This window comes from Pterocles gutturalis, unplaced genomic scaffold (assembly GCF_000699245.1).
Source record: "Pterocles gutturalis isolate BGI_N339 unplaced genomic scaffold, ASM69924v1 scaffold19372, whole genome shotgun sequence".
NCBI lineage: Eukaryota > Metazoa > Chordata > Aves > Pterocliformes > Pteroclidae > Pterocles > Pterocles gutturalis.
Window position 1 is genome coordinate 22,207 of NW_010115969.1, and position 72,089 is coordinate 94,295.

The window sequence follows — 72,089 nt, forward strand, 5'->3', positions numbered from 1 at the left end:
CAAATATATAAAGATGTGAGACTTATAATGCAGTTACACATGCAAGAACAGGAAGTAAATGCTTTGTTACCTGTGCAGAATGACTACTGCTCTTGCAGACTGTGGACTAGTGTTCCTTTGGGGTGAAGAAAAAGCAAAACTTTCTTCTCAGTTACTGATGAAGTATTCACAGAGTTCATGGTTTCCTAGGCTTTTCAGCTCCCAGAAGTTTCAATAAATATCAAGTGAGTCAAGCAGGGAGAAGGCAGAAAAGCTTGCATCTAGACTGCTGGTTTGGATGCCCAGATGGAAGGAATAACGTAAAACCAAGAGTCCCAACAAGCTGTTTAGATGCTTTCCAGTAAGAATAGTTGGAAGGAACTTCTGTGTAAATTGAAGGTTCCCTCTGTGCGAGATCCTGAAAATTGCTTAAAAACCATCCAAGTTTTCAGAAGAGTGTCTGCCAAATCAAATGCATTCAAAGTACAATTATAATGAACCTGCTTAATTAAAAATGGGATCTATTTTTCCTGAATAATTTCCTGCTGTGCTTATATCTGAATTTGTGAGAAAGGATAGATGTCTGAGACCAGTAATACTTTTATTACCATTTCCACAACAAGCAGGCTGATGGCAAAAGATGTATGGTATCCTTATCTTGTTAAAATATACTGGATTTGTATTGGTGCCAAGTAAGAGATACTTTTAACCATTTACCTTTCATTCCTTGAAAAAAGGCAAGCTTCTGTCTTGCTCTTGTTGTTTCCCTCTGTAAAAGCCATTACTTGCATTTGGTCACTGAAGTACAAGCCTGACTTCAGCTCTGGAAGAAATAGTGAACCACAAAGGAGACAAATTTTTAAGATTGATGAAATGAGAAATTTAATCTAGTAGGAGACAAATAAATCCATTCAGTAATGAAGGATGCCAGATTTTTTTTTTTTTAATTCTTGAAGTATGTTTCTGAGAAATTATAGTTGCAAGTGTAATTGCATTAAATTAATATGTCTTGATGACAGGATAGTTTCAGTCTGACAAAGTACAATCAGAATTATTGACAAAGTAACTATTAGCTATTGCGGAAAATGGAAATGAATTATTTAAATGCATAGAAAGTTCTCTGGCACAGATGGGAAACCATGAAGATTAAGATTAAAAGAGAGGAAGAACAAATAAAAAGTTGGTTGAAAAATGTCTACTGTATAGGAACAGGGAATAGTTTCATGAGAAGCAAAGTTGTTGCTGACAATTGAAGAGTACAGGAAATACTGAACAATATATGCATTCAAAAACTCAATGGTAAATGAATCCTGTTGATTTCCAAGTGGCTCAAATAGTTATGAGACTAAAGAGTGGAGGGAATTACTGCGCAAATGATGCAAAATGACTGGAATAACAGTGCACTAAACAGAATAGATAGAAGCAGTAGTGTGCAATGGCTCTAAAAATCAGAAAACAGTGACTTCAAATCAAAATGAAATTAAATTGCAGTAATTGCTAGATTAGGGTGACCATCCTGATTTTTCCTTTTTGAAGCATAGGGTGTTCCTTTCTAAATGCAAATATCAATGTCATTGCTATTAAAAAATTGTTCTAAGCCATGCAGAAGGAAAGGAAAATCTCAATTTTTCAAAGTCTTCCCGAGCAGGTTAGATCAAGCCCTGAGCAGCTTGGTCTGACCTCACAGGTGATCTTGCTTTGAGCAGGAGGTTGGATGAGAGACCTCCTGAGGTGTCTTCCAGCCTGAGTTTTACTATGATCCTATGAAAAAATGAAAATACTAATACGGCATTGTCCCTGCAAATCTTTCCAGTGTTAATCCCCTGTTGATTTCTTGTAGATAAACTATGCAGATTGATTGTGGGAAACTAGGGGTATTTTGTTGTGAGTATTGCAGCTGTTCTTTGCTACCAGATTTTCTGTATCTGTCAAGGAAAATACACCTTTGTAGTAGAGGCACTCAGAATGCAAATTCTTCTCTGTGAGATATTCCAATAGGCTTTGGCTTTACTGAACCATGAACAATTTAAAGTATAATTAATGCAGGTGCAATGGCTATTGAAGATGCAATATTTCTCCACCTGTTTTTTTTTTTTCAGATTTTTTCTCTAGGATATAATAATGTTAATTTCTTCTTCACACAAATACATCACATATTCTTTTGGAAGTGTCTCTACCAAGTGTGTTCTCCTTGCTGAAATGTTGGGCAGTCATGCAAATTGGACTTTCTATCAGTTTCCACAGGCTTGTCATCACTGTGAAAGAAATGATATGTACTTATTTAAAATTGTCCTTTTCCTCCAGTGCTGGCAGCTCTCTGCAGCGCCTGACATTTCCGAGAGAAGCAGCCTGTCACATCTTAGGTTACGGGGAGGAGAGCATTTAAAATACAGGAGAAGGCCAATGTGACACGACACTATTTCTTTTTTTTTCCATCTTCACACTCTTCACTGTTCAAACCCCATTAAATCTGTACATCAGGTCACGGGATTCAAGAGATTATTGGCTGAGGAAGGCAGTTAATCGCGGTGTTTGGTCTGTTCCTGCAAGATTTATATGTAAACAGGGAAGGAACACATTAGTCTGAAGTGCAGCGCGTAGCCTCTGGTGTGTTGGACTGTGATGTATAAATGCTTATAGGAAGGTATCTGTGGGAGATTTGTACTCTCTGGAGTACATTGCTGCTTTCAAGACATCAGTTTGTCACTAACAGATTAATGAACCGTTTTAGAGAACTTCTTGGAATCAGCAGGCCAGAGAGACGAAGTGCTGTGGCGTCTGTGACAGTGTTTAACAGAAACGAACCGCTGCTGGGGCGTCGTATGTGAGCGGAGAGTGGCATCAGAAATAACTAGCAGGTTACGGTTGCCTAGATCTATTTCCATTTGTGTTTCCAATGCATTTGATAAAAGCAAGTGAGGTATTTGGGGTTTCCACCTGACCCTTTTTTTTTTTTTTTTAATTATTATTTAAAAGAAAAACCCCACAAAAATACCAAGAAAAAGAGCATAAGAATGTACCATGATTAATAGTAGTGTGTGAGAAAATGCATACATAGAGACAGAGGGAGGACGCTGAGGTCATGTAGAAGAAAAATAGAGCAAAAATAAGATCAGGGTGTGTCATGCACATACCTGGCTGTTTTTCTCCTGTAAATTCCTGTGAAAGGGAGACCATTATAAGGTAATTAAATCGATTAGTCTAACTTTATTTCAGTTGCACAGTACATTATTAAAGGAAATGTTATGTATCCTGTTGTTTTTATAATTTTGGGATGAACTTTAAATCTTGGAGGAAATGTTTCCAGTTTTTTATAAAACTTTTCTTCAAACTCACTTTCGTGCTCTCCCTGTCTCTCTCTCACATCAAAATTCTGTGTGAGATTGTTGTTTAATGAGTGTAAACATTTCTCTGTGAGCTGATCTTAAAGTTTGCTTTAGAATTTTAATTTATTATTCAATATATCATTAATGATTTAGATTTAGAAGTGTTACAAATGTAAGATAATCGTAACTGCCTTGACAAAACTGAATAATAACTAAATCTGTATCTTGCCAAAGGGTATTCCAAGCCAGAACAGAAAACGTGGCTAGTCAGTGTCAAGAAGCACTGAAGAAAGCAATAATTTAATGAATTAATGAGTTTATGGTATTATATTAGCAGACACTTTGTTTAGGGTAACATTTAGAAAAGTGTTCTGATTTTTGCCCACTTTTCCAATGCTAATATAATAGGGTTTTCTTGACTGTTGACTAACTACAATTTATGTTAAACTTTGAAAAAATTATACGGTTGCCCAAATGGATTAATAATTTCACTCTGATACATCCTAAAATCTGTATGAATATTTTAGTCTGAGCTCCTCAGCTCTCTTCACATTTTTGTCTTTAAGTGGAGGCAATGTTTTGTAATTGCATAATGCTGAGTCTGATGAAAATACTGCATTAGTATTGATTACCATTCACACTTACTCCATTTTTTAAGAGCTGTTATACTTGCAGTAAGGCTATGTGAGATGTTGTCCTTCATCCTTTCTCAATCAAAATGGCATTTTCACATAGGTTAATAAGATTTTATTTACCTCAGTCTCACACATATTTTATCACAAGCAAAGCAAAAATTAATAATGCACTCACCTGTGAAAGAAATGATAGGAGAAAAAAATCCTGAAGGCCAGAAAATTTATCTGAAAGCCACCTGAAGTGCTTTGGTATTCTGTGATAGAGAGGGAACATGACATAGTTTTGATAAATGGAGAGTAGCAGTATAAAAAAATTATTTCAGCATATTTAGGAAAATGAAGATTATACATATTTATGTGTTCCTTAATGTATCTGTTGTGGAATTTATCTTGCAGAAACTTCTATACTGCTAGCTGAGGAGATGGCTAGCTTTTCACCTGAAAGGAAGTACTAGCAAAACAATCTGCTTGGTGAAACATAGGAAATACAGAAAAGTAAATTCCTTTGCCTATAAATATGATCCAATAAAATAATCATATGGCATTTTTCTTTTTCAAGAAGTGCATTGTCAGGCAGCCTAATTAAATGGGATCACAGAAGGGACATAGTTTTGTTAGAATACTACAATTCTCAACAGCACTAAGCGTACAAATTCCTCCTGAAGCTCAAATAATCAAATTTTTGTCAGTCATTTCTCTTAACTTTTTAATATTAAAATTAAGTTTATACTTTTCCATTGAGAGAATTTTGTGGCTTGTTTTAGTATTTGTGACAGGAGGATTGTGTCCTCACTGATGATGTAATGACAGGAGTGTTACTATTGCTGTTTTCAATAGTTCTGTGAGCACTTGGAGTGTTCCCATTACTTCATCTCCCAAAACATCTCAGAGGTTCACTGTATCATCCTAAAAAGTAAACACACTGCTATTGCTTTGCAAGACTGAAGCAGCAGCAGTGACTGCTTCGATAAATGGGGAATTTCCTTGTGGTTTAGTTTGGAATTACTCTAGGGGATTACTGGTGTAGTAATATCTGGAACTGTAGATCTAATAACTGAGAATACTCTGTTTACAGCGCTTCAGGTTGTAATGCCTGAGGCTGAAATATTTTATATTATAACAATTTGATAATTGTTAGTAGTTCAGAAAAAAAGAGCACTCTGGTGTGTAAGGTGAAGTGCGATGATAGAGGACTCCTTAAAATGTCAGCAGGCTGTATGTTAAAGGGAAGAACTGTAGCTGTTCGTGATGGTTTAACAGGTTTTGTAATGGGCAGCCAGATTCTCTAGCAGCCTCATCATCCAGCAATCTGTGAAGGATGTAAATAAACAACCTGTTCTGGTAGTAAAATGCTGAGTGCATCTCAAACTGTTTTTTTTTTCTCATTAAGTCTCAGTTTCTGTTGGACTAAAGGCTGCAGTGGGATTTTAGGGATTATGATGCATCCTTTTAGATGTGAAAAGGCAGTCAGAGCTAGCTAGCATAATAACAGGCATGTTAATGGCACTTTTGTCATTGGAATCTCCTTGCCTTGATGGCGTGACAGCTCCTTGATCAAAGGGAGCAAAGCTGTCTTTAATAAATAAATAAATTTTGGGAATATTTATTCATTTCAATATTCCCCTTGAAAAATATTGCAAAATACTTACCTTATAAGCATTTTATGCTTTAAATGAACAGCTATTCATTTTATTATTATTTTTGTAAGTTGTTTAGAAGTTAATTGCAATGGTACAGAGGAGCATTAACTTGGCAGTTCTTTCAGTTTCTAAATGTATTCTTCAGGCCTTGTTTATACATTAGCAACTCAGGAAACTATAAAGCATCAGGAAAAAGAGCACTCATCCAAATGTTGCGCCAGTCTAGTTCTGCATTTAAGCACAAGCCGAGTCCTCATATTTCACACATTTAATCTCCCTATCAATTACTATATTCTTATCCTGGGAATTTTTTTTTTTTTTTTCATTAAAAGTATCAGTGAGACACACAGGTTTCTGGTAGCTGTTTCTGGTTTTCTGTTTCTGTTTTTTTTTTGCTTTTGAGTCTCTTCTAAAAAAACAATAGCTTAGGCCACCATCTGCTCTCATCAAACTTTCCAATTGGATCTCCAGTTCTGCTTAATCACCAGTTTACTTCCACTCTATTTAGGAAGGTTTTTTTTTTTCTTTAGTATTTTCAACAATATTTTTTACTCTTTTGCAATACTATTAATAATAGGTTACAATAAGGGAAGTCTAGTAATAAAAACAATATAAATATGATTTCTCTTATAGGTATTTACCTTTCTGAAGATCTGTAGGTTTGTACAATTACATAGGAAATGATCTGTGAATTCAGAATTATTCTACCTTCTCTGGGAAATGGCTTGTAGTACAAGTGTAAAGAAAAATTTGAAATTCAAATGTAAATAAACTTTTCTGATATTTCTCGTGGCTTATAATATTTTATTCTCCTTCAAAGATGTGACTAAATAATAATAGCACATAATTTTGTCCGAGGCAGAAAAATACTGTTTCCACACCTTTTCTTTAAATTGAGTATAGTTTTCATTTATTCATCTTACTTTGCATTTGCATCGTTCATCTGAGAATCCTGTGATACTGTATAAAGAGGACTAGATCCTTTTGAAAGAGAAAAATCTGAAGATAACCAGATACGTGACTCTCTTAAGCAAGTAGCAGTTAGAATACAGTTTTCAGTCCAGGTTCACTTGAATCAATCTTTCTCTTATTATCAAGAGACAGTAAAACAGAGCGAGCTAAAAGACATAAGGAGATGCTTTCTGATTGAAATGACATGCAGATTGCTGGCTCGATAAAAGTGCAGTATCATGGTTCAGTCTGAGTGACTTGTCAGAAGCTCAAATTAGGTATCACAGTGTCTTGCTGAACTAATTGATATTGCAGGAAACAGATCAGCCGTAACTGCTCCATTTCATTTCAGTGCATGAAATATAATGTCGGTGCATCACAGTGCAATATATAAATCACTGTGTAGAAACAATATAAATATTGGCTACTGTCAGTAGTGCTAAGGAGACAGAAATTCATGATCTTGTCTCTGAAATGGTAAGCAGTCTCTTACTGTAGACTTCATATAATCAGTCATAAGGAGTTTTATGTCTTGGAGTCAAGCTCTGCTGACAGTCGTTTGGCTTTCATATACGAGTCTCTTGCTTGATTCAGTAATACTGTGTTTTTCTGAGAACAGTTGTAGGAGATAAACAGCCCATCTTTGCTTATTTGTTTAGCTGAGAAATAAGAATTGAGGATAATTAATTCTGGGATAGTTGCTGCAGAAAAAATGGGAAGCTTACTTGTTGGGAACTTTTCCTTTTTGGAAATATCATAGACTTTAGAGCATACAACTCCTGTCACAAAAAACTACCTGGTAAGTTTTAGGAAACACCATTAAGTAGAGGTGTTTCATGGATTTGGAGCCAGCCTGGGAAGTAGAACTCGATAGACTGAGAGAGTTCAACTTGAACTCTGTGTTTGGTTCTTGATGATATTGTCATCTTTATGAAGTAAAGATTTACAGAATGTGAAAAATACTTTTTTGAAAAGGCATATGACAGAATTTATGTTGACACTTCTTTGGTATCAGCCATTCTTTCAACAGTTCATTCTACTGTTATGTAAGTCACTTTGAGGTGTCTCCCGTGTCAGCAGAGCAGGCGCTTCATGCTAATTTTCTTGACGTGTGAGATGGGTAATTATGAATCAAACATGTTGTTGTGGTTGGTTTTAAAGGAAATGAGAATTGAAAGGGTTGTCAGTCAGCACTCAGGGAAAGACATTGCTTTTGAAATAAATCCACTGAAACTCCTTTAGCTCGAAGTGCCTTGTTTTGGATTGTTTTATAGACCATTTGAGTAGTGAAACGTGTGCTTCCCGCTGTAGAAACTCTACACATCAGTGATAACTTCATTGGAGTCTGAGGAAGGAGTAGAATTAACATTTGCTCCTTTCTTCTTAAGTATATAATAGCTTTTAATATATTCAAATACATTTTGTGGTGTAGATGAATACTTTTAATAATTTACTCAATGGCACTTTAAAATACGGTACCAACAGACAGCTTTTTAAGTGTGCGTGGTAAATAAATACAGCATGCAGGGCAGAATCTTCAGCTCCAAGCGTTTTCAGAAGGAAATGATTTAGCTTTAAAAATGCCATACTGGGAAATGTAGTAAAGTGCTTTTACAAGTTAGGAATTACAAGGAAAATTATGAGAAGTGGACTTAAGGAAACCACAAATGAGTTCTCTGTTCATTTCTGATGAGTAGAGACAAATAGCTTCTTTAACTCCATGCTGCTCCATGTTGTGTTTATAATATACAGAATGTTCCTTCTACTTATTTTTTTCTCCTCCATAGTTTCCTAATTTTATTATTTCCAAAATGTTTCAGTAGCTGGGTTATATCCCTGTTAATACAAGTGTTGGTATAAATCTTTAAGCTGCACTGAGAATCAGTCCTGTTCTGTGTTGTGTAGAAGAGCTGTATTTTAAATGTTGCTTTTCTCACATTGGACCTCATCCTCATGCTTTGAAAAACTTGACATCTGGCACACTTTTGCATTAGACTCCCACCGTCATTGTGAACGTTCATGAAATTTATTTCCTTTTTTGCCTTTATCCTTTTATTTGAGAGTATTAATGAAATAAGAGAATATAAATAAGAATGCCAGTTTTCATATTTGATGCTTTCCTGCTCAGCGTCTTCCCTTACATCTTGGAAGTTGATGGTCACTAACTGACAACTGGGCTGTCTGTAACAATTCTTTTTATCCAAATTTAAGTTTAAATCTCTCAGCATATATAGGTTTTCAGCAGCTAAAAGTGTTTGCGGACAACCACCACACAAAGATAACGTTCAGGATGAAAGTTACTCATACATATGCTAATACTAATAAAACTGTTTGCTACTTTTTTATTCATATCAGAAAATTTGCATTAAGATTTACTTTGTCTCATATTTGCTGCCTTCTGTTCATTGTGTGAAATGAAGGAGAAAACCAAGAAGCTGAACTTTAACTGGTGAGGAAAAGAGGAGAGATCTTTTCTTTGGTCAGGATGAATAGGAGTAATTATCCATTTTCTGTTGCCTAAATTTCTGCATCTGGACAGAATAAAAAAGTTTATTAAATTTAAATGTATGTGGACAATGCGATAATCATGAAAGCTATACAAATGATAATATTTGTGTATTTACAGAAAATACAGTATTTGCCTATTTGTATTCTAGGTTGGGCTTGTAACTGTCTGTACTAATAAAATTTTATACAGCATTTCAAGCTTCGGGTGTTCAGGGTAACTGGTGAAGCTGTTTATTTATCCCTATGTCTCTATTGTAAATAGTCCGTACCTTTGTAGTTTGTGTAATGGTATACACAGACATGGTCACCATGAGGGTTAGTTTCATATTTCTTTCAACTCATTGGAATTACTGCCTTGTGCTAGGCTTTCAAGATGAATTAACTCCTGTTTCTTCTTCACGCTTACACTAAGCTTCTAACAATCCCATCCTGTGAATTTAATAGGATGCTAAGGTTTTCCTTTCCCCCCCCCCAACTAATCACTTTGAAATATGTAGCTTGGAACATATTTTTAATAATTTTTTAAAAACCCACCTAAATCGGAAAGGTAGTGAGGATTTTACAAAGATTATTTAAGGTGTCCTGTTTTGACCATCAGAAACTCTGGTCACATCTGAAAACCAGGGCCCACAGATGACAAATAGTTTTCAGTTGGAACACCAGCTCTGTTTCTGGAACACAGTGTGTTTGATTCTGAGCTCCAGCCTCGTGACTTGGCTTTTCTTTCAGCTATACCAGTGCTCCAAATTTACAGGTTTATGTAATTCATTTTTATGCACTGAACCATGCATGTTTAGTTTTCTTCCTCCTCTTTTTTTCCTCTTTTACTGAGGTGTAAAGAGGGAAGCATGTTCTATATATATGCTATATATTAATATACGTAGATTATTCCTTAAAATAGGAATAAAATGCAACATTCTAAGGATAATAGGGGAGCAGTTGCTCCAGCTCATCTGTTTTATGTTGTGATATATTAGTATAATGAACACTAATCCATTTTCTTACTGGCAGTATATTACTGAACGTTTTCTGGTGCCTGGTTATAAATCAAATACTGCAGAACAGTCATGAAGCATGACAGTAAAATTCTTTGGATGTAGGTGGAATGTTCTTGAAAGCAGACTTCATCCTGTTCCCGGGAGGGTATGGAGGGGAAGAGATTGCAGATTGTTAGAACTAATCAGATTAGAATAGTTACCAGGTAAATATATTTAGTAATAAAATAATGGGAAAAACTTGTTTGGTGTTTACCTACTTGTAACCGTGCAGTTTGGTTTGTGACACCCTCCCAAAGCTGAGCACGGGTCTGTGTACAGGCTGGGTGGCTGCAGCGTAGGGCTTGAAGGCATGGCAGGTGAAGATGATGAACCTTTAACCGTCACAAATAGAAAGAAGGCTGAGGGGACAGCATTAAAGTTCTGGTTTTGTGTTGACAAGGAAGAGATGCCATAACTATTCTCAACAGAAACATGTATTTCTCCCCGCTTCAGTGAAAACTCAAGAGACGTTCTGAAACTCTGGTGTCTGGGCTCTTCTGGGGAAAGATGCTTAAAAAATAGGAGGATTTCCACCATGGAAATACATATCTCTGTAAAAAAAACAGTTGATGCTGATTCATCAGCACGCACTGTTCTGCAGAAGAGGCAGGGTCAATTACTTTCTAGGTGCTGTGTCGTTGCTCAAAGTCGTCTGGAATAGCCGTGGCTGTCGCAGCCCCTCCCTGACGCATGATTTTAAGGGTGCACTGTGTACATTTTAAAGTGAATAATTTCAGCAACCTAATTTATGCATAAAAAGTTTCATTAATAAAGAAAGGAAAAATAGTTTTCTGGATGCGCAGTCATTGTTAATAGAAGTTATGTCTGATTTTCTTTTCTTTTCGATTTGCCATTGGCACTGGCTTGAATTCACTTAACTGGAGGTGCTTCACCAAGGTGCATAGATTAGGACTAATTGCCCTAGATCCTCTAAAATTAGTGGAGAAACATGTGTCTCCAGGGCTTGAAGTTAAGTAGGATGAATGCCACCTCTCTCCATAGCAGTGGAAGAAATGCAGTGTCCCCCATTCACCCAGGAAGGTAACTTTTCCATGTACCTTTTGTGGGATTTAGTGTTTATCAAACCCTTGGCTATCCTGTGAAAAGATAATTTCTAGAAATGCAAAACTTTTTTTTTTTTTTTAAATAACTTTCAGTGACATGGATATTTTTGTAGGTTTGTTTGAAGTTTAGTCTGTGAAACTGCAAAACAAGAAAATTTTATTTTTTTGTATTTTGTGAGAAGTTCTGCATAGTGTTCATCTGTCAAATGTATTTTTTTTAAAACAAAAATGTTTGTAAAATATAGCAGGTGCCTGTAAAGTATTTCAGCAAGAAGAGTAATGACTTTTTGCCAACTTTAATAAAACCATTTTCAATAGGGGTCTCTGCTTTAAAATCTAAAGTACCTGCTGAGAATTAGTATTGTAATATATGCAAAAAAAAAGTTCATATCGTGCATGCTTTTCTCTGTTATGCAGTGCTAGAAATCTGTCACCATAGTTAATTATCTGTCCTAAGTTAGGTGAGGTCTCTTGTTTTCAAGTGCCTGAGACTGATGCGTAGACAGAGTTCATCCTCTGAAAGGGCCAAATCCTGGGGTTGCTGGCAATCGCAGCAGCTTTTGTTGACTTTCTGTTGAAAGCAATCTTTTGTAAGCTAACAGTTCTCACTATTTAGTGAACTCCGTGGTAACTATGGATTCTAAATCAAGAATATTTTGAGGCCTGGTTATGACTTCTGTAGAACAAGCAAATCAAAAGCTTGGTTTTAGAATATTCCTCCTTTTGGTATTCCTTCAGTGTTGTTTTACAGCCCGTGACCCAGTGATCCATGATCAGATATACAGCTCCTTTGTGCATTATTTCTAGAGGTTTTTTTAGTATAGGCTAATATATAATAAATATTCTGCCTCTGTTTAACAGGTGTTACAAAAAATATAATTTTCATAATTATATTGTTCTGTATAACACCACCAGATCAAAGCATCTCCAGAGTACTGTACGTTAGTGACCTGCATCAAGACAAATAGTCCTGATAGTCATAGTACTGCAAGTATTTACCCAGATGCTTAATTGTGCTCTTTGAATTGTTCCATTGAAGTAACCAGAGTTACTTCATCTGTAAAATTAAGTGGAAGACTAAGACTCTGTAGGCTAGAAACCTCAGAGACTTCCCATTGATTTCAGTGCCCAGGGGAAAATTAACAGACTTTGAAAAGATTTCAATTTAGAGAAGTGATTGGGTGGTAACTGCAACTTCAGAGATACAAGCCCTGATTTAGAGCTGTTATTGGTTATGGTGGAGACCATGAAATGAAATTCAGATCTGTGAATGTTCCTGTTTCCCAGAACTCCCAGGCTTGTAAAGTGCTACAGAAATTGCAGACTCTTAAATGTCTGCATTTTTTTTTCACATTTTATTTTTAAATATTGAAATGGGAACTCTCAAGTCATTAATAAAATGTAAATATCCCTTCTTTTCTGTATTCTTATTTCTGTTACTAGGCATACAAAAGATGTTCAATACGGTACAAATAAATAAATCTACTTATGGAAATTCTGAATAAAAATGTTTGCATTTAAGAACAGTCACAATAAATAAATGTGTATTTGTTTTGTTTGGTTTTGGGTGTGGGTTTTTTTTTTTTTTTTGTATATGTGTGCTGTCTGTTTCAATGCAAACTTTTTTCTGTTTTTGTAATCACAGGACTATACCTTGACAATGTACTTTCAGCAAGCGTGGAGGGATAAGAGGCTGTCGTATAATGTAATACCTCTAAACCTTACTCTGGACAACAGAGTAGCTGATCAGCTATGGGTTCCCGATACCTATTTTCTGAATGACAAGAAGTCATTTGTACATGGTGTCACTGTGAAGAACAGAATGATCCGTTTGCATCCAGATGGGACAGTCCTTTATGGACTCAGGTCAGTATGAACCATTTCTAACTCTTCTATCTTTTACTGTTTTAATCATGGCTTCAAGTTAAAACCCATTCTTTGCCTTTTTTGATGCTATTCTTTTGTTTGTTATATTCTACATAACTGATGACATCCCAGAAACATTTTTAACTTAAGTATTCTAAGAATGGGCACAGATTATTTTTTTAACATAAATTTTGGAGATAAACTGCCATTTTTAGCACAGTTCAGACACTTGTATTAAGAACAGATAAGACTGTAGATATTATTTTAAATACTCATTCTGGATTAAAAGTCATTTTTAGAACTGCTTCCTCAAAGGAATTGAAATTAGAAATACAAAATGAGGATTAGAAGAAAAAAGGAAAAATGTGTATGACAGCTGAATTGATACTTTAACTAAATGATATATTTTATAAATACTTTTGAATATTAGATTGGTTTGTATGATACCCAGATCAATCGATTTTCTGATTTTCCCTAAAATGAGGTATGACTTGAAAATTTTTTCAGCCTGGTGTTGTTATTGTGTGTGACTGTATGGAGAGTGGTGCCTGGAGAAATCACCAGAAGAACTTCACTCCTGAGAAGTTCTGAAAACTGGGGGAAAATGTCTGTTTAGCCATGTTTATAGAAAAAATAATTACTGAGAAAGCGATTTAAATGTATTCCTGCAAAAGGTAACTGACAATGTGGCGTGAGTAGGTAACAAAATAGAAAGAAAGCATTGACTGGGTTAAAAAAAGAAAATGCTGCAGAACTTAAATCTGGAATGTCTCATGTTTTCATACTGAGAATAACATGCAGTTATAATTTGAGTAAGTTAATTCTTAGAACTTTTATTAGTGTATTTATTTCATTTTCAGTGAGAGTTTTCTGTTGTGTGCCTATACCTATTACATCAAGAAGCATGCACTTTTCTCTTGGTTATTTTCTACCCAGCTATAAAGGAAAGCAGCACAGTCAAGTTCTGTCACTTGAACAAACATGGACCACGAAGTTCATGTCTAATTAAGATCATCTGTTACAAGTCACCGGTCTGGGTGCCTTTAGTTTTGTTATTGCACTTTAACGTGCAGGTGTTTCTGGAAGTCTTTGCCATGAACTACGTCAAGTAATGAGACAGCTGAGCAAATATAACTGATCTTGATATGTATCAATATGTTTCTCTTTAGAGGCTTTTTCTTAGAACATGGCTACTTAAACTGGAACTCAAATGTCTAAAACTAAGTCTTAAGCTCTCTTAGGACTTCAGGTTTAACACATTTGGCATTTAACTTAAATTTTCACATCCAAAACTGAAAATTTCCAGGGTGATAAAGTTTAGCCAGTCACTTGTGCCAGAAAGTACCTTTCTCAGGACACGTGGCCTCTAGCTCTTGGGTAGTAATCATTCTCCTTGAGACTGAGAGAGACTCCGTCAGTTCTCTCACCACCGTGCTGGAGTCAAGCTTCAAATGCCTCCTGGCTGGATGATCCCTGGACCCTTGCAGTCTCTGCCAGATGGTGATTCACCTCCAGAAAAGGCGAGTGAAAAGTGCAAAACTGTTCACTTAGCAGGTACTTCATAGGATCATAGAATGGTTTAGGTTGGAAAGGACCTTAAAGATCATCAAGTTCCACCCCCCCTGCAATGGGCAGGGACACCTCCCACCAGCCCAGGTTGCCCAAAGCCTCAACCAGCCTGGCCTTGAACCCCTCCAGGGATGGGGCATCCACAGCTTCTCTGGGCAACCTGGGACACTACCTCAAAACCCTCATCGTAAAATATTTCTTCCTAATATCTAATCTAAATCTACCCTCTCTCAGGTTTAAACCATTACCCCTCATCTATCACTAACACTCCCTGATCAAGAGTGCCTCCCTGTCTTTCCTCAAGACCCCCTTTATGTACTTGAAGGGTGTGATAAGGTCTCCCCAGAGCCTTCTCTTTTCTAGGCTGAACAAGTATGTCTATTTCTAGCTTTATCTTTTTTCTTTCCAGTTTGTAAGATTTCTATCTGCTTGTCCTTCTCAGGATGTAGCCTGTTTCCAAGGGCTGCAGAGGGGGTTGCCAAGGACAAGAGACAAACCTGAGTATCAGTATAGGTCTCTCATGGTTGGATAATTATCCTCAAAAACCCCTTCTTAGTTAATAATGTCTTAGTTATTAATGATCCGTTGACAAATTTTTCTGATGAAATGTAGATCCTTCCTCCTCCTCCTTCGACTCAGCTGAGCAGGTCTCAGAAGGGCTTTCTGGCTAAAATGTCAGTCAGGCACTGGGGTGAATGGGGCAAATACACATGCTGGTAACACAATGGAATTATGTGATTGACCTTAGTCTGGTTTTGCCTTCACTGGACCATGGGGCAGTCAATGATATGGTTCTGCTGTTAAGGTTTCAGTTTTATAGCTTTAACTTTCTATTTAATCTAAAATTAATTCTAAGTTAATGTCATCTAAGTGTCCACCGTAGTGATATATTTAATGCCTGCTGATTTCCACATATCTTAAAAATGCCCGCTTAATATTAATTTCCACATATAATAAAAAAAACCCAACCCTGTACATTTTAACTGTTCTGAAAATCACTACTGTTATTGCTGCATTAATTTACTTTAGCTTATAATTTCAGTGGCATATTTTTACTTTGAGATGCATCCTACAAATTGAAATTCCTTTAAATATCAGTCTTAAATTTTAACTTTTGCCTCCTCATACATCTATATACCAACAGGTGTGTACAAATGTATACACATACACACACATATACACATATGTTTCTGTGAACTCTGTTTCATTTACCTTGATTGCTGCAACCAAATTAATTGAACTGCAAGTGATCTTATTACCAAAATGGTAATGGATGAATGTAACCATCCCATTCTTTCATGCCCCTATAGTTTAATTTCTATTTTGGATATAGCAAGTGGTGATCCCTTAACATTCTTCTTTTTTGCTTTTCCCAACAGAATCCATAGTCAGTATACATGTCAGATCTGGTTAGATTTCACATTGTGAAGGTAAATTTGAAGAAGGAGTAGAAGGCACTTTTGTATGCACCTGGATTATGCTGCCACGGAAAGAGGGGAGGGAGAGAGAAATGGCTGATGATGAACATAGACATCTATATGGTAGTTATGGTGTCCTCATAGCCCGTCCTATTCACTGCTACAGGCATTAGTTAGGGGCATAACTGAACTGTGACCGATTTTTTACAGAGAACATGATATACTGGTTACTTTTAGGTTTAGAAGGATATTTATTTCTGAGGAATAGCTGACAGCTATTTATGTTTTGCAAGAATGATTTTTTTCACATTCCAGTTGCAGTATAGTATTTACAAATATGACTGAACTTTCTTTTTTTCAATTTAAAAAAATGTCTTGTTTCATATTATTTTCATATTCCATCTGGCAAGAAAAGTCGTCTTTGCTGCCAAGACCAGCACATTCAGTAGATGATATACTTAAATCACTGAAATGGTAGAAAATTGCAACATATAGTCTTAAATGAAGAGTCATTACAGGGAAAATTACTATCTGTTGGTAGTTAAGATGACTTGCAATAGGATATTAGTGATTTGGCAATGTTTGTAGAAGAGTCAACCAAGAGGACCAAGGTTCAGATCTAGGTGTACCGTAGGTTGAACAAAGCTTGAATAAGATATGCAGCCACAACTCAGGAAAAGAGATGGCTTTAATTAAATTTCTGTATATTAAAATATCTAGTTTATATAACAAAATGGACAAAATTTTGCTACAATAGATAAAATTTGTTGTTTCTTAAATTTATTTTTTATATATAAATAAAAAAATTTCCCCTGACTTTTGACACCAACTCTCTTCTAAAATGCAGGGAGAAAATTCAGCTGTCTTCTGGTCTATTCTGTGTAATTCTGGTGAAGAATCCCTTCTTTGATTTTTGCAGCCTGTGCAAGCACTGGACGTTTTCTGAGGTTTTTTTCCAGGGTTGAAATGCAAGATTTGAGAAGGGAGATGAACGAGACCCTTCTGTTTGTCAATTTGGAATTATCACTTTTTGTGTAACTTTCCTAGTGTGTCTGTCTGGAACTCATCCCTTGGCTGAAAGGGAGTGTTTGGGTGTTTGTCAGAATATGGAGGAAATTAAGTTTAGAATACTAGGATTATGTATGCTTGAAGGAGTGTCTGAAGACGAAGATGTTTCATGAGTTTTTGCACCATTAACAGGCTGTTTTTAGAATTATTTACTCTTACATACACTTCTCCTGACAGTCCTCACAAGTGAACTCTGAGACAGTGGGTTAGTCATTGAGGACCGGTAATTCCCTGACGAGGAGTGTTGTATACTTTTGCATCTCTTCAGTAGGCTGGTGTTATGCTTTCTGTAACTGAAGCTTGTGGGTGTTTTCACTGAAAAATAGAATATACACAGAATTTCTGATAGGGGCAACGGCCTGTGAGGTGATGACATTTCCATCCTTTTTTAGACATGAAAAAAAACAAAAGGAAGTAGAACGGATTAGTTTTGTCAGAAATTAAAGACTTGTCCCATTTGAGAGCTCAACGGTTTTATTTGCCAAGATTTATTTAATACATTGCCAACGATAAGTTTCCAACACAACCAGCAATAATTCCTGTTTGACTGATATAACCTAGTAATCTCCTGTAACTGAGAGAATTATGTGTCTTTGTCCTCTCTTTATTTCTTGCTACCAGCATTGAGTCACATGAATTCAAAACAGTCCTGGATGCTTGGATTTTGTGTTGTCTCAGCTGTGCCTTCTGCTCTCTGCTCACTCAGTAATTCAGCTGCTTGGAAGTTTTCACTGTTACCAAGTAAAATAGATTCTCCCACGCTTCTCTTTATTAAAATAGCCTTGGGCATTTTTGTAGTATTAATAGACTTGTTCAGCAATTTAATTTCTCATATACAGTTTATTATATCCAAAATCTGGTGGACAGTTTAGAAAGCAATTGCCTTTCTAACTGCCTTTAGTTTTCAGAACATACTGTTTGAGAGGTGAATTGTTCACACCAAACATCCTTCAGTAAATCAGCTGATCTTTATTTTGCTACTTGTTGCTACTTTTCTTTCTTTTTTTTTTAATTTTCTCCAAATAGGGCTTATTTTTTTTATTCAAATCCTAAGCACAATTTGGAGGTAAATTTCCATTTTTCAGTTTCAGGACCATAAAATAATTAGTGCTAGCTGGAATTAAAATTGCATCTTTGGACTACACATAAGATTTAAAATATCCTAGTAATTCCCAATCTTCCTCTGCAAGAAAGCGCTGGAGAGATCCATCCTACCTTTTTGCTACAAAAATATATTTCCACATGGCGGACAGAAGTTTTTTAAAGACATTTTAATGCTCTTTCATGCTAAGCAAAAATTTTCTCAGAAATAGAGCATTTTTATCTTTCACGATTTTGGGATTTCAGAAAGAATAAAAAGGACCTGGGCTTCTGTTCTGGGGGGAGGAAGATGTTATTTTGTGTGCTGTGTTCCTGATCATGGTAACTGTCCAGGGGCCAGGTGTTTCTGGTTCCATCACATTGATGCCTCTCTTGGCTGTGCAGCCCTCCACTCAGACTGGGGTCTTGTCTAGCCTCAGAGGAGAAAAGGAAATAAATGTGATAATGAGGTACCCTGTAGTGACAGAAAAAGCCCTACAGTGAGGTGCTGTTCTATCACTCTAGTATATCAGCTTGAGCACCAGCTTCCTCTTTCAATAGCATCTCAAAGGAGTGTTGCCAGGTATAAAAAATGTTTATCAACATAATGCATATACTCATGAGTGTTGAAAGTATCATACTAGGGACATCAAATCACCAGTAAAGGCGTAATGTGAATTTGGGGGACAAAAAATGTACATGTTAAATAACAATTTGAAAAATACATTAACCGTCTTAGACATTAGACCCTTTTACTGTCTCTTTCCTAGTGATTTTGGCCCAGTGGAAAGGCAACGTGTCACACAACCACACAGAACTTCAGACTGAAAATATTTTCTTGAATATAAAGTTTCAGAAGTTTGTCTTAAAATACAGAAAATAAATGGCACGGTAGCTTTCTATTGCCCCAGTTAGACATACAAGCTTTCTTAATTTCGGATATGATTTCTTGTCATTCTTTTTATCTCATGTACACATGTAACACTAGATGTCTTGATGTGACAATAAGGGCATGTACAAGCATTGCAAGGAGCACGTGAAAAGTAGTTTGAGTAAGACTTGTTTGAACACGAGGATCTCAGTACTGTGAACAAGTGTTTCCATTGTGTTAGCTGGGTAATCTTTTTGTGCTAGTGCTCATGCTCATAGGTGCAATTCCTGAACTTACAGTTGTTGCAGTTAATTCACAGTCTGATGTGCAGTTGAGTTTTGGACAAGAAATGAGGTGATTTGGATTTCTGTGTCCAAATTGTCAAGGCTGTTAGAGTATACATACCCGTCTATAAGAACCCTTAAATCTTGCATGCAGGTGTTCAGAGCAGGAGCTTTTTGAAAACAGGCAGAAATAAATGCAAATTTAGTAAAACATGGTCTCAAATTGAAGTCATGTAGTTGTTGTGAAGACCTGAAAAACTTTGAATTACCTATGAAGAATGCTGCACAATTATGTAGCATTTTGAGTACAAAGTATCATCTGCGTTAACAAGGAAGCGTTACCACCCCAATCTCATTATTTGGAAATCCTAGGGCACTACAAGTCAGATACCAGCTCTTGTCTTGCACAGTCAATGTAGATCCAGCATAAGGAAAGGAACTGGAATCCCAGTGTGTTACATAAGTGAATTAATTGTTGTTGTAACCAAACAAGATATGAGCTCTGGCCCAAGGTATGTGCCAAGATCCTGTTTTCCTTACTCATGCAAATAGTTCCAATTAAGGTCCCAAGGAATCCAGCACAGAAATACTACTAGTGTTACTTCTGATGGTATATAAATGAAAGACCTGGACTCTTGTTGTGACATGAAACACATCAGCTCACCTGCCTCAGTTATTCCATTTAGTAAATTGGAATACTAAAACCTACCTTTTCACAGGGGTGTTGTGGAGATTAATTAATTAGTTTGTGAAGTGCTTTGGTCCCATAAAACACTACGTAAGTGCCAAGCATTATTATGAAGAATTATAAAATGCCAGCCTTCATGTGCACCTTGGGATCGCTGTTTTATTGATACAAATCTGTTCCTTTCTCCTTAGAATCTCATTGTTCCACTTTTCCTATGTAGAAGACCATACACAACATGAGGCAATTCTAGGAAAGATGCAATTTTTGGAAAAAAGAAGAGATCACGGACTGTCATAAATATCTTTTCCAATCAAGGACTCATAGATTAGAGATGCATTTTACTGTAGGATTTGGGATGGTGTAATTTCAGACCACTTCCATCCACAGCAGGAGGGAGGGTAGTTGGATTTTAAATACCTCTTCTATCTGAAAGAAAACAAAGATATCTTTCTACTTCAGTTCCTTTATTAGATCTTAAGTATGGGATAAGTATTCAAGAGGGTCTTTTGCTTTTACTTTATTTGAAGTAATTGTTAAATCATTAGTATGTGAATAATTAATTCAATTAAGCTTAATAAGGAAAAAGCTTTAAGTCACAGGAATCTCTTCCATTAAAAGTGCTCTTATCCAAGATTATTACATTGCAATGAAGTGAAAAAAAAATTGAGTTTTATTGCCTAACAGACAGACTGTGGCATTTGTTCTATATTAGCAAGAAAAACTCCATCAGCTGTAGAACCATGTAATAGTTTAATTTGCTGCAAGGGTATTGCTTATTCCAAAAACAAATAGAGGTCATAAAACATTTAATCTTGAACTGAAATTTAAATATTAACATAAATTAGAATTACAGCAATCTATCTTACTTCCATTCTGTAATGTGTTCTATCGTATCATTTTAGTTGGTAGTTGGTCATCCTGACAATTAAAATTTTAATATAGGAAAGACATACATAAAATCTCAGAATGCTCTGGGTCAAGACTCAGCTGATGAGATGGAAGTCAAATGTGTGTATAGAGACATGCTTAAATTCCTGATATATATATTTGATATATAAATACAGTGCATGTATATATTTATAAAGTTCAATTTAATATATTTTTTGTCTAAAATTGTGAAAATTCGAGATGGATGTCATAAGTAGGGTCAGGGAGCTTTATGACTGAAATGTTAGGGCCTCCCATGTGTAAGAAAAATAAATGTTGTGACCCTGTGTTTAGAACTAATAATGCTGCTTTTATTTCCCCTGTTTCTGTGGGTCACAAATAGTCATGTCCTAGTTGTTCTTGTGATTGCACAGATGAAGTTTTTTCTTTTACACTTTTATGAACATTGCCGTAAGACATTGTTGATATACTATTTCTTAAATGAAAGTAGCATTTTTTTTTCTAGCAAGTGTTTTATCTCAAGGTGCAAGTACTTGGGCTTATTTTTCATTCCAGTGAAATATCTAGTTTTAGTGATTTTTTTTTTCCAAAAAGTTTTCCTTTATTTTTGAATGCACTTTGTGTGAACAGAATAGCTGATTTGTTCACCCACTGTTTTATCATATTTTGCTATCGAGCTTTACAAAAAGATAAAGTGGTTTCTGAGAAATAAGAATTGCCTGAACTCCTAAAATTATTTTTAAAATGTTTTTCCCATATCTCTTGGGCCTGTTTTCCGTTTCTTTATTTCTCTGAAAATGTGTATTTCTTATAGCCCTCAATGGGCAAAACAGCTTGAGGAGACCATTTCTTGGAGCAATATCCTGTCCTGCTTGGAAGTAGAGAAACTAGGATAAGTCACAAGAAATTCTGGGGGGTTTGTGCTTCTGGATAAGTTCTCCAAACTCCAGGGAGTGTGTAAGCCTCTGCAGAAAAGCTGTTTTAAGCCATGTTTGTCACTGATCTTTAGGTTATAAAGCAGGCATTTGCATTAGCCATTCAGTGAATGGTTTGGGTTTTATTTTCTGTAAATCACTTTTGGAAGACAGCATTGCTTTTTTTTTTTTTCTACTACTTTTTTCTTTCTGAATAGGCATCCTAGAACAATCCCTGCTTCTGCTAGTCTAGAACCCTGTAATTTGAGGAGAGAGAGCGAGCAGAAGAAGTTTGGAGAAACATTCATTTAAATTCACTTGCATGTGCCATCTGTATGAGCAGATGGGAAAAATGTCTCAGAGCCAGAAGGAGACTGAGATCAGATCACAAGGAAAGAACTACATGCAGACACATTCCTACTGTCAGAACAAAAAGGACCTTAGCAAGTACCTCAGTGACCTGACCTGGAGGCTGGTCTCTCAGAAATTGCTGTGTCTGTAGCAGAAGATGTTTCAAGGGACTGCGATCGATACCATACAGGTCCCCGTGGCAGGTAGCCTGTGGACACTCATTTCTGGGCAACTGCCAGAAAAGAACAAGTGTTCAGGTCCCTAAATTATTCTCACATATGAACTGTAAATCCATACTCAGCTTTTCATGGGAAGGGTTTGCCAGAGTGCATTATCCTCCTCAGCTTCTGAATTGAGAAATCATTATGTTTTCTCCAGCTTCATATGGTACAGCACGTCATTCTTGAGTCTGCAATAAATGGAGACTATCGAATATACATGACATCCTTCAGCAGGTTACAATTCCTGCTGTATAATGGCTATTGCTGACAGTGAATGTCAATTCACGAACGCTGTGAAAATCGTTACAGCTTTTAAGTATGTCTTCATTTACTGACAAGGGTCTCTCTCTCGGGACTGTATTTTAAAACTCTGACATTTAAAAATATTTGCTCCAAAAATTTATCTTGAAAAGTGAAAGGCATATAAAAGCATATGAACTCTTTATGTGAAAAATCTACTTTTCCCAATGCCCTGTGCAGGGTTGTAAAGGCACTGGGGATTATAAAGCTAACATTTATTTCAACTTAGAAAATGTAGAGATAGACCTTAGCAACCACTGCAAGACAAAGTTATTTTTACTGGAGGTGTTGCATGCCAGTGCTTTGCCTATTTAAAGTGCTTATGGAAAATGTGTTCAGTATATATTGAAAAATGTTATGGTGTGTTCTAGTCAGTGTCACATTGGAAAAAAAAAAAAAAAAGAGGCATGAGTACCTGTTGGGGAAACACTTTGCGATCTCTGTTTCATTTGCATTAACTGAGACTGGTGCAGCATGGGTAGGACCAACTGTTCTAGCATTTATTTTGCAGGTTTCCCTCTCAGGGAGCATAACTTTTCAAACCTGCTTTAGAGTGTTACCTCAATTCTGAACTTATCCCTGCTTGGAGATCTCTGGGTAATCTCATGCTAATTTTTACAGCAGTTGTTACTGGTGGAAATGCTAAATTAGCTAACAACAATTGGTCTTTCTGTGTGTTGTGTTTTTGGTGTGTGTGTGTAAAAACCAGGATGTGTGTTCTAGAACAATAGCCGTGCACCTTAACAAGGCGATATAGCTGATACTGCAAAGGAAGAAACACTCCAACAAAATTTTGAATGCTTCTGCTTGTGTGGGAGAGCAACAAAATATTAATTTACCAGGATCATAGGGATTCTCAGAGTCTATTTCATTGATATTTTTACCAAAATAGTACACGTTTCAGGCAATGAAAACCACGCTTAGAATTCCCCTGAACTCAGATGACTAAAGAATGTTTGCATGTGGTCAGCTGAGGAGGTAAATTCTTTTTGGACCTTGCTGATAAGTTCTATTCCTTCAGTAAGATTTAATCATCTGGGTTTTCATCGTATCATTGTCTCTCTAGAAGGTGGCTCATATCTGCTCCCTTTGGTTTTGTATGTAAAAAGCAGAGATGGTAATCGGTGCACAAGATGGGAAACAAGACAAAGGCAAGGAGGTGCATACTGAATATTCATCCCTTTCTCCTTTTATTTTTAGTTATTCACATTAGAAGCTTATTTCATAATTACATCCCAGACTACATTTTATTCTTGGCTAACAACTGAGAATAAAGCACTGTGCATTTTTAAACGTGGGCTGTTTCTAGCAGAGGGTCTCCAAAGCGCATATAATTCTAATGTACAAATGCTGCCTTATGGTTACCCTGAAATGCCTTTGGATATTGTTTCATAGTGTTAGTTTTGCTGGAGAAAGGGCATGTATGACAGAGACGAGATTACTTTTGTTGCTGTTGGATTTTTAAAGAGGTAATAGAGCAGCCATAAGAAAGATATGCTATTAGTCATTTTTGTATAACTTTGGTATGTTTTCAAGAGAATACATTCACAAGATGAAATATTTATCTGCAAAAGAACTGTGTAAAGGCATTGCTGTGTGATAAATAAACAACACCACCCCCCCCCAACCGAACTGAGTGGTTTATTTCCTTTTGGAGGAAGAGATACTGAAGATATAGTCAAGATTAATTACTTTTTTGTAGCCTTCTATGTTCAGCTTCTGACGCAAGATGTTTTTATGTCATAGAGAAGAGGCAGTATAATTTCACAGGAATTATTTCCATGTCATTAAGACTGAAGAATTTTGATAAAATGCTGGATGCTGGTGTTCAGGAAGGTGATCTCAGTTTGCAGTTATATAGGTCTTTAATACTACAAATACATAAAACTTAACCTGATTAAAAACCATCTAAAAACCTAATGTGTAGGGCTATCTCAGAATCTGATACTGTGGTGTTATGTTCTTTTTTTTTTTTTTTTTTTTTTTTCTGTGATAATATTTTTGTTTCCGTGAGTACTGAAGGTATTTTTCATTTATTGAAGGAGACAGACTCCCATTCCAACTGTCTTATCTGGTCACATCTTGTCTACTTCACCTCATTTAATTTTCTTTAGGCTTCATCTTTTCATTTTATTTCAATACAGCTTTAATTTCAATACAATTTATATCTGTGATCTGTGGGATTGCTAGGAAAATAGGCTGTGTCCTGGTCATACAAATAATGGTAAGACTGAATAAAGACACTGAGATTGTTAGCAGTGGGAATGCTACCCCACAGAACCGAACACAAGAAAAAGGGCTTGGGGAGTAGTATCTGTTTAATGTCAAGAATGAAATTAAATATTAAATGTTACCTCTGCTATTCATTATAGCTATTAGAGAATCTTATTAGTAATTTGTTGAGAGGAAAGTATAGATATTAGACCAATATAAGGCGATTAGGAAATACTTGACTAATAGATGCAATGCCTGAACTATATAGCTTCAAAAATGGAAAGATAATTATGATTTAACCTTTTGAAAGAAAAAAAAAAAGCATTGATAAAGCAGTTTTTCTCACTTAGATTTTTTTAATTAATTTGCATTTGTTAGTGCAACAAGTAGCAAAAGCAGCTTTTAGTTTTGCTTTAAGTAATGGATCTAATATCACTACTATAGACCTTAATTTCCCAACCCTGTAAAATGGTGTGTGAACGTGGTGAACAATATTGTGCCCGTGTCAAAACCCAGCATTATTTCTAGAAATAAGGTATCCTGATACTGTCAGACTTTTAAAATTCCATTTCAGCTGGGAGAAACGAGCAGAAAATGAGGGTTAATTTGTGTCCGTTAGTTTTGACAGGGATGAGCAAGTGAAAAGTTTTATTCCTTGCAGGTATTTGTTGTTCAGCCATCCTTACCAGCCCTGGAAAATACCATGTTCAAAGTGCTTTTTAAAAGATATTGGCAGTTCAGGCCTAATGTGACAAAGAATCTTTTATCCTCCATCCTGAAAGTCTGATATCAGTTAAGAGAACAGGGTGTCAGCTCTGTCCTCTGTCAGAGGATTTCTCTACTAAAAAAGTTTTCCTGAAGCCATTTTGTAGCCAGGAACATGGGAGAACTCCATTTAGATTAGCAAGTGCCTCTCAATGCTGGCAAAAAGGGTCAATGTTGGCAAAAACTTTCCCCTTCCCTTTCTCCTTGAGCATTACTTTTGATTTATTTTCAACATTGAATAGTAGTGAAAATAAACTGGATAGGTAAGATCTGTGGCTGGCAGCATGAAGGTTTCCCCCCTTGATTTGTAATTGATCAAATATATTTTCGTCACTGGTGGAGTTCTATTGCTTCCCTGTGGTTGCTTTGAAAATGCATTATCCTCTCCCCTTCTGGCTTTGCTTGACTCTACTCTTCTGCCTCATCACTGTGTGCTCATCCAGGCTTTCTGTTGAGCAATTTCCTAATGTAAAGTCTGCACAATCTCTAAATCTTTTGGAAAGCCAGTTGTGTTTTTGTGGTCAGTTTTTCATTCAATTACATGTTTATCCCATGAGTCATCATTTTCCTCTAAAATTTGTGATGTGCTCTGTTTTCCTCCTTATCTTAAAAATTGCTTGAAGTGGGGGGGAGGGAGAAGGGCTGCCGTAGATTAATAGCATTAGGTTGTCAGTTTATCTTCATGACATGCTTCTGCTTACTAACTACTCCTTCAAAATGCATCGTTTTCATCTACCTCCAGTGGGACCATTTTCAGAGAATTGTTTTTGAGCCACTGTGACAGCTTCAGTAAATAGTGAGTTTTAATTCATTTGTCTAATGAAGATTAGGATCTTGGCTAATGACTACATAGTCATAAGTGATGATGCTTTTCCCTCCTACTCCCTCGTTGCTTAGGACATATATTAATAGTGCAGATGGTAGTGGCTCAGCTATGTGATACTGCGCTTCCCATCTCCTCCTCTCATGACATTTACACCGTGGAAAGAGGGTGTATTGCCATCTCCTTATTTATGAAGATTTGTGATTCATCACCTGCTTTTTAAATCAAATACTAAGATTATTACTTGTTGCTAAGAGGCAGAATTTGGATGTGTGCTTTCTTCTTTTAAGCACACCTGTGCCAAGCTTTGCCTGAAAACTTCAAGCAATTCACAGCCAGAAGCACTGAATTTTCATCCTCATCCCTACCGACAGCATGTGAGACTTGCAGTGCCTGCTTTCTGTGGGTAACTATAAGTCGTTCCTTATGCATTAAAAAGAATAACAGACTTTTCAGTCTGTAACCTAGCCAAAACATAAGCCTAGATTTACAGGTATTTAAGTTTCACTGAAAACATTTTTCGAATTACTAGAATTCAAACATGATTTGTATGTGACAGAGGGAGAGTAAATACTTTTCCTGCTTTTTTATTGTTTTTTTTTCTTACTCATACATTTATTCATTTTTATGGTTTGCAGGAAAGAAGAGGAAAAATAATTCAGGCACAACTAATAATGGCAATTCCTTAATATGTTATTATTTCTTCAATGTCATCTACCTCTTATGACCATCCTAGTCACCAGGTTGCTTCTTTCACAGAATAGTATTGCCATTTCCATGTTCAAACATTTTCTGGGTTTGCTCTTCTAAAAAGCCGCGGGTTTTATATATTTTACACATAATTTGAAGGCTTGTTTACTTTTAAGGGTCACTCCTGGGTTCCAAATCATTATTTGGAAATACTAGGGCAGTTGGGTTTGGTCTTCATGCTTTATATTGCTCTTCACTGGTTTGGGGAAGATCCTGTGTTGCAGGTACAATCAAAGAAAATTCAGGATTATTCTTTAAATGTCATTTTTGCAAACTGAGAGAACAGTTCTTTTCCTGTCAATGAGAATTCTACCTCTGGTGTCTCCTTATCAAGTAAATACATTGTCTATGGCAATACAGGGATTAATGCCTCTGTACTTGAAGCTGCTTGCGAGGGCAGGGGGCGAGGGGGTCACAGGGGAGTGATGCTGAGACTGAGGGAGAAGGAGGAGTGGCTTTGAGGGATATCTTTGGCAGGTGTCAAGGTTCCTGAGATACAGACACTCGGAAATGTGAATGGAGAAGTGACCTAAAAAGGAGCAGAAAGGACCTGAAAGGAACTTGTTTTTCCTACGTACAGAGTTGTAGGCTTGCATCCAGTGCGTGGTTTGTTACCTAACAGAAGGCTTTGCATGATTCGTGGCTTTGCCCTCTGAGCGGGGTGCTGGTATTCTGAATTTAGGAGGCTCTCTGCTGTTCCAAGAAGTTATTAAAACCTTGTTAAGGCACTGTAGTCGTGATTGAACCAGTTGACTAGAATACTGCTTTATTTGAGTAAATGGAAGGCTGAGACAGATGCAGTGCACCGCAAATATGCTTTCAGCGTCATAAATTTGAGACTGTTGACTGTGGAAAATTCTGGAAAGTACAGCAGTTTTGAGGAAACATGTTATCACCTCCGTGTCTGTATCTCTATGAAATGTGGATTACAGTACAAGCAGACTCCATCTAACTTCTGAAGGCCTGCGTTTTTACTGCAGTACTGATGTTCATATTACGAGTCTTCTCATTTGTTGACTTGGAGGAACATCAGTCACCTCGAAGGACCTGTGCATATAATCAGGGAAATGCCTTCCTGATGCTCTGAATTTAATTTACTGAGTTTGAGCATATTTTGTCCTATTATTTATGTATAAAAGACTTTAAGTAAAGCATGGGAGTAATTTTAGAGTTTTTTTTTTTAAAAAAAAAAAAAGAAAAATAGATGCACTTTCTACAGCAAAATGTTCACTGTAAAAAAAAAAAATCCGTGAATACAGGGAATGGCTCCAGGACAGGTCCAGCATGTGTCAGATAAGCATTTATTTTCTCATCAAATCTGTATTTGCTGTATTCAAGGTAGGACTGATATATTTCAATGCAAATAACTTTGACTATGGAAACGGATGGATCTTTCTAGCATTAATATAGAAAAGAAGGGACCTTGGTAAGATTGCTGAAGCTTGTCTTAAATGAATACAAAATGTATTTATTAAAAAAACATAATCTGTAGCAAAATACAATAATTAGGAGGAAAGTCCTTTTTTTTTTTTTTTTTTTTTTTTTTTTTTTTGCAGTGTATGGATTATTGTTCTAGCCCCTGAGATCTAGTTACTGAGAAGTTTCAAAGTATTATTTCAGAAACAGAAAAGGACCAGCTGAATATCAAAAAGCAGCCTCTATACAGCTTTTGTGTTTCAGTTTCTGATGTTCCGATACATAGCTTGTAGTTCTTCTTGCCAGTATGCTGCATCTAGTATTTCGGAAGCTTTGGGGGTGTTTTTCTGGTTTCTGTTTGGAAAAAAGTTATGAATGTTCTGTAGTGAAGATGAGGAAGAGAAAGGTCCTAACCGAACCTCCTAACTTTGGCACAGGAAGAGACGTAGCCCTTTGGAAAAGGTGTGGATTTCACCAGGATAGGTGGAGTTAACTTAGATGTCTGTTAATTGTAGTTATTAGGTTTGACTTATTGTTAAAGAAAAAAAAACCCAAACCCTGTATGCTTCTTTCATGCGTCCAATAAACCGTTAACTAAAGCTGAATTGGTCTGCAATGTAGATACTGATCTGGAAATGTTAAAGGAGAACATGGCTTCCTATTTTCAAAATAATATTGCTGCTACTTTAATAAGATTTGAAGTCATAAGTGTATTTGGTGTCTGAAATGGACCAGATATGGAATGGAGGATTGGTGGTATAAGCCCAACACAATAGATGAGACGAGCACTGAGGCCAGGAAGGACATGTGGAATGTGATAGGAGGCAGTTTTAAGTAATTTATTTTTTCATTGTCAAAGAAAAAAAAAAAATTTCTACTGGCTTAGGTTCCATGTCAGTATACCTGTCTGTCAGGGGAAAGGAAAGAGGGAGTACAGTCAGAAATAGATCAAAAGGGGTTTTCTCTACAGACCATCTACTTCCAGCCAGAGTAGGAAAAACATCAATGTTTGAGAAAAAAATGTGCAGAATAAACTGTTCATATTTTGTTCAAGTCAGACATATCTTAAAGCATTTACATGAATAAGAAGGATCCTCTTCCTTTCCCAACTCCCCATTGTAGCATTTTTATATATAAAACCATCTGTATATGTCTTTTTTTGTTGTTTTTTTTTTTTTTTCTCCCTGTCTGCAGGACCCTTACCTTACATGTATCAAAACTAATTTTTATTATATGTATATTGTTTGGTGGGTTTTTTCCCCTATTTTTGGTATCTCATTTCTTTGAGTGCCTTCAAGCCTTTAAATTTGTCCCTGTTCCAAGGAAAAACTTTTTCACTCATGAACGATAAACTCCATACTGTTCAATAATGACTAGTCTATGGACATGACAGTTGATGGAGAAAGAACTATTAAATCCTTCTCCCAAGGACTCACCTGTAATTTCACAGTGCCCCTTTTAATTCTACGAGACGTTCCAGGTCATTATGTATTATGTGGGTTGTACCACTCTAATATCTTGACCTAGGCCCCCAGTACTGCTGTGCCTACACTCTTAAGCACACGAGTTAACACGGTTTTGAAAACTGACTGTGGGAACTGGCCCATGATATGTTTTTATGCAGTGTGAATGATGTGCTGACATCAGAACTGTTAAAAAACCCAGTCTAATTACATTAATTACTTTTTTTCTAGTCGTATAATGGTAACTTTTTGCTGTAAAAAACTAAAACCTAAAAAAAGTGAGAAAAGATGATAGATTTACTGTTAATATATGACTTAAGAAGAATTAGTAAATCAAGTACTGTAAAGAAATTAGATTAAAATCATGGGAAAAAATAAGATTCTTAGGAAGGAAACTGCATAGATCAGTGCTAGGTATTAATAGGGGTCTCATGTTGTTTATGTTTTTGCCAGCTTTTGTTTTCTGTGTTAAATCTATAAATTGACTTAGGTGATGCAGCAGTGAAGTACAGTTCATGAATTATTGATAATAAAACTTGTGTAAAATCAAGGATAACAAACCAGGTGCTTTGTAGTACTTCTCAGTCATTGAAACTCAATTCTTGTTAGTCTGTTTGGCAGGGATTGAAAATATTATTTGGCTGCAAAAAAATAAAGGAAAGTGCAACTGCAGGGAGAAGCCCTACAAATCAGAAACAAGATGCATCAAGGAAGGATGATTTAAGGAGCATGTATTATTTATGTTGTTATGTGTGTGTATATATATATATATGTCTGTGTGTGAATGTATTCATGTGTTACTTGTCATTCGTGATGCATCTGAAGACAAAATTAAATCAATAGTATCTTTTGATAGGGCTGCAAAGTTGTGAACTTGATTGAATTCCTCAAAATGTTTCAAAGCTGTTTTTATTTTCTTCTTTGTAAATCATGCTTTCATATACTTTGAGACCCACTGTACTTAGCAAGCCAGATATTTCCAAGGAGTACTGAAAAACTAGGATTCCCATTTTCGTTTGTCTTTGGGTTGATTTTGGGTCCTGAAAGATGTGTTTTTAAAAATATCAAATCACGAAGCTTGCAGTCGAAAGTGAGGGACTGGAAAGAGGGGGGAAGCAAGATCCTCGTTACAGGTGTAATTTTGTTTGTTTATTTACTTTTAAAACCTTGTACATAGCCTCTGGAGATGCTGATCAGGTGAGGATACTTACTTGCAATTACTGTTGCATGCGTTGATGTAAACACAAGATTAATGGCAGTATGGACCGTCTCAATCTCACTGACATGTACTAACCCTTTACTTTTTGCTGGAGAATCTTTCATGGACAATCTGTCCCGTGGACTCCAGCTCCCCCTTATTGCCACAGGGGGTGAAGCATTACCACCTACTAACTACAAATAACGGTCATTCAGTAAAATTAAAAGTGAAATGATGAGTCAGCATCAATGTGCTTATCTAGCCAATGGAGGTTATATGTTAGCATAGTAGGTGTAAAGTCTGAGGGCAATACTTCAGATGCTTTGGAGTTTTAAGATCCTGTGTTATTTGTTTGTATTCTCTCTTTATTGACAGCTGATATTACAGTGATATTTGGAAGGATGTCAGTAGGGTGGAATTATCTGTTTAGATATGTTTCTCTTACTGTTCCCTAAATACCAGGGTGAAGCTGAAATGTTTATTTGCGAAGTGAGAGATATTGATCTTACGAAAATAGTCAATTACAAGGACATTTGGTTTATTGTACTGAATGATTACAGTCAGTTTAATCAATTGGTTCACTAGTAGTACAAAAAGGGGCAGTTTCTCATTCTCATTTTTGCTTGTTACATTGTGCTGGGCTTACAAGCAACATGAGGGGAGAGAGAGGGGGGGACAGCAGGGATTGTAGCTACATCAGCACAAAGACCCTTCTGATGTGCTTAGCCTGTCCTTTCAGCTCTCATCAGAAACATAAAAAAATATTTTCTTTATGTTGTGCAGCTGATTGATAGTGGCTGGCCTCTCTCAGGTAGAGAATGAAAGAGGTATCTGTTACCAGAGGCAGGGAGATCCATTTTGCAAGTGTACTTCAGGGCATGCAGGGCACGTTACAGCTGCAGCAGGTGAGGTGACTGTGCTCTAGTGGGTTGAACTGCTCAGCATGAGGCCCCTTGTGACACAGGAGATCCGTGGGGATGGCTCAGCTTGTTCTGTTCTCTGAATCGGAGTACCTGGTGGATGGCAGTTTGGTTTTTAGACCTATTCAGGAAGAGAGGAATGGGAGAACATCTTGTTTGTCATCAGTAAAAGCAGAAAAGAAGAAAAAAAAAGCCAGAATCTACATTTGCTTAAGACTTGGTCACAGAGGTGGCCTAGAGTAGTGCTGTCTTGTAAGTTTACATAAATGGGGTACTGGAAATAGTCTGGACAATAGGGTGTCTGGACAATGAGGGTGGTGAGGCAGTGGCCCAGGTTGCCCAGAGAAGCTGTGGATGCCCCATCCCTGGAGGGGTTCAAGGCCAGGCTGGATGAGGCTTTGAGCAACCTGGGCTAGTGGGAGGTGTCCCTGCCCATGGCAGGGGGGTGGAACTGGATGATCTTTAATGCCCCCTTCCAACCCTAGCCATTCTATGATTCCATAATAGAGGTTACTCAAAAGCACCAATATCAGCACACAGTGCTGTGGTTGCAGATCTGCTCAGAGGAGGATTTTTTCCCTTACCCCTTCTCTTTCATGGTAAGCCAATCACCCATGGTTGCCTGTACCAGCCACTTTGACATGCTACTGGAAACGTTTCTGGTGAATTTTGGGGAATGTCAAGTTGCCTGTAGACAGAAAATAGAAGAAAGGAAGAGAAGGTCATTACTTCATTCCTAGCAGTGTTGAAGTTCTGTTAGAGTGAAGAGGAAGTAGATTATGTTTGTGGGGTTTTTGCTGGAATTAGAAAGCTATGTGGTAGATTGTTTAATGGGGGAAAAACACAAAGTAAATGGTCTAACTGAAATCTTAGAGTCACATAGGGAGGCAGGGCAACTATCCTTGCATTCCTGGCCATGTGCATGAAAATTTCTACTCGTAATTGACTTAATAGTTAATAAACTTTGTCTGTTGTTCTACTATGCTTTACACAGTTTGCCTTTATTCTGACTGCTAACTGTCTCCCTGTTTGATTGCTTTTAATGCGTCACCCCCGCTTTAGGACAGGGAAAGTTCATTTTCCTTTTCTCTCAGAATTTTGTGAGGGTTAGAATTTTATGGGTTACTGCTTTGTTGTAAAGGTTCTTGAAAGAAACTTAATAATTTCACGTCTGAGCTAGACAGTTTTTACTGACTTTTTTCCACCTCTTTGGATCAGAGAGTAATTCTGCTTATGAAGAATCCACTTAAATTTATTATTTCTATTGACATTTCCCTGTGGAAAATGAGCCTTCTTATTCTGACTCACAAAAGCCAGAGGAATAGGAGCTTTGGACTCTTATCTTACTTCTTCTGTAAGAATTACTAAATAAGCTGCAATCATAAAACTGAATATGCCTTTTCTGCTGAAGGTTGTTTTGACTTTCACATTAATTTTTAACTTGAGTAGAACTTCCATTCTCCAGAATGGTGAAAATATCTTCCACTCAGATGTCTCCCTGAATAGGCAAGTAATTGGTAATATTGGTGGCATTTTGTGAAAAGAAAGGATTTTTGCAGGATTGGATCTGTCACAGAAAGTATAGTTTAAGAACATTGTGAAGAAGCAAATGCAGTTTCTGTGTGAGCTCGTCATCCGGAGCACAAGCTCTTTGCTACCAGAGGAAGGCGCAGGAGCTGCAGGTTCTGTAACACACCGACATCTGCCTTGAAGGTGGTTTCCAGGAGGAACCGGATCCAGCAGTTAGACGCTGGAGGTTGACTACAGCAGAGGTGGGAAGGAGAGGGTTACACACTGTGTTGTAAGACCCACATGATTTACCACTCTGACAGGGGCTCCTGCAGGAAACAAGACAGTGTTCTTCCAAAGACAAGTGTTGCACTATAGGGTGGAAGTGCTGCTGGAGCTGTTACTCTCTCAAGACATGAAGCAGTAGCCTGTGGGCAAAATTTCTACTATTTTACCTGTGATAATCTGTACTGCCTTATTTCTACGCTTGTAGCAGCAGTATGATCTGCACAATATGTGCATTGAAGCAGTACGTATTTTGTGGAGAAGATATTTCCTTTTTTCCCTAGCTCCTCAATTATTTAATTAAACATTGTATCTTTATCATCCTGGAATAAAAACTGTTAGTGTAGAGGATGTATATATTCACTAGAACTAAGCACCAGTTATTTCAGGCACTGCCAATTAATTAAAAAGGTATGGAATCCATGTGTCTCCTTAGAAAATTGTAGCTCTCTTCTATAGTTTAAGAGAGCCTGTATTAAATTTAATGTAATATCAGAATTGTAATTTAGCTATTTTTAAAGAGAATGCCAGAGATTTTAATCTTTTTGTACTCTCATGTATATGAAGTTGAATTATTAGCACGCCCACCCCTCTGCCCCGAAAGGTTGTGAAGAAGGTGTTTCATATGTTCTGAAAAGCAGTTATTCCATTTTCTTGAATAAATTTATTCATGATAAACTTTTTTTGCTGTTGACAAGGACACAACTGGCTGAAAGATGTTTTGTATATATGATTTAATTGTAGTATGCAACATGTCTTGGGTGGTAGCAATATGAATTTTTAAGAGAAAAAAGTTGAAATAATGCAGTTTTTATTTCAATGCTGACGTTATCTGAGGAAATAGACATGCAGTTTTCACTACCAGACTGAGGAACATGTTTTGGAAACGGAATATAAAACTGTGTTTTCCAGTGATGGTCATAAAGCAAAAGTACTACAAACTCTGTCTAAGTGGAGGAGAGGTACCAGCTCATTATTCCAGGGTTACTTATGTACTGAGTCACTCAGCCTTCATGCTCCTGTTGTTTCATTGTTCTGTAAGTCCTGTAGTTTTTAGCATTTTCCCTTTTATTTATTTTTATTTCTTTTGAAAGAGAGAAGTAGATGAAAGACAAGGATATGTATCCCAGTGATAAAATATTAAAAATTATGGAGTGCTCCTCTGAGTTCTTCTGCCATAGCTGCTGCATTGTGTTATATGGGTGTTATCTCCTAGAGGAGCATATATTACTTCAGAGAAGGACTTGAATAACTTCAGTCTAAAGCCGAGGTTCTTGTTCCAGCAGATTTTAATGTAGAGTCATGTGTGCCTTTTTGCAGGGATTTAAATTACGAGCGTGATGTTGTGGGTGAGTTTTGGACTCAGTGACAAGATAGTAGGCAATGCCATCTAATTCAGAGAACAATTTAGAGAGCTACATGTGGAAAGATATAGCAGAAAATTGGGCATCATTGCATGGAAATCTGCAACAAAATTCTGATTCTTCTGAGTCAGAATTCCTTTACCATGAAATAACAGCCGAATTCTCCAGTTTTCCATGACTCTTCCCAGCTGGCATGCAGATGGCACAGCAGGCTAATCCTTCAGCAGAGAAATGCAGGGCTTCTTCCCAAAATGAGAGGCATGTATATTTTAGTTTCTTCTTTAAATCTTGTATGCTTCTTTTACCAGCAATATAAACACCAACAAAATTTAATGAGGTTGAAGTTTCTGTATGTGTTCTGACTCCCCATGTTTTATCAGCTGCAAAAGTTTTTTCCTATCTTGTATTACATTTAGAAAATGCTTTAGCATATTATCCTTCTTATCCTTAACTTGTTTTATGGCTGTGCCTTCTAGTGTCCTTTAACAAGTACACTTAGTGCTTTCAGAGAATACCTAACCATTCAAGGATTGCTCACGATAGAAACAAGGGGAAAATATTGACATGTCATTAGATAGCCAGTCCCAAATGAGTAAGAAAAAGAAGCCAAGCTGGAACTTAGGTTGGAATACTCATGAAATGTTGGGAAGTGGTACTAGAAGAGAGCATGAGGCAGACTCTGTGTAGCCTGAGCATATAACTTATTCTCAAACTGAGACATCAACATCAGTAAAACAGTTGTGCTTTTTTTTTTCCTATGAAACTACACTGAGAAACTCTAAATGCAGTTTATGGTTGAAAGATTATAGAAGTCAGTAGCTGAATGTTCAGATTTAATGATGGATTTGTAGAAGCGTCACTGTTGTTTACCCTTTGCTAAAGCCAACTCTTAACCTCTGACTGTACACAGGAAGCTTATCTTGTATGTGAATAGGCATGTTCTCTATAGTTAGCAATAAATCTAATTTTAAAATAGATATGTTAGTATGTCTAACAACCTCGACACATGTCTAAATCCAATATTATTGTTCAGGAGAGAGATTTATCACATTAAAGATTTCCACAGGTTTGAAATTGGTTCTGCTGGCTGCTGGTGCCACCCATGTCTCCAGCTGTCGTGCAGCAAAACCATTTCCGAGAAGCAGAAGTGACCAGTGGGTTTAGCTGCAGTACATGGTTTCAGTAACTGATTCAGAGACTTTGTGACTCCCAGTCAGTGTGTGCAGAGGATTCTTATGAAGTCTGTGATAGAGATGCAGTCTGTTATAGGGCATAGTATCCTTGCAAGCTATTTGGGTTGCTCCTGATAGGGTTAATGGGGAGTCATAGTCTGCCTTCAGGCACGCAAATCTGAAGCAGAATCTCACAATGCTTTCGACAGGATGTATGTCCATACATTTAAAGGAAGAATTCATCTTTGTATTTTCCTGGGCTTCAGCTCTGTCTTTGACTCAATAGGATCATGATGTGCAAGTGCTAGAGTTAAGAGTGTTGTATAGTTCTCATACTACCACTCTACTCAAAGGAGCTATCTGAAATTCTCACCTTGCTCTTTGTTTCTGTTGTGTCTGTAATCCTGTAATTACAGGTCAAGGCTGCTTCCTTCTAGGGCAGAGATAAATTTTTGTTGCTGCTTATTCCCCAAAGTTTTGTAGAGCCACTGCAGCTCCAAGAGGGAACTGGATTCTCTCTATCTCCACATATCAACAGCATTGTTTCCTGACTTTCAGTGTTGTTTTATTTTTTCATTGGTGACGTCAGAACTGTTTAAGTTGCTATTTTGAATTTAAAATCCCACTTGAACTTGTCAGAAGAGCAAAATCTTATGGGATTTTTGAAAAACTGTCCCCTCCATAGCACTGAAAAATAAGAACTATTAGCATTGTTGGGGTAGTATTTGTTATGGGTATTATTTTCCGCACCACTTTAAGTTTGGAAGTGTTATAAGAAAGTTCTTTATGGCATTCAACTTTGGCCTGTGAAAGGAGCAGTACCAATTTCCAGCTCTTATTTGAGTCATAGGACCTCCCCAAAGGTTTGGAGACAAGGATAGATTTTCTCAGAAATTATACTTTATTTGAATTATTTAGAATTATTGTCAGCATGCTTTACTTTCCCTGAAGTTAGTTGTAGTGCAGGGAAACCTGCACTGTAGCTATGCTTGTTTTGACACATGAAGTTTTCTTTAGGTCTACTTCTTCATGCTTTATTTAGTCAGTTTAGTGCTTCAGGGTTTGCTTTTGTGGTGTTTTTTTTTGTTTTGTTTTTTTTTGTTTGTTTTTGGTTTTTTTTTTTTTTGTGGGTTGGGATTTTTTTGGTGCTTCATACATTCAAAATTTAGATCATAAAAGAGGAAGCTGAAGAATGGTTTGCATTGTCAGGACTCATAAAATAAAATATCACAAGGTTTCTCTTTCTTTACCAGCAGATGAATAGATTAGTGTATGAGACAGTTCTGCAGTGTGTTTCATTTCATACAGCATTCTCTGAGAGCTGTTATTCTGTTATCATCTCTAATGACTGTAATGCATTGAGTCACTGTGTTGTTTTTTAAAAGCTTTCACTTTTTCATTGTTTGTTCTCAAGGTTACATTATGCAAAATGCAACGTTAGATTTTATGCACTAGTCCAGACTGTATAAAAATATTGTTAATCCTTTGATAAAAATTGAAATAGCTCTGCTCTGGAGAAGAGGCTTTGTGCCTGTTTCAAGTATTTCTAACTGCTATAATCAACTGCTATTTCTTCTTCTATCTGAACAGGTACAGGTCATGTGTCTTGACTTTATTCTAAGGTCTTAATTCTTGCACACTCTTACATTGGTAATTTGGTTTAGCTATTCACCATGAATTGCAAGCCACTAAGAATTATCAAAAGGTAGTTTTGTTGTTTAAATAATTTTGAAGATGAAAGAGAACTTTTTCTACCTTGCAATAAAGTCAGGGTAAAAATATGAAGGAGGTATGAAGAGAGGAAAGGAGAGACTTATTTCAATGGATTTGCATTATGGATGAGAGTGAACAAGTGAGTTGAATTAAATACATTATTCAAAACTGCTGTTTTGGCTTGATTAAAACTCTGTTCTACCAATAGTTTTTATTACTGTGCCACGTCTTTACTTTCTGATGAGGTAAGGCATTGTGTCTTTTAATGATTTGACCATGTTCCTCACAGAGCTTTTATCCTAGCTAGCTGCAGCCTTTGGCCCCTCTTGTGATATTTGTTGCACCCAAAAATCCTACTGAAGATATTGTGAGTGCTCAGCTCCCCCGTCAGCATGAACAGACACCGCTGAGGATAGCACAGGTGTGGCTTTGTCTGTGTTGAAGCCCTTGGTCTGGTAGACTCTGATAGGAAGAATCTGTTTAGTGCAGAGAAAAGTATGAGAAAACTTAGCAGTCAGCCACATTAGTATTTACCAGGATTCTCTTGTGCACTTAAACCTTGGCTGTAAATCCATGCTCCTGCCTTTTCCTCTGTGAACTGCCGAAATCCTTCTAAAACTCATGACTATAATGTACACACAGATATGGAAATACTGAAGGTATTAAACAAAACAAACCAACAAAACTCCCCACCAGAAAAAGCAACCAAACAAAAAAAATGAGCTGTAATTTTTTTCTGGTCTCACTCTACCTTTGCTGAACTTATTCCCAAAATAATCAATCTTACATAGGTGCTGGAACAGGGGAATTTCTTTGATTTTCCTCCAAATTTTAAAATAAGAAACCAAGTATGAACTGCCCAGAGTTTTTTTTTTTAAACAATATATGCTGCTGCTTGCTCCATTTACTTTTGCTATCAACAGACATATATTCCTTAGCAGTCTGGTTTTGTTAAAAGCTGGAAGACTTCCATGGAGAGGAGCTGAAGGATTCTTTTCCTTTGCTTTTGTCCATTCCATGAAACCTTCTTTTGAAGCATCTGTGGTGACCCACACTGATTGAAAGCAATATCTTTTCAAAAGCAATTTTGAAGGTTCCTTCAAAAAAAGGTGTTCCTTCTCTCTGAGAGCCCAATACATATGAATGGTCAAAATATAAGATTAAGACATCTTGTCTAGATTGACAAGAAAGAGGTAGGATTTACTAAGTGTTTCTAGGAATAACTTGCCCCTACTTCTGCTCTCTTTTCATTGAAGAAATTTGTAGGGATTTTGTTGGAAATGGCAGTGAAGCATTGTTAGATAGTACAGCAAGGATACTAATGAAAAGATTGTATAGCTTTGGTGTTTAAGTGCCTTGTGGAAAGGATTTCTGGAGTCAGTTCAGAGTGAATTTTGAGCCTCTCTCAGGCAATTGTAGTTTTCTGCACCTAACAAACTCATATTGGGTATTTAAGGAGAAAGAATGAGGTCCATCACAAATGAAAGACTTGACAGATCAAAGCATGTAAATGAAGATTTTTAAATGGTTATTTACAGTCTAAATGTCTATTATGAAAGGCCATTAACTCTTATGGGGGACAGGATTTTGAGAAGGAAACTGTTGTTCACCCAGTCTCTCATTAATACCCTGGGAGGATGTAGCTTCTGCTCCTGCCGGGTGGTGCCGTGTCTGTATTGCTGTGAGCACTCCATCTGTCCACGTGGGTCCCGTTTTGGAGGCACACCCACATCATGGCTTTTATGATTTGAGCTAAATCATTTGGTCAACTTTCAGCTCATAGAAAGCTTGTGCAGTTGGCTGCTGTGCAATGTTCTCGTTTTTCTCCTGGTGTGGAAGCAGATTCCCCAGATGCCGTTGGCCAGTCAGCTGTACTGAACACACAGGAGAAGATCCTTGCTTCTCTGAGGAGTCTGTGTAAACCCCCGGGCTTTAGCAGCTGGAGAGAAGGGCTCTGATCAGGTAGAGGGGGAGAAGAAAGGCTAGAAACCTCACAACTTATGCAGTGAATCCACACCTGGCCCTGTGGCGAGTACATGCAGGACACACTATTTTGACTGTTGGCAGATTCCAAACTGTAATGTTTTTTAATTACTATGGAGTTACATAGTGCGCTCTCAGGAAAAAAAAAAAAAAGATTAAAAATTTATTTTTATCTACACATTAAGAAGACTTGGTAGGAACACAGTTAATAAAATGCTGCTAAGAATCGTGCCTTGGTTCAGGGCTCAGGGTCATATTCCTCTGTGAAGTTTATCAGAAAAAAATTTATTGATGGTATAGGTGTTTCTCTCAGTATCTAAAAGGCACACTTGACACATGTTAATGTTAGTAGGTTTGGTGTTATCTGCAGTCACAAATATGGTCTAAATGTTTTGTGAAAAGGGTCCTGAAAATATTTGCTTTCTAACGTGAAGATAAAATAATACTTCATTTACAAAGCACTATTGAGCAAAAGAAAGGAGAATTAAATTTCCTGAAGGGATTAGGGTATTAACCCAGGATATGAAGTGTGTCTTTCTCTGTTCCTTTTTAGATTTCCTCTACTAACTTTCTTTGAGCCTTTCCTTTTTGGCTTGAAGTCCTTCGCTATAAAATGAAATAAATACAGCTATCCTAATTTATGCTTCATTTTGTCAGGATAAATTGGTTGATGATTATTAAAGCTTGCATTACTGTGATAACGCTGTATAAAGGGGAAGCTCTCTGCCCACCCACCAGACTGGCATGACCTTCTTAGAACTGCATTAGTTACAAGTAAGCAGCAGAAATGATATTTCAGTAAAAACAGGCAAGAGCATCAGTTGTGTAGAAATGTATTTCCTTCTTTCAACTATGTGCGATCAAGGAAAGATTAGAACAAGACCCACTAACAAGCTCTTCTGTTTCCTTCCTAGAATTACAACAACAGCTGCTTGTATGATGGACCTACGGAGATATCCGCTGGATGAGCAGAACTGCACGCTGGAGATTGAAAGCTGTAAGTACTTCTGCAAATCCTACTTATTCTCTGGTCAACTGCTTCAGAGGTTTTTGTTTATTTGTTTTGTTGGGTTTTTTTAACATGCTACTAACCTAGTTGTCTTTCTGTCTGATGACATTTAGATCCTTGTAAACACATGCAAAAAAAATAGCTTTCCAGATGGATTAGTAATTTGTAGCACAAGGATTAGCAAAAGTTATTCTGTGTTTTGATGGATAATTTACAGCTTTAAAGGTCTCATTCAAATGCCTTGTTGGAGGTCACGTGAGGAGCACGAGGATTATTATTGGTTCTTTATCCTCCTTTACTGCTGAACTGTGTGGTGGCTTGTTTCCATTTATAAATGATGGCAAGAGGTTAGGATTGTCCTTGAAATAGGTGTTTTGTTGGGTTTTCTTCTAACCCCTGTGCTGCAGTTAAACTTTCAATGCATGCAATGCACTGTTATATATATTGGTGTAATAGCTGGTGTCTCTGTGAAACTTCTTATGTAGATAGAACATGTGAAATAAAATTTCAAATCTCTCTTCACTGAAAAAATCTCTAGGGAATCTAAGTACATCAGAGAAAAAACAATTCATGATCACTTCTATAAAGACAGTATTATAAGCATACATTATTAAGATTGTATCAGCACTCTCAGGATGCATTTCCTGTTTCAGGAGAACCATGGGTAATTCAGGTAGGGCGTATTATTGAGCTGAATGTGACAAGCAACATGGACATTAATGGCATGTTTTAAGAGATGGTTCACAAAAGTATGGGTATTTTTGAAGTAATTTCTGTATTATAAAAAATTATGTGGGATTTCTGTGTGCACTGAAGTAGAAAATAATGGTAGCTTGTGCTACAGTCTGGTGAGAATTTGGTACAGCGGGGCTGCTTTCTCCTATTCCGGAAGGCATTTAAGAATATGCTTTAAATTTGTGTCCAGGTTTCATTCATTTCAGTGTAATTTGAAGATATGCCAAAGTCCTTTCCTGAATTAAACTTGTGACACCACTGTCTGAAATAATTTACATGCATGAAATTAACAAAATGAGTCTTTATCATTAGAGCTCACCCCTTTTCTGTGTTGAAATACACAAGCAGACAATGTTATGATGGACTTAGTTCCTTGTAGAATTTCTGTTGATCGCATTTGGTTCAAAATTTCATATCTGCAGCTGTTTACCAGTACAGTAGGCTGATTTTACTGTGTGAGAAAACTGCTGACATAACTGTATTCAGGTTCACAGAGATTTTTTTACTGAGCATGTGGCTTGCTATGCCAGTGTGTTCTGATTATTGTTGCAGCAAGGACCTGGAATGTTTGTTTTTTTCCAATGTAGTGTATAACGTGGAAACTTGGGGAGTCAGAGGACATCCTCTATTTACAGCATTATTTAAACAGTCAACATAGCTTGCCATCTCTCTGCATTGCTGAGATGACTGAATCTTCTTGGGATTCACAAACTAGATATTCCCTGCCTGTCCTGCTTGCAGGACCCACTCTGGGGAATATGCCCAGGAAATATATCCCAGGTCAGTCCTTATGCAAAGCTGAAAATTAAATTACGTCCTCGCTTTTCAATGAGAGCACTTGTTCAGACTCAGAATGTTGGACTTGTGGGATGAAATTTCCCTTTCATCTGATTTGGAGTGGAAGTTTGAAGCCAGACCAGTTATCGTTCAAGAAACAATCTCAGAAAACAGGTTATTGAGCTCTCAAAATTGTTGTTCTGCTTGGTATGAAGAGCATGGTACTTGTCATATTATAGAAAAGGTAGGAGTTTAATTTACCATAGTTGTAAGGATGCTTGTAGGAGAGCTCCTTTGTGGATCTGTTAGCTCTGTTGCAGCATCACAAAAGTAAAATGGATTTAAATCAGGATCCTGTATGTAGCTAGCATGTCTTTCATTGCAGTAACAAAGGCCATTAAAGAATGTGGATAGAACTGACACTTGAACTGTGTTTTGAAACACTTTCATGCTGCTTTAGAAAATTATTGCTCTTTATATATGTCATTCTGTTCAGGTAAAAACCTGAGTCTGTCTAATCTTTATGAATTCCTTCAGACAAAAATGCTGGTAGGTAGATAGGTGGATTGAATAAGCTTGAAAGTGACTTTCTGAGTTGATGAATGCAGGTACTCAAGTCATAATCACTTCTTTAAACTGGTTAAACTGCATGCTAGAAGTAGCTTGGCTTCTTGCCCTTCTGATCCTCTTGGGTGTCTGTTTTACCACTGCTCTCTTGTGATGGTTAAAAATTCTCTAAATTCTCCAAGTGTTTTCATGGCTGTGAAGGCATGAAATTATACTCACTGCTTGTGTCAATAATTTTTCTTTAGTTCAATCTCTTCCCCAGCCCTGCTGGGACCTTTATAATATATTTTAAAAAAAACAGTCATAGTTTCTCTTAGGCTTCATTTCATGAAACTGAATATGCCAGTCTCTTTTAGCCTTCTCATACAAGAGCATGTGAAGAGAAATGCAGAACTAGCTAGTTCTTCGTTAGGAATAACTAGTACCATTAACAGTATCCTAGATGAAATCTCTGTTGCTCTATCCTTAATTAAGGGCATTAATCCTGCCCTTTCTCCAAGAACTACCTTTGCCTTTCTTCACAACTGCATAACTTCCACAGGTGACAGTCTTTCCTGGAACAGTACAGTACGGTCTTTCCCTTCCTCACTCATTCTCCAGTAGTGGGTTGTAGCTTTTAGTAGAATTTTTTTTGCATAGTACTAAGAGCAGATGACTTGGCATTTCATAATTCTATTCACATAAATCAATGTTCTTAATATTGCTGTAGTCCTCAAGGTTATCCAGTTCTTGCTGTATTTGTTCTGATCATCCATTGTCTTAACAGTGCCTACACTTTTATTTCATTAGAAATTTCATTAACACACAAATGCTAAAGAATATTAATGCCAAGATGGAAGGACTTTGCTTATAATCATTCTCTGTGCTGAGCATGATCTATTCTTTCAGTACAGTACAATTTCCTGCATGTCTTTTATATATCTTTATTGATTGTCTGTTCTTAGATAGTCCTACATCAAATGTTTTCATAAAGTCTAGGTTAACTATACTGTGTTTAAAAAAGGAGTTATTGTCTAACCAGATCCTTTGAGTTAAGTCATGATAGATTTTAATACCATTTCCATACATGTTAATGTCTCTAATATCCTTCCATTTTTTTCTCTGCTTCCTCCATCCTTGCCCCCCTCTCCCCCTCACCCTGTTATTGATGACAGGGTTGATTGGTTTCTTAGCTGCCTGGGTTACTTTTTTCCATGTGTCATTGTGTTTACTGAAATTTGTGGCCAAAATCAAATTTTTGTTAATCTAGATTTGTGTAAATCTAGATTAATTTGCAAATTAAAAATTATGGTGGAAAAGGGTTGTATGTGAAATATAAAAAATGAAATGGGGGAGATGGTATCATCTATTAAGATACAAGAGGCAGCATTTTTCCTATTTCAGTTTCAGGTAGTATTAGTGAGATTAGGTGCTGAAAGTGTGCAAGGGGACTGTTCCTTGTTAGTTCAAAGAGTATCAGTTTTGAGAACTGAAATCCCATTTTTTTTAAGTATAGCTAGTTCCACTCTGTGATCATTTTTTGCTTTGTTCATCCTTAAAAAATTGATTTGAAGGGCAAAAATGTATTGAATGTTTGGTTTTGCTGTGACTCTTGTAAACCCGTAGGCCATCTTTTTTTCAAGGAGGTCTAATCTGAGCTATCCTACTTCCCTCTTTCTTTTGTTATTTCCCAACATGCTGAATAGCAGGGTTATAATACCAGGGGGAAATCAGTTTTCCTGTGTATTAATTTCTTAGTTTCCCAGCTTGCAGGCAACAGAGAGCTTTTTCCGTTTTAGTTGAATGTTGACTCCACTCAGTAAATTACCTCTCCTTGCTGCTCCCTACCTCTGCCACTGCAGTACGCGTTGCTGAGTTTCTGATGATGCTCTAGAATAATTTTGTTTCTCTGCTGTTTCCTGCCTCTCTGGAGTTGTAACTGTTGAAAGGACTGTCTTAGCTAATCAACCGTAAAACTAGTAGGAGCTCAAAGGCAAGAAAAGAAGTACAAGGGAGTTTGAAGAATACTTCATATTCATATAAACAAATAAAATATCACATTGCACATTCTCTAGCATAACAGAGAGAAATAACTGTGATTCTTTTGAATATTTTTAAATGTAATCATTCAAGATTCATCTGGTACATTTGGACCTTTGTCCATTTCAATTATGTGGTCCCACATAAAGACAAAAATTCAGTTCCTTCTCATCTCATTTCATAATGCATTTGGCATAGCTATATTTATGTTATACCTTGTGACAGTAGGTTTATTTTTTTTTCTTTCCATTTCTTTGTTGCTGTGGAACAAAAAAAAAGAATGCATGGAGTTTCTCCTCAGAAAAATTTCTCAGAATCACTTTCCGTAGCGTATTAGAGATATGGCATTTAAAAAGTGCATTAAAGCCCTGCTGTCTGAAGCCTTGGCAAACAGGGAGCTTGCCACTCAGACATACTGACCAGGGAAAAAGGGCAGAGTCAGAACAGCACGCACAGATGGGGAGGAAGGATTGCTTTGCTGACAAATGAGAAACAATTGTTTTCAGGATATTTCATTTATATAACAGCCTGGGGTGTTTGGATCAGATATAATTGGATTTTTTTTTTCTGTTTCACGACAAAAAGGCCACAGAAGCACACAAAGATGAGTTTAAAACTTCCATTCGATAACAGAATCTAGAAAAAGGCAGAAAGAACAGAGGCGAAAGAATATAATTCCTCCCAGTGGCAGCACAGCCCAGTATCAAACGCTTTCTAATCAGATCATCTGAAAGCTCATCAACAAGAGAAGTCATCTTTGTGTGCTCAAGGTGACTTTACAAGCACATAGAAGGCACTGAAAAGAAATCAAAGATGCCTTTTGCTGAAGCCTTGAGTACTTTGCAGATGGCTGCTCTGGCCATCGATCAAAGCTATAATCAGGTCCCAGGGGACAAAAGGTAGAGCTCCAGAAGCCGACCAGGCAAGGCTTTTCTGGGTTAGAGGCGAATGTGCTTGATGCAGGCAAGAGGCTCTGCTGATCCCCAGGGAGTGAGGTGCTCAGCAGAGGACGATACCACGGGAATGTGTCATTTCCAACAGTTACACAGTAAGTGGAAAGCTAAATGCATGACTTTTGGGCCACTGAAGATTAGAATCTTAATACTGGTTTATTTTTTAAATTTTTTTTCTTTCTATTTATCAAGTTTAGCATGTGTCGTGTCCCCTTTGTCCCTTCAGCTGAGTCTGTTTTGCATAGTGAGTGGCTCTTGTACAGGGAGGATATTCCTCTGTCAGTAGAAGCTGACCTTATCAAAGTGTCCCTTTTTCCTCCTTGTTCATCATCTATATGTTCAGACATCTTGATTTGGATTCTATAACAATTCAACCTGTACAGCACTTTGTGGTGGGAAGAGACAGAGATTAACAAACGGTGACGAATTCCACCTCTGTACCCACACTCTGTCCCTTTCAGCAACATCAGCTGATAGTGCGGCTTCCTTGGGACACACAGTTCATTCTTTATTTGTCCTTATTAATTTCATCTCAAGTATGTCAAGAGCAGAAGAGAGGAGGTATAATTTCAGTGGCATAATGCGCACTGGCAACGAACAGGAAACCCTTGACTCCTCTTCCAATTGCAGATAGAATGATTGAGTAAGGGCTAAAAAAAACCCCAACAGTAGATGGTTCTTCTGGCTAGTCTGAAGAAAGGAAGGAAATGTACACCAACCATCAGCATGTATGATCAGGGTTCATTGTATACAAGTGAACCCGTGTTTGTAAGACTTTGATACCCCTCTTCACCCCCTAACCAGGGACATCGGTCAGGCTTTCAGACTGGAACTCAAGTAACGTCCAAGATACAATACTCTACAGGTAGGCAAGAAGGAAGTGTAGTCCTTATTTTCTTCATATCTCAATGCGTCTTTGCAGCAATCTACATCTTGGAAACTCTCGTAACACAAACAAGGTGATGTACTGTTTGCAAATGAGCAAAGAATTACACAGGAACTCTACAACAGCTGCTTAATGTTTTGGAGCAACCTGGAGTTAAATTTAAAAGGGAATCCAAGATATTAATATCCAATCTCTGTTTATCAGCTCTGGACGATATATGCAATGTAGATTTCCACAGAGAAATTAATAGCTTGGAGCTCATTTTTTTTTCATCATTCTTCAGCTGAATACATGGAACCGTAAAGATATAGAGACAAGGTGCAATGGCTTTAAAACTTCTAGAGCATTTTGCCTTTTATATCCAATCTGAGCTAGAGTACATTTGTCCTTATTGTACATAAACCTGCCTTTATCAAGGGATTATTGGAAACAAAAAGGGCCCAGTTCAAGGAGTCCATAGTCAGAAAATACCAGATTAATTTGCTAGAGATTTGGGGGAAAACTGGTGCCCATGAAAGCATCCCTGATGCTGTAGAAAGATGCCCTCCAAGAAAAAAAAAAAAAAAAAAAAAGTATTGCTAACAATTACTCTGATAATCTTTTATGCAATCAATTATGTGGAGGTGTGGAGAGCTGATGGGTTGTCACTCTCCAGTCTTGTTTCCAGAAGGTATGACTTTTACAATGTAAATATTCACTTTTTTTTTTCCACTTAAGTAGTAGGATCTCTTTTATAAATTCTCATACTTTAGACAATTTTTTTTCTGTGGGTCTAGTATGCTTTCCAAACAGCTTGTAACTGGTGATTTCTTCAAGAACAAGAAGTATTTATAAGTGCTATTGGAAAGGACATCTGTGGTAGTGTTATATAGCTTAGGTCTATGTGCTGTGTGATCTGAGATTATAGTTTATTTTTATTATTTTCCTTGGACTACATCTATTTTTTTTTTTTTATTACAAGTTTGTTGGACTTAAAATGGTTTAAAGCCTTGATTCAGTCAGTAGGCAATTCAGGCAGAATCTCTGATGTATGTTGAGTCTATCAGTAATATTCATTGCTCTGCCAAGTTCTCCTATTTCGGTTCAGGCACAAAAGCAATTGCTTTTAGTTGAGCAGTAGCTTGCTCACCTGTGATTTTTCACTTGCTGCCTGCTGCTTCTAAGTGTTGGACCTGATCATTATTAACTGTAGCATCACGGTTGAAACTACACAGATCTCCCAAAGGGACAGAAAAAATATGCTCAGTGCTGGCACGTGTTGTCTTCCTGCCAGCAAGAGGTCACATTACATCAGAGGCTGTTGTTCCTCGTCATAATTAGCCATTGTTTTGAAGTGGGAATACCAACAATTTTCTGATCACTGGGTTAAGGTGGCAGTACTTCTTCAGTTTGGCCTAATGACATGTTAATTTATCATAGTTTTTTCTGTCATTGTGACAGCTGTAGGTTATGTCACAGCTTTTATAGACTCTTGCGAGGTTTATTTGCACTGGGTTCCTATCAGCTAACAGACCTGACTTTCCAGCGGGATGTGAGAATAATAATCCCTTCCCTCCCCCTTTCTCTTTTTTAACCAGCAAACCCATTACTGAAGTACAATGTTTTGCTCCCCGTAACACGTGGCTTACTTGGATTGCAGAGTTTAGCACTAAACAAAGGTTTATTCAGGATTTAGTGAAATGACCTAAATAACAAAGAGCTATTTATAAATAATGCAAGTACTCCAGCCTTTGTCGGAAAAACTTGTATGTGGCAGTTGTGTCTCCCTTGCAGATAGAAATGGTAATGTGTAATTACTACATTATTTTATTTTTTTTTGTGGAAAAGTGAAATGTTTCAGCATCCATACGTAGTGCTAAGTTCACGTCCAGTTTTCAAGGTTCTTTTTTTTTTTTTTTCCTTTGGATGTGTCCAATTCACGATGAAATGAAAATATCCATCAGGATTTCTTTGAGGAACAAACTTCAATTGTATTTTAGTCTATGCTTTTTTTAAAAAAAAAAAAAAACAGACAAGCTACATTTCTGGGCAGGAGTTTTATTCAACTAAATCCACGTCTCATTACAAAACTAAAACACTTTGTGGCAAATTCAGAGGTACTATGATTTATCTAACTTCCTGTTCATACCAGAAGACTTTGAATGTGGAAAGTTTTATGTAAATAAATAAATAAACCTTGTTGATTTCTTTCCACATTTCCATGCAAGTTGTCAGCTTGCTTCATTGACAGATATAGGGCAATGTTCCTTTACTTTGCAATTCCTATACACTATGGATTTCAGAGGAGAAAAAGTTAAAATTGTTTTTCCTTTGAGGAGAGAAGCTCATCCTTTCTTCTCTCAAGAAAAAAAAAATTGTGTGAAATTATTGTGCCCACATGTTAGGTCTCAAATTGTTTTTCGAAGGTAAGTCAAAATGAGAGGAAGGATTTAAAAGAAAATAAAAACTTCTAAAGGTTAGGTGGTTCTGTTAAAAAGAATTGTTTTTTAAATCGTCATTGTAAGTGATGGGCGTGGCGGTGAAAGCTAATAATGGCTTATCCTCCATTTTACTTAAGTAGTCAATTATTTTATTCAAAATTAAATAATTCCTTCAACATGGTACAACTTTTATGCAGTAGTAGTATTTGTCAGATGGTGGAATCACTTGGCGTCAGGTCTTATGCTTTAGAATGCAACGGAGACAGTGATTGTCTTGTAGTAATCACATACCTGTGAAAATAATTGAAATATGTTTCTACAATAATTTTATTTCCTAACATAGTTTTTTCCAGCATCTCTTTTACTGATTTACAGAAAAATAAGTATCAGTTCATTTTCATAGTGAGAAATCAAAGTATACTCCATTGCTTCACCTTTTACCCATTGATCAAATTATATTCAGTTCGTGGTGTCTTCTGGAGACATAAAAGCAAAGAGTAGTCAGTTGAGAAACTCATGAAGATGTAGCTAGTGGGTAAAACCCCTTTGTCTGATAGTTCTCCTCCAAGGAAATAGTTTCTAAATGTTGAGCTTTTTATCTCAAAAAATAGTTTATTAGCTATTTATCCCTATTTTTAAGGGCCAAGACAAATATCTGTCTGGATAACTTAGCTTTTGGAATTTAAATAATAAGCAGTACGGTTTGTGGCTTCAGATATTCTTTTACTCATCAGGATGTTTCAGCAAGCAATGAGGAGTACTTATCTTGGGTAACTGTAATTGTCCTTTGTTCATCAAATTAGATTCCATACATTTAAAGAATGAATTTACTGGGCTTTTTTAGATGAGTGTGCAGAACATCTAGGAATAGGAAGGCAATTGTTTATGTTATCAGTCTGATCTGTGTTTGCTGTTGGCCACTCATAACAGCAATGCAAATAGTTATGCTAACAGTGAATTGCTTCAGTGGGGGAAGGACTAGAAAATGCACGTTGGACTCATCATTAAACTGTGGATTCAGATTAAATTTGACAAGCAGTTTTGGCCTGTTTTGCAAAATAACAACAAAGCAAACAGGATCAACTCATACCCTACACTGGGAAATACTGTCCTTTCTTTCCCCGCTGACAGCAGCCATAGAGACTTGGGTGAGAGGTAGCAATGCTCATTCTGGTTCCTCCTCTGAAGAGAACTGAATCTCCTTCTGGAGGGAGAAGCCAAATGACTAGACTTGCAGTGTGCTCTTTGTTGGGTCACTTTTGATTCATACTGTTCCATTTGGCATACGTTTCTAGAGTAGAAATTGGACCTTCATCTCTCAAATGTGAACTTAACCCTCGTCAGCAGCTCCTATTAAAGAGAAGAAATACCTGTAGTCTCCAGCAGGCTTGGGGGGGTTTGTCTGGGTGGGTGTTTTTTTTGTTTTTCCCACACTCTGAATTTCCTTTGCTTTTCTTACTGATGTTCAAATGCAAAACATTTCATTTTTGGTCACTGAACAGGAAAACAATTTCATTGTTTTTGTTTCAGCAAATAGAAGCCAATGTGAATAAGATCATCTTCTGTTTTGATTATGACTTTGGGTTTGGATGGAAGAAGGGTTGGCTTTTCAGTAGACCTGGGATGTGTTTTTTTATTTGGGTGGAATAACAGAGAAGAAACTGAATTAGCAGAAGCATTGTCAAAGTTAAAGGTCACAATCTTTTCATTCCTTTCATCAGTATATTGCACCTTTGTAATGATGAGAACTTTGTGAAACAAATTTGATTTTGTTCTGTTGCTCATGTTATTTGGTACTAGTAGTTCAGACTGTTCAAATTCTACTTGTGTTTAGAAAATATGAGCTACTTTCTGTTACTCGATGCAGTCCAATTTTCCTATGTTTTAAATTTATGTATTGAGTTCAGAGTTAGTTTTACTTACAATAGCAGTCATACTATTATCCAACTTTTGGCAATGCTGGGGGAATTATTTCTCATCGTCTGTAAGTCTAATGCTACTATAATTGATGTGATAAAATGCGAATGCAAATTTCCTAAGGCATTGCACTGGTGTGCAAGTCACTAAAGGAATACTATGCAAGAAAATTATTCTAGTTTTAGAAATATTCCTGATACATATGCCCCTCACAGTATTCCGTATGTATTTGACACACTGTCCAAAATCATTTGGATGGAAATTCAAGTGTTGCATCTTCTATGTATGAAAAATTCTATCTCTTAGATAAACTTTCTTATGATGTGTATTTGTTTTGAGTCAATATTAAACACAAATAATACTGTTATTACTCTTAAGTATCCTTAAAAATATGTTTTATGAAAGAACATTTATAAAGGAGCGAATATCTAAGTGGTTGAGAGAAATTGTAAAATCATAGTCTCAATCATTTACGTTGTGTTTATGAAAGGGTTGGTTTTTTTGCTTTTTTTTAACCTTACGTAACAAATTAGCTGTATTGTTTTCAGTGTTGCTTTTTTATGTGGGGAAAGAGAAGTCACTAAGTAGATTATTATATGTACTTGTATTTCAAGGCATACTTGCTAGAAGGGACCTCAGGAGGTCTCTAGTCTAACCTGCTCAAAACATTGGTCAGCTCTGGGGTCAGACCAAGCTGCTCAGGGCTTTGTCCAGTCTGGTCTTGAAAACGTCCAAGTATGGAGAGTGTAAAACCTCTCCAGACAACCTGTTCCAGTGCCTGACCCTCCTAACAGTGAAAAGTTTCATTGCAGCTGTGGAAAAGGGCCATGTTGTGTATCTGGTTTATCCTGTCCTGGCATGCTGCTTCTGCCTCAGAAATAGGTATTTGATGTTGTTAATCTGAAATAGAATGTAAGTGCTGTGCAGCCTATATTGTAAAAAAAGTTATGAGTCATAACTGAATGACAGTATCGTGAGAATGCTCTGAATAAATTAATATATTGCACAAATAGCTCTGTAATTTGACAAAGATATCTCTGAGTTAATGAGTTAATCTATATGGTTTTCCTTCCATTTATGATCTTCTGGTGTGGTGTAACCTGGCCCATATGTCTTGATTCAGTTACACAGATGCTATTGCCACCTTATAGACTGAAGTGTCTCTGTATACCTTGTCATTCTCAATCTATTGTTAAGATGTAAAACCTCTCAAACTAAGGATTCTTTTCCACTGGATAATGATCTAAGAGTTTTCATTAACATGTCTGGCTCAGCAATGTGTTTCTTGTTATACACGTCTGAAAGGTGGTTCTTGGTGTTCTGTAACTGCACAATGTGTAAATTGTCTTTATGGCGTACGGGGCACAGATATGAACAGTCGGCTTTACAGGAATATATTGGAAATGTATTTGTTTGGGTTAGAGCTTTGGAACTTGTGGTATGTCATATTTCTACTCTTCAGCTGCAGAGCAATCCACTTCCTACATTTGCTATCATATAAGCTTCTCTCATCTTGTGGTTGATGTGTTACTGCAGCCAGAATTGGAGATGTTACCTCAGCCATGGCAATTATCTTACATAACAACAGGGTTACATAACAGAAAAAACAAGGAATTGGTGGAATTCAGTATTCAGCCATATGTCTAAGAACACACCTTTCTCCTTTGACATTATGTGTCCAGGAACCATGCTCTAGAGAAGATTACGCAGTATTGGAACAACTTGTGGCAGTAGCAGTCTGCAATTATCATGAATAGAATCAAGTACTGTCCTGAATGCAGGTACTTTATTGGTGTGTGGAAGATGATAATCCAAGTATTTGATGGTTTTTTGCATAACGTCATACAACAATTTCCTGGTAAAATCACTGCTTTTATCCCGTTTTCTGAAGCAGCTAATTGGCAATCAGTGCATATTAGAAGTGAGTCTATGTTCAATAGCAGACACAGCCTTGTTCAAGGCAAAGACCTGTTGTAGGCTGCTATGAAAACTAGTTTCATAAAAGCAAAGCAGGCACCTGCATCTTACTGTGTGAAAGTCCGTCTGTGCACATCAGGGGCTCTTCAAGAAAATGGGAATTTCTTTCTCCTGACCACAGCCAGGAACAGTCAATTCTCGTCAACAGCTTACTTCTGGAAGACTGATCTGCACCAAAATGTTACACAGACAACTGGAGTGATACCAAAACGCTGGTAAGTTAAGTTCTTGCTTGTGAATTTTGCTTTAGTTCCTTTGGTTTTTGTGTCCGGAGCTTTGTAACCTGTTACCTGACACATGTTCTATCACTGTGTGGGGAAATTCTGGAAAGGAGCAAAGAGCACAACAGTAGATTCTTCTTTTCTGTTTTACCCATGGTCCCTCTGTCTTCTTTTCTTTGCAGGCCCAAAATGAGTACTATAAACAGTAACATTGGTGACTTCTGTTCTGTCAGAATTACTGTCCCAGGGATGGTATCCATGCTAAGCAAGTTCTTCTTCACATACAGCTCACGTGGATGTGCAGGGGAGCAGATGAGCATCAAAGTGCTGCAGGTGCCATGCATTTATACTGTAAGTTGCTTATGTTGCTGTAGCATACTTGATGTTGGTGGTGCTGTATACACGTACTGACTAGAGTATTATTTTCCTTTCAATAACAACTTTCTGCAAGTCCAGAAATATCTATAGTCTTATTGGGGAAATGCATGGTAATTTTCTGCTGCAAAACCTACCTATGTTCTTATCAAAATGTCTCTCTTGCTGACCAAGAAGAACTAGCATTTGCTTATCTCTGTTTTTATTCATTTATGGGAAAATGGAATTAAAGAAGTGGTTTTTACATTTTGCTATGAGGGCAGAAAAACCTACAACTCACTATGTCGAAAATTTGCATTTTGCTCTATAGTGTGCAGTGTACAGCATAGCCTTCTCTTTTTCTTTTACAATGACTCCTCATGTGCTACCGATAGTACTGTGGAATTTGTTGTATGGGTGTGGGAATCTTACTTTCATTATAAAATTACAAGATCTTTGCTAAATATGTGAGCTTTCTTAAGTAAATAAATCTGGATTTAACTGTTGTATCTGTGTGTTTCATTGAGTATAAAGGAATTCTGAACACACTAGAACATGGGATACTTCTGCTGAGAGAAGAAGACTGCAAGGTTGGAATCCCTGGCAGCTGATTTTTCTGTTTTTATGTAAAAATAATATATATTTATAGCAAAATATTACATATTAAAATAATCAGTATTTTGGATGGGAAATCTTGAAAGTGATGTAAATACAAGTAGAATTTATACTGTATATATTCCTGTCAATTTGTTCTACTAAGTGATGCATGTACAGACTTTTAGTCACCTTCTTTTCTGAAGATACATTTTTCTGCAACTGAACAGTGGGCTCCAATTTGCACATATTTACATATGTGATAGCTCTTGTTTGCCCTTGAAACTGTGCTCAGGGACACTTTGTTTTGTGTCTGGATGCCAGCTTGCTTTTGATTTTAAGGAATTAAAAAGAAGTATTTGATAAATTAATCATGATGGGGTGGCAGTAATTTTACCAAACATCAAATTGTAAATAAGCTGTTGTAATTATCATGATGGATAATTGAATAATAACTGATGAAAGGATTGTTTCATATTTTTAATGGCCACATATGAGCAGGCATCTTAACATGTTCTCATACCTTAAAGCGTATCTTAAAATGACTTGCTTTTACAGAGAGCTCTCTAGCCTGATTAGAATTTGAGCTTTGGCCTTCTGGGAATACTGAACCAGAGTTCAAAGCTGGAGCCACGCTGCTTCAGCTCCACCTGTGTTGCAGCCATTTCTGAGCAAGGGTATCTTGTGACTGTCTTATGACCAGTGAAAGTCAGCCAATCTCTGCTGCCATTCCATTTTTCACTTGTTCTGGTTTTAAAGTGTCCATAAGCAATCTTTCATATTTTTAATCCACCATTTCCATCATAGTTCTGATTATCATATAGCCTTGAAGTAGAGTATTGCACATGCAAATAGCAGTTTCACACAGATCCTGTGCAGCAATCTCTCACAGTAGGGTTGCAAACTCAAATTAAGGGCTTGTTATTTTAAAATATTTTCCATGTGATCTTTTCTACTTTTAGAAGACCACTGGTGAGGCTTATTTGCAGTTTACCGTGGAGATAGAAGGCAAGAAAAGAATTGGACTCTCGGCACTTGAGGATTTTTGAATTGTTTCTACATATCATATTACTCAAACAAGTTTTATGAAACTTGATCCCTTGCTGAGACAAAGCCTCAGCTCAGCCTTTGAAAAATATTCTCCTTGTAGACATAGACAATTCTTACAAATATTAGGAGTACCAATTTTATTCAGGCTATTAGCACATATTCACTCTAGGTTGGTGTACCAGCAGGCCAAGAATGTGGTCAAAGTTGGTTGGACAAGCTTTTAGAGTGGGAGGAAAATAATTTAAACAGATGAGTTCAAAGTTTTATAAACTAAGCATTTTATTTAGTATTCTAGCTTTTCAGGAAACATCAGAGAAGTACTTGGAAAACTTGGTCTATGTTGTTCAAGAGTAAGGCAAAGAAAAAAAAAAATTAATCCAACAAAAGAAGACAGGAGACTTCTACAGATGCAACATTTGAAAGTACTTTGGGATATCCTGACATGCAGTAAGGCAAAGAAAAAAATTCATCCAACAAAAGAGGACAGAAGGAGACTTCTACAGATGCAATGTTTGAAAGTACTTTGGGATATCCTGACATGATAAGCGAATAAATGATAGATCATCAACTGATTTCAGTGAGAGAAAGATTAGAGAGCTACTCAAATTCTCTGAAAGATCCAATCAATGCATTAAAAGTATTCCCTGAAGCATTTTTTTTTAAACACTCCAATACTGGTTCTGCTATAAACTCTGTTCTATGATAGAGGCAGATAGCTTCCTAAATAAAGCCTATAAATAATAATGAAATCAAGATTTTTATCTTCATCTAAATAATACTTTAACAACTTAATAAAAAAGGCCAGTGACCGTACCTGTGCTATTGTAAATAGGGAGTCTTCAAGTTAATCTGTTGAATCATTGTCATAGTACTGTTCTTTAGAGGAAAAAGTAACTAGGTAGAGCCCTGAAATGCATTGTAGTTTCATCAGCACAGATGGACGGTAATAGTTATTTAATATGTACCATTCCCTGCAGAAGCACATATGGAAACAGCAATGTTAATTTGGGGTTTTTTTACAGTTAGCACTCAGCAAAACCAATTTTGAGTCTCAGGTTGATTCTGAAGATGAAATACTGTTGGAGGGGGCATGTGGTTCTGAGAATTACTGGTTTCCAAGGTGGAGTACTAAGAGAAGGTATGTATCGGACACAGTCTTTGAAACATAAAACTCATTTGGTGTTTTGTCTTGGAAAAAAAAAAATCAGCTGTAATACCTTGGTCAGTATGCTTAATGAAAACCTAGTCAGCTCAGGATTAAATGTCTAGAGATATATTCTCTCTTGAGACAAACCAGAGAAGATCTGGGCACATGATGTGGGTATATGTTTTTTCATGGACTCCAGCATGGTAAAAACAATTTAATCTGAATATTCTCAGTTGATTTGAGAGTATGTTTATGAGATTAGGAAAATATGGCTACTCACATTGTACAGCAGCACTCCAAGATCTCATCAGGGGTTAGATTAACTGTATTTCCCTTAAGTAGCTCCTCTACAGTACTTTTCTCAAATCTGGTTGTAAACATAGGGTAGAGTTAGTATCTAGTTTATTACCTGTAGCATGAAGTCATCTTAGTCTTACATTTGGGTAAGATCTGGTGACTACAGTAGTAAATGTTACCCTTGACGAGGTGAGACCTGCTGGAATTTATCATCGTGTTTCTTCTTTTTGAGATACAGTACTAGTTTCAGTAGCCTGCATGTAGCAGTCTGACTTCTTTAAGTGAAAATACCTGCTCTCTAGCTTTCTGTGCTGTGGTCATATAAAACCAACTAAAATCTTACTTGTGCTCACTCTTCAGTGCATAAGCTCACTGGTTTACAGATAGAATGAGTATGGAGATGATGCTGAAAAGTAAACAGATAGAGTAAAAACTTAGCTCATAAAAAAAAAAAAGTGTTCTCTTTTATTGCTGTACATGTGAGATGCTATCCAATAAAACAATGCCATATTCTAAGCAGCTTTTCTGGCTTTTCTGTCTCTGCTTTATGAAGAGTACTGCACTATTTTTTTTTTCTGGGTATGAAATCTGTTGTTGGAAGAACTTTTTTGAAAGGGCTAGTGCACTTGTCTTTCCTGCTTGAGTATAAGCCAGCACTTCCCACTGAGTCAAGCTCCTGTGACCACTTCTGTAAATTTGTTTCTTTTTGGAATAGAAAAGCATTACCTTAAATTAATGCTGTGATACTAACATGGTTGCTCTGGAGATGAGAAGGATCTCAGGTTTTATAGAAGCAATGTAATTTTGTGATATCACTTGCTCTTACTGGGAAAACACCATGGTTTTGAATGCAGCATGTTTTCTGTAAATACAGTGATTTAGGCAACCTAGAGCAGCTGCTTGTTTTGTCTGGTTTTGTTTTTGAGTTTGTTTGGGTTTAGGTTTTTTTTAATCCTTTTTCCCTTCAGGGATTTGGATGATTGTGGAAAGTATTCTAGCCAGAAGGTAGAACAAAGCTCACAAGGGAGACTCCAGCTGGGACGGAAAATACAGCATTGTTGGTTCCACATGTTTGTGAGCTAACACATGAGGCCACTTGACCAGCCAAAAATGAACTCAGTCTGCTAAAAAGGAGATAATGCCTGGTTTTAAGTGCTATTATTAAAGGCCTATCATTCTGTTATGACAAATATATCTCTGAATTTTCTAATTTGCTTATGAATATTGGCTATTCCGTGAGTGTCCGACCTTTGAAGAAGTAAGCTCAGCTATCAGCTCGAGCGCTATCATCCCTAGTGAGTTATTCAGAATAGATTACAAACTGTTTCCAAAGGAAGGATAAATGTAAGCCTTAAATAATTATGAAGATGATGAGTAGGCAAGCCTTTTGGTTAGATCCTTCCTTATCTAAATTGTTTTTCCAATCATGATAAAAATATAAAAGTATGCACTATAAATATCTGAGCAAAATATCAGAATCAGTTGCACAGAGGAAGATAATTAGCAGATAGCATGCATCTGCTCTTACAGACACAAAGAAGGGCAGATGAGCTGGTGTGAAGCTCTGTGTACTTTAACCTGGACTATTTTCAGCCCCTTGGTTATCTTACTATCTATCCACTGCATTGCAGCTCTCTGCAAAAAGGATTATGTCAGGGTAATTCTGTGTTATTTTCTACAGTGCATCCTACAGTGTATGTGGAACTTGAAAATTCTGATTTTCCTTGTGATGGGAACGGCTGATGCCAGTGTGGTTTCCTGGTCAATACGGACAGGGGAGTTCATGGCAGAAAGAGACGCAGAGTCCTTATTTCTCGTTAAAATCTGACCAAATAAATGTTGACTAAAAGCTCTCACCACTTAAATACATTTGTATAAGAGATGTTCTTGTCTGAAGACGTCACTGTGGCAACTGGAACACATGGTCTGCAAGTGCCTCTTTTGAGCTGAATGTTGCTGGTCTTTCATAATACCTGTTACTGCTGATGTGTGGTGATACCTAGAGCCTTTAATAAATGTGTTTGTATTCCAAATTATTGTATGAGAATGGGAAAATTTCATCAGTGTAGTGAGTTTTACCCCCAGAAGCATTCTGCTGTCATCGGTATGACGTAGTGGCTAAATGAAATATTTTCTTGTTCAGGGGGGAGTTTGTGCAGTCTCTTCTTGATGGCTACTGTTAGATGCCAAAGTCGTGAGGTTAGTCTGCTCTGAATTGCCATCTGGACAACGCAGATTTTTGTGCTTTGCATTGTCCTCTTGTAGGACCTGTTTCCATTGACTGAGTAGTCTCTGAACTTTGGCATCAGTGCCTCAATGTACGCAGCATGAAATCCTGACTGACGGATGTTTCTAAATTCATCAACATAGCCATGTTTGACAATACAGCATTACAATTAGGGGGATAAACACAAAAATAAATACTCATTTATAAAACTGTTTTTTCTGTTTTTCAGAATAAATGTAACAATTTAGGCTGGCGAGGCAGTGGCCCAGGTTGCCCAGAGAAGCTGTGGATGCCCCATCCCTGGAGGGGTTCAAGGCCAGGCTGGATGAGGCTTTGAGCAACCTGGGCTGGTGGGAGGTGTCCCTGCCCATGGCAGGGGGGTTGGAACTCGATGATCTTTAAGGTCCCTTCCAACCCAAACCTTTCTTTAATTCTATGATAATTTAAGTTCTCTCTATTTGTAACTTTGTTTTTGATAAGGAAATTGTTGGGTATTGTTTACTGGGTGTCTGCAGCTCAGTTGCATTTTAAGTTGTTCAAGCTAGTGCAAAAAGACCTTGGGCTGTGTGTGATCAGACAGGTATCTCAGGAACTTCTGTTTTACGAGGATGCGCTGACTTATGAAAGTGTGATTGTGCTTCTGTAAATCTTGCTAATGGTTGAATATTTCATCTGTAGGACAGGGTTATTGTTCACTCCTCATCCATTTTTTACCAATCTGTGTGCTCTGTACAACTCCTCCGAAAATGGATGAACGTAAAGAATGGGAAAAAAAATGTTCTGTAACTTTGAGGATATTTGAAGAAAGAAAAGGTGGCTTATTGCAGTGATTGCCTTACACAGTATTCCCTCTTCTGAACATGAAGAAAAACTAGCATCTTCCTGAAGACTAGCTCAGCTAGTTCAAATGTATGTATGCTTGATGTTGATGTTTTGAATTTTCAGGTTACTAGAATCAAATATAAGAAAGTAATTTATACATGAAATATATTTTTTTTTCTAACCTAAATTAAAAATACAAGTTTTCTGTTTCTGCTTTGGAACTTTGGGGGACGAAAAGGGTCTTGAGGCAGGTCGTGTGAACAAGAAGAGAGCCCTGTGTCAGCAGCACTCTGTCATAATTTTTTTGTAAAAGAGAGGAATTTCACTCCATCCCGTTTGGGTTTTTGTCATATGCTTCATATTTAATTTCTGTGCTCTTTACACACAGAAGATGCTTTTTAGGATCTTACTACAGATTATGGAGTTTCCTTGCTTCAGTGGCCTGCATGAGTTTCACCTCCACTGTAGGTGTTGGTTTTTTCCCCTGGTCCCAAGTTTGCTTTTTAAATTTGGTTTTCGTTCACATTCTTTTTACATGGTCAGTCCATCTCTTCTGTTAAAATCTTTCCAAAGTACCAGCCTTGGAACCTTAGGTTTTCCGAGAATATCCATTCTTGCTGATTAATCTTCAGTCTACAAATGAGAGGGAGCAGCTGACTTGACCATTGTTTTTTTTCTTATATAAATGAAGGCTGAGGTTAGCACAGGCCTTTTGAAGAACAAAAAAAGTCTTGGATGTATCTGTAAAATTTCACCCATTCTTAAAGCATCTGGATTTTTTCAAAGCTCCACAAAGTCCACATTCTTGTGAGCTCACAGCCTAACAATTTGGTAATAAACCCTACGATGTCAGGTTGGTTGCAGTTGTTACCCATCTATTGTAAACTAAGTTGACTACTCACATGTTCCCATGTTATTTCTAGACATCCTGATCACTTAAATTCCTTGTGATCCATGTCATAACTCCAGACATGTTAAATGTCCTGTGAAGTATATTCATACATTTGACCAAACCTGAAATGTTTTCTGGGGCACTTTCCTAAAAGAATCTCTGCCTGTAGAAAATTATAAGTGGCCTTTTTGGTCATAAAAGCAATTCTAGGCCGTTTGGATTTTTGGTTGTCCTTGTCTTTTTCTTCCTTATTTTCCATCACCATTTTCCTTTGTAGGAGGAAATACATACCTGTGCTTCCCTCTGTGCATCTGTTAAGTGGGTTAGTAAGGCATGCCTCACTCATAAAAGATTTTTCTAGGTTTTTCCGTGCTGCCTTTAATGGCATGTCCTGCTCAGTGGCACTGATGCAAATGCGAAGAGTTAATGCAGTCTGTGTGTCCACCCTGCCCCGTCATGGGGAGTGTAATCTCCCTCAGTACTGATGGTTTCATGCTGAGCCTGTGATTTTTTGTTTTCTGATTCTGTGTTGGAATCATCAACAAGGGATTGCTCTCCTAGGTCCAAACGTTCTTTAGTAAAACATGCACCAGAGCATTTGCGAAGCTGGCAGCACAGCGAGACCTTGGACCCTGTGCTGCGAGCTGGGGAGCTCTGGAGGCTGCTGCCAGCACAGTGGCACTATTAGAGACACAGTCTCCAGAGAAAAATCACCTCTAGGCAGTCACAGTAAGAGTTGGAAATGTTTATGATTTTAAATGAGCAACAGAATTATTTGCCCAATTATTATTTTTAAGGCTCTAGTCTGCAAATCTGGTCAGCTGGGTATATCTCCCCCACCTCGCCCAGTGCAAATATTTCCTGTTTGTGTGACGGTCTTTTCATTTTGAACCTAACACTCCCTTTTGTGAGTGGATCCCATGTGGTGATGCCCCTTTCTGAACAGCAGAGTAGTTTGCTGGAGGCAGCAGATGTCCTGTATTTTGACATTAATGAGGTTCCTGGTGTTGTTTCAAATGACGTTCTTATAAACCAAGGTAGGGAAATAAAGACTAGAGAAAACCACATTTGGAAAATAACATGAAGAACATGATTATTGAGGTTACTGGAAGGAAACCATTTTGAATCAAGTCCATCTTCACTGTTTTCATTTAATGATCTGAAAATTGTGAAACTTGCTTCAACATTTGAGTAGCCTGAAATGATAGAATTATGCTTTAAAGGATCTCATCTAGCTGGAGACGTGGTCTCAAAAAATGAAATTCCGAATTTTACACCTAAGAATGGCACCTCAGAACTGGAAAATAACTAGGTAGATGGCAGTCTAGGGGAGGGGTGTGGCAATCAAAACAAAATTGAAAAAATCAACCCTGGGGATACATCATGCATTGCAATGTGACATTGATTCCTTATCAGCGTGTTGTGACAATGGTAAGGCTGACATCACGGTCTATAAATGGAACTGCTATTTGTAAAGTTCCTAAAGTAATCTTTCTGCTCTATTCCATAGTGGGAAGCACTTGGTGGTCAGGCTGTGTCTTTCCAAGGGCTGCATCTCAAGAAAGATTTGTGTCAATTAGAGAATACCTAAGGGATAGCAATGAAGTTAATCCAAGATCTGGACAATGTGATTTAGAGGAAAGATTCAGTGGGGGTTGTTCTGGTAGAAGCGGAGTCTCAGGAAGAGATGGGATGAGTCTTCAAATATGCAAAATGTACTGCAAAGAGGAAGAGGATCATTTGTTCTCTGTGGTGGTCGTTAGTACAAGAAGTAATGAGCTTCAATTGCAGCAGTGAAAGTTCAAAGTGAGGATGGTGGGGATGGGAAAGTATAATGATAACCATAGTGAGATGCAGGGATAGGCTTTGGCTCTTTCACCCACTGTAGCCTACCCACAGGAGGGCTTCCAAGACAAGCAAAGAAACCTCTTTGAGAGGAATTGTGGAGATCTCGTTGTCCCTAACCTTGCAGATAAATAGTTGTTCCATGAATGGCAGATGGATACACCAGCATGAAATTATCATTGTATAAACAGTTGATTAAATAAAAAAAACCAAACCATACCAGGATCAGTAAATAGTGTATTGCTGTTCATTTTGGGTAATATTTAAGTATGCATAAAGAGGACATCTTTTGGTGTTTGCAGCTGCAGAACAGGTTGAGGTTTATAGGCTTCGACTTTGTAAATTTGTGTTGGGTCTTCCTCTAGAATAGCCCTGGGAAGTAGATACCATGTCTCGATTACCTTCTGTGTGTAATTTCTATGCTATGAAAATAGCTTAAAAGAGAATGGATACTAGTGGGTTTGGGTTTGTTGTTTGGTTTTTGGTTTTGTTTGGTTTTTGGTTTTTTTTTCTTTCTTTCTTTCTGATGGAGAAATAACTACCTGCAGATATGATCTGGCTTCAGTACTGCATATGTTTTATTCATTGTTTCTGTTGCTTATGACAGTGAATGAAAAAGCCCATAAGAACATGTGGTGTTATAGTCCAGGGAATGTGGACTTGCTGGAAGGCTGTTGTTTCATGTCCTCTGGAACAAACATAGGCATTTCAGTTTGTCAGTGTTCCTGGGTTTGGGTGTTCATGAAATTGGCAATATTCTGGGCTGCTGTTTAGGAATTAATATATTTCTGTTAACCCTGTTTTGCTTCCAGTGTTTTGCTCTGGAAATTAGGTTTTTTTCTTTTATGTTCTTTTAGTTTATTTTGGTATTACTGCTTAATAGGCATCATTCTTGTGGGAATCAGGTATTAGATATAGATGGTTCTATGTCCCAAAGAAGACCAGTGTGAAGAAGAAATGGTGATGTCATGGTTCCACTTCTCTTTACAGAATGGACTTAGCAGGGGAGAAAATACCATGCTGCGTCATTTAAAAATGCCATATTGCAGGATTTGCCATACTTCCAGGATTTTTCAGATGAACCTGTAGGAATGAAACAGAAATCTAATTTTGGATTCCTCATGCCATGTGGTTTCTCATTATCCATTGTTTCAAATCCAGGACTCATCTTTCTTAACCTAATATTTTTTCAAGAAAAAACTTCAACCTTCAGCAAACAGGCAGAATAATACTATTTCTTCAAGTGTGGATATGCCAGGGGTCTCCCCTGCCAGTACACTTGTGTAAGGTGTGATCTATGGTTTATGGGCAAAAAGTGGAAAGAGGCTATCTGTTTTCTGTCTTTAAACATCATCATTTTATTCCTCTCTGGTATGTGTTGTACTCTGTCCTGTCCCTTAGTTTCAAAGAGTTGTCTTTGCTGTGATTAACCTTAGCAGCTTTCTGTTATGGTAAGGAAAGGTAGTGATGGCATATTTAAACAGTCAATGAGTTTTATATTATTAGCATGTTCTATCTAAACAGATTGTGAAAAAAGTAGCAAAACATGTGGAAGGAGTATAAACATGTATAAAATAAAGCATTATTCAGCTTAGTACTTTTAAAACAGTATGCTGTATCAGTGCAAAATATTTTTCTTAGTAAAAGTTGTAAATCAAAGAGCAGCATTTACTGTTTTGTAACATATGCTCCTGCTTGGCAAAAGTAGTGGCAGAAAGATTGTCAAACGATGGTGCTTAGAGTATTAAAGTTTTAACAGAATGTCAGAGAAAACTGGAAACTGTTTAATCCACAGAAATCTGTCATAAAGATTGCATTGTAAGGTGGTTTCAGCATGAATTCTAGTGGCATATGGGAGCTTAAAATATAATCTAATGATATATCTCTATCGGTGAGATGTTTATGTAACATGATTGCAACAGAGATGTCTCTTCTTGTTAATTTATTAGGATAATGAAAGTTGCAGTCTTTTTAGAACAATGCAAAACCAAGTTTTACTCAAAACCAGTCTTAGCACTGGAACCAAAACTTATGCTGAAGACTGACAGCCTGCCCTATGGAAATCTGTGTTGCTGCTGTCTCCTGTTGTCACCATTGCTGCTCTAGGCATTAGTGTGTGTAGCCCAGCAAAGAGACGCTATAGAAATAAGATCTAAACCATAGAATTAATGTGCTGAAGTGGAAGACAAAACTTAATTCAGAGGAAGCTTTGAGGGAAGGAATTTCATACAGGAGTAACCATGAGAAGGGCTTTTCCAGTGGAACTGTAGTTTAAAAAGCTCTGTCTATAATACCAAAGAAAAATCCTAAATTATTTCAATGTGTTGCAATTCATAAACTAGAGTTCTGATTACTGTGCTGCTTGGTTTTATTGAAATGCTATTACATGGAAAAAATGTTTGAGTCACAGTAAGTTTCTAATATTTATATTCAGCATAAATATTTTTCCGTGTTATAGCAGGCTTTTAAATTCAGATATTCTTTTCATGAACGTGATCTGTAATGTGACAACCTGTAATATATCACTAATGCACCATAAAAATGTATCTGATTTTCAAATTCTGTAGGTGATGCAGTTAAAATGCTTTCTAGTATACTCTCTGTCAATGGCTATACTTCAACTGATTAATCAAACACTGGGACAGGAGAGCAGAAATCTGAAAAACCATGGGTTTTTTCCTCTTCTTTTTTTTTTTTTTTTTTTTAAAACCTAATTATAGTGGGAGAGAAATTGATGCCCAGTTTTGTAGATTCTGTAATATGAAAGAACAAGGTTGCAACAAAAGATATCCATATACACAATGACTTTTTGTTGTTGAAATATTTTTCGTATCTGAGAGCACAATGTTTATAAGTCGCTGTTGGCTTGTTTTGTGTGGTGGGGAGAGCTATGTGGGAAAAACACCGTTAAGATTGCCTTGCTACAGACTGTTTCATAATGCAAGGATAAAACACAGCGAATTAAGGTAATGAAGTTCAACTAGAGGGGTCTACTGTTCGATTTAGGATTTATATTCTTCATATACTTTGGAGAAGAGAGATGTTTGAGGATATTAGTTCTTTTAATGTTGTTCAGGTACGTGCCAGCAGCATATTCCATATATCTGTGATGCTTTACATTTCTTGAGACCATTAGTGTCCACAGTTTATAACAGATATAAAAATGGCATGGTTTCACAGGCAAATCAAACATATTGTTCATATTGTCTGCTCCTGCATAATATTTCTTGACAATTTTTTCCCTGTAGTATGAGACCAATATTAAAAGAAATTGCATACTTCAGCTCAGGAGGATGTCATTTTGCTTCTTGATTCTGCAGAGCTCTTCTAGGTGCTGGGAGAGATAACAAAACAGCCTCAGAGTAGCATTTATCTGGTGAGTTAGGTTCAGCTCACCTGAGGATGATGATCTGTATGTCAGCCATCTTGCTAAATAAACTGTTGGGTGTCCCTGTATTGCCAAGGAAAAGTTCTATGTCCCCCAGAAATCAGGTTTTCACACCTACATTTAAAGGAGATTAATGCTCTTCTGGAGGTAGTTCATTCTTTCCAGTTCCTGCAGGTGGAGTCTAGTTATCTAGTCTGAGTCTCAAGATTAGGAATCTAAAGTAAGGGATGCTAACACTCTCTCTCTCTCTCTTTCTCTAGCCCAGATTGCACTGATGATATGCCCAGAATTCTCAGTGTATTAATTTTGTACTTTTGCATATCATCATTTAAGGTATATGCTGTCTTGTTTCTTCTGCTGATTAAACTGGAAATTTCCCCAAATGTTTTATGTCCAAACAGCAACTCTATGATCTGGGCAGTTGACCATGGGTCTTAATGCTTGCCCATGAGTACCCGTCCTTTATATAAATATATTTGAATCTCAAGAGGCTTTAATCTTAAGAGGTAGCTTATTCTCTAGATCTTCTCACAAAATTTTTTTTAATTCCACAATTACTTTTAGAATGGTGGGCTGTCCAGGCTAGAGCAGCTAACACTGCAACATTGGCTTAGTGTCTCTAACATTGCCTGAATTTTCCCCTTCTTCTTCTTCTTCTTCTTCTTTTTTTTTTTTTTTTTTTTTTTTTTTTTTAATTTCCAGACTATCTAAATGCAACCCATCACTCAACACACTTTCCTATGTGTTGAGCAGAGCCTTTGCAGCTCGATCCTGTGGGGTTCATGGGTGAAAAGCCAACTTGGTGACATCATGACACACTAGTATGAGTAGTATTGTTTTCACTAAATTCGTATCTTGTAGACAAAATTGGTGGCTATATGATATGTGAGAACAGTTGTGACAAGGAAAAGGAGTAGGAAATGTCCAGTATCTCAGGTATACTTCAAAGTGCTGCACAGTGGCACCAGCCCCTGGAGGCTGGACCTGGTGAAAGTTTCCATTTACCAAGTGCTGCTGTAAGAGAAGGTGCATTTCTTTTTATGGATCAGGTCACTAACTTTTGCTATTAGGTTGACAAAATCTTTTACCTCTCAAAGAAAATTAATTTGTGAGAGTTGTGTCTCAGTAAGGGTGAGCATCTGGTGTGGGATAGCACCAGACTGGGAAACAGGTTTCTGACTCTACATTTACTACTAATTTGGTCACTCCTGTGACCTGTGGTGACATCTAGCTGTGCTGTTTTTTATTTTTCTACTGTATTAATGTTGCTGTTATCTAACGAACCCACTGTAACAGTTGAAGTTGTTGTGATCTAGAATGATTTGGTAGTTAGTAGTATAGAATATTCGGAAGAAGCTGCTCATAGTAAGAGAAGCATAAGTGAAATAGAATGTAGCTTCTGATAGAGAACAGTGCTACTCTGGAGTGACTGCTGAAGTCCATTGCATTTTCAGGCTATCAGCAATGATTGCTGTCAGCATTATGCCCTTTACATCTAATTACCTCTTTAAATAAAGCTGGTTTTGTAAAGCTTTTTCTCTTCTTTCACATAATGTTTTATGATTCAAGCATCAAATGATTCCCCAAGAGAAAGCACACTGTATACAGATTGACCTCGTTAGTGCAAAGCACACAATAAGATAATGCTATAGTCTGTTACACATTCTTTTTCCAGTGATTGTTTCCTGCTTTTCTTACAGAATCCAGGCAGAAATGGATAGCATCAGGCGGTATATAAGAGTACACTAATCTGATTTGTCTCTCCCTGAAGATTACTGGCTATATGCCGTCTGTCCTGCTTGTACAAAATTAACAGATTATATTATTTTTGATACATTACTTAAAAATGATTTTTATATCCTATCAGTACATTTTAAAAAATAGGAATTCAGTATTATTTATCTATGTCTTTTCAAGGAAAGTAAATTTTGGGTATTCAGGTATTTCAGGTAATCAAGAGATTTTCAATATCAACAAGATTTGAAAAATAGAGATGGTATCTTGAAATCCAGGGGATTAAATGCACTTCACCTGATTGCATTTATGTAACATATGTATGAATTCCTGGTTTGGTCTCCTTTCTCTGTTTCTTTGACTTGTATACTTCTCCTTTTTTTTTCCCCTTCTTACATAACAGAAATTGTTTGAATTTTGCTAGGAACGAGAGTGTTATTTTCAGACTCACTATCTAAAATGGTTCTCCTCCTTCTATCTGAAATGGTTCAGCTGAGGCTTTTTTTTTTTTTTTTTTACTGTAGAGAAAATTGACATTGACTAAGCATTTTGAGTATTGAAGGCATTTGCACGTAAGAATGTGAATGCAGTGGGGAGAAAAAAAATGTTGCTTTTGTGTTACAACCAGTCTTCAACAAGGACATAGAAATTTTTGTCTTTTCTTTTGAAACTGTAGAGTATCAAGTATGAGAATCAGTGTTTGTCACAGGAAACAGGCATTCCTTTGTAGAAGTTTAAAAAAAACCCCACAAAACCCCTCACCAAAACAGCGACCAGAATAAGCCCTGCTGCACTTGTTATTAATAGCAGGAGAGCTCAAGGAGACATGGGAACCTGGAATAGTTGAATGAGAAACCCTCAGGTCAGAGTTTTCAGTAGAACTTGAGCAGCAAGGTCATGCTGGTTCGGATGCTGCAATTATTTTGTTATCTTTGCAACCAGCCAGGGCTTTCACCTGGTTTGTAGGACAGGCTTGAGAGCTGTTTGGTGGGGCTTTGATTTTTTTGTTTGGTTTTGTCGGGTTTTTTCCTTCTCCTGTAGTGTAAATCCTGGCAGCAAAGGTGATAGGTCAGAACAATTCAGGACTAAATATATAAAGGAGATAAAATCCTGTGTGAGGTTTTCTGTTCGAGGCTGGGTTAGAAATTCAGATTATAAGATTATGCTATTACCTACTTTTTTACTGAGTAAAATATAAAATTGATGTGGAAGGTTCTGAGCACATTTACTTCAGATCACTGATACTTCCATATGATTTCAGAGAGAGACTAAATTTGATATAGTTGGCTGCTTCTTCACTGTGTGAGAGCCCCAGGATGTTAAGAGCTGCATGAGTAAAGCCAAAAGGAACAGAGTACTGATCAGCACAGTTGCATCATGAATCAATCAATTTTCTTAATTGCTTAAATTTTTGATAAGTATGTGATGGATAAAGCCAAAGTAATGTGTGCAAACATATTCCTTGCACATTTTTCAATTTTCTTAGAGCAGCTATGCCCCATTTCAGTTATAAACCTTTTCTTCTTAAGGGAATTCATTATCAGGAGGAAGAAGGAACAATATTATGTGAAAAAATAGTGTGTTAAAGTAACTTGTCAGCATTGCATATTGATCAAAGCTGACTAAATGCCAATGAGGTGGGACTTCTCTAATCTGATCCAGCATAGTAGTGGTTATTCCTAGACAGAAGAAAACCAGCTGGAATTAGTACTCTTTTCTATTAGTTTGAGTTCGGGTTTTTTTTTTCAAGCACATCGTTAGGATGGGACAGGGAGAGACGTGACTGTGAGGGGCTGCTGATTTCTCAGTGATTGCAAATGTATTCCTGTAGTTCATTAAATGTCTTAAGAGGAATTTGTAAATACTCCATGGGAAAAAAATGGTATAAGTTGAAATTCTTTAAATTGGTCTGTGTTAAAAATATGCAGAGTATATAAAACTACGTAGATATATAAACTAACATGAGGTAGCATTTTTGTTTCTTCTAAAGCATCAGTTGCCTATTTAAAGTGCCAGGTGAATGATATGTGTACTAACACAGGAGTCTAGTTTTCAGTTATGAACATGAATGTGGAGAAAATCAATGGAAGAGGTGGACTGGCTGTCTTGAAAGGCTCAATTATGAAGTAGTGCCTTGTATCTAAATCAAGTCAAGAGTGATCTCTGTGTGTAAGTGACTCAGTGTTCTTTTGTGTTCCCACGGAAACATACATTTGCTGTTTAAACTATTGACCAGCCAAAGTGAACTGCTGACAGATTGTTTTCTCGTTTTGCTGTTGTTGCTACATGCAATTAAAAGCACTGAAAGTTCACTGTCAGGCAGCATCAACACCAGCCATCTTCAACAAAGACAGAAGACATGTAAGAAACATGTTATTTATTAAAATAAGAAAGATTAGCTAGATGAGAGAGAATTTTCCAGAAATTTTCATTTTATATTCATCAAGCTTAGATGAAAGGAAAGTTAGAGTAAGTATATTCTTACCTTTCCCCTTGAAGTTACTTTTCACTTAAAAATGTGTATATATATTCTGTGTTTCTCTCTGGTTATGCCTATATTAATCTGTAGATATTCTTCAATCATTACACAGTGAAATGTGTAAATTATTTCATGTGACTGTGAGTCCCAGCCTAAGCACCAGAAGGATGCTTCTTCCGTGGCAACTAGTTCCTGGTTGCATTAATTCCCGGGACAGTGGTGTGTTGCACACATTAGAACTTCTCATACCTGTTACCAATAGTAATCTTAGTCTTCTTTTACTATCATAGCACTTGTGATCCAGGTGGCTACAGTGTGGGAGCACAGTGGAAAGGATAGCAATAGTGATCAGTATAACATAGACTGAAATCTTCTGTTGGGGGAGGCAAGGCAATAATGGACAGCAGAGACTCAAGCCTGTCCTGTAATTCTTTATTCATTGTCAGACAGGTTTGGAGCAAACTTGGACTCAAAATTGCAACTTGCAAAAGACAGCAAGTTGCAAAAGACAACAACTGCAATAGACAAATGGAAAATAAGTCTGGAGAGGAGCTTTTCAGAATAAGGACTGTCAGTGCTAGATGCTTGTCCCTACTCAAAATATGTCAGTGCTTTACTCATTCTTCCTTCATTGCTTGTTTATTTTAGATGGAAGATACACTCTCACTGTGACTGATGGAATGTGCAAAGGCTTCAGGATGGAAGCACTGTCCTAGGGACGATGCTTCACAGATTATACCTTGCAATAGGTATAAGGTTCCTTAGCAATCAAGCTTTCAGAACTGAAACTCCCTTCAAGGTGTCTTAAGTCACATTTTAGTCTCTTAAAAATGTTGATTCCTACATATGGCAGAAATAAAAGCAGTGCTGTTGTGGGAAGAGTTAAACACCTGATTTTATAGATGCAGGTTATAATTGATGCTAGATGCACACACAGGAATTGAGTAATTTCTTTAATCAACAGCTTGCAGCCACTTTACAGTGGCTAATTAAAGTCACTTGCTGAGTGAGAGCTGAGCTAGGGTAACCAAATGCTCTAGGTGAGCAGTGGGTTGGGAAGAAAATCCACAGTGCACAAGCAGGAAGCATACACACAGCACACATCATGCCCTGGAGACTTTCCTGCCACTGTAAAAGCAAATTTACAAAAGCAAACATGTTTACAGCTTTAACAAATCCAATTTATTTTGTATATATGTAATGAACCCACCGCAGAAAATACATTAATTGCTATTCTTTTAGTGGTTTTGTGAGATGGACTTCCAAAACATTCTTGTTTTCACTCAAGATCATCTATACCAGTGGTTGTTTATATCACAGCCAAACTGGATATGTTACTCTAAACACTTTACTATTGCCTGGTTGTTCATGTTCTTTCTCCCCTCTGCAAGAACCTATTGTGTTATTTCTCCTTTTTTATGCCAGCAGTTGGGAAAATTATTATTAGTGTCGTATTGTAGACAGTATGGCAAAGATCTGCCGTAGACAGGCTTGTCTGTAGTCATTCCTACTCCACTTTGATGCTCTGTCCACATTTTCTCACTAA

At 37.1% G+C, this 72,089-nt stretch overlaps 1 protein-coding gene across 1 annotated transcript; it reads left to right on the forward strand.

Annotated features, from left to right (window-relative positions):
* Positions 1-12,785: 12,785 nt before the first annotated feature.
* On the forward strand, positions 12,786-41,230 carry LOC104463154 (gamma-aminobutyric acid receptor subunit beta-2-like; the record flags this gene model as incomplete). Its single annotated transcript, XM_010075372.1, has 2 exons — positions 12,786-13,006; positions 41,148-41,230. Coding segments are annotated over 2 exons (304 nt in total), but the record flags the coding sequence as incomplete, so codon positions are not given.
* Positions 41,231-72,089: the final 30,859 nt, after the last annotated feature.